Raw genomic sequence first — 56,598 nt, 5'->3', positions numbered from 1 at the left:
AGTTTAAAGGTATATACTCTGCAGAGCATAAGCAGTAGGATCTGAATGTTAAATATGCAGTTAGTGTGGAAGACAAACCTGGAAAGTCAAAGAAATAAGAAAAAGAAATAAATAAAAAGAAATAAACTGAAATAATCTGAAATGAAGTAAACAAGCTTATAAAGTTGTGTGTCTCATCTGCTTTGGCAGACTTTTGATGCTGAAAGCAGTCAAGCCAGTGGTTTGCTAATATAAATGTAAATGAGCACATTACTTTGCAGCCTCATTATAAGATGGCCTTTGAAGACCTGTGCTAAAATTGCTCCTCATTTTTTGAGCAGTACAAAATTACAAATTTTAGTGCCATTAGGCAAATGCATATCATGCACACGCAGCAGCATGTAGTGGGAAATAACTGAGAGAATACATGCAGTAGCATCCCAAGGATGTGAAATTGAGGTGGATTCAGACATAGAAACATTTCCACTCCTCTGATTTTTCAGCCCAAATAAAACCTGCCATAGAAGTATCAAGGGCAAAGGCATTCCTGGGGGCTTTGGACTACAAGCACGTGAAAATGAACAGGAGTCTTTCTTTCCACTGATTGCAGATGATAGGGAAAATTTGTATGTATGATTAGCTCGCTCTGCATGGCTAAGATTACATTCCTCTAACAGGAGGATGCAATAGAGCTCTCAGTTTCTCAAATGTACACATGTTACTGCATTACAGAACAGCATGGAAATATTGAGGGCTTGTTCATCACAGCTTGTCAATACCGGGACTGAAAAATTAATGTAATGGTACAGGACAACACTATAGTGTTGTCTACTATAGTGGTATAGTAGAAATAATGAATTTTGCTGAAGTGAACTTAAGAGGGTGTTTCTGCAGTATTATTATGGCAGTTCTAAATGTTAGATCTCAGACCATAACTAGAAAATACCTATAGTTCAGTCCATGTCAGTAAAGTAACTCTGGTTAAGTGGAATCCAGCAGTACCCTATAAGGCAGTCTTTTTATTCAGGATTTCAGTAACAAAATTAACTGTAAAAGCAAAGTCCAAAGTAAAAAATGCAACTTATTAAAATACTTCCTTTGTTTTATAGTGCTTGTGCATTAACACAAACCATATTGAGCTGAATGCAGAAATTCTTGGCCAGCTAGCAGTTTTCCTGAAGTTAATGTCTCAGCAACTGCCCTTTCACACAACATAGAGAGATTCTATGCTACTTTTCGCTTTCATGAATCTCACCAAGAATTGCCAGATGAAGTCAGCATCTCAAATCAAGAAGAAACATGTTGAAATAAAACATGTAAAACACGTACCTAGTGCATGAGGGTCCCCAGATGGCGATGTGATTGTTTGCTATAGTGGAATAAGCTGCAGGCTTTATGAAAGTGCATCAGATACAGTCCAAATGTTTGTGTGATGTGCATAATGCATGTGGCCTAACAATCCTGATACTGACATGGCTGGGCCTTGGAAACTCAACTCAGTATTAACAGCTTAGTTTGACATTTATTTTACTGACTTCAAGCCTGTCCTTCAGATGAAAGCAAATCATCTTGCCTAAGACTTCCAGACTCTCTTGATTGAGCGGCTGTCTGGAATGGAGGCTTGTTCTTCTCAACAAATCACTTGGCTGAATTCTTTAATTCAGCATCTTCCAAACTTTTAAAAGGAGACCCCTGTTTTAGAAAACTAAATTAATCACTGCCTGCTTTTACTCTGACCATGCAGTTTTCACTTCACACTTTACATATCTCACCTTGGCTAGAACTTTGATTTGTATTATTATGGGTTAATCACAGGAACAGCCTACAAATGCAACCTACCAAGCCTGAACCAAATCAGAAGAAAGGCAATTTCATATTTATTTAAGGCAATTTTTACCCTTGCGAGATCAGTACTTTTGAAAAAATGTCACTCAGGTATACAAAATCACCAGATAATCTACCTTCTGAAAACCATAACAAAAAATAATTTCATCTAATCTCTCTAATACTTCATGAGCACAAGGGCTTACCCCACATACCAAGTGGATTCTCTTGAAACCTGTGAAGAATGAGAATATTTTTTTACACCTATTCTCCATACAGTCAACTTGTTTCCTGCCTGGGATGTGCTGCCAGGAATTCCTTGACATTTGTGTCCTCAAAATTGTTTTATACGTGCCTGAAGGAGAAGACTAGCCATACTGGAAGGCAAAATTCCCAGCTGTTGTCTTTTCACTACTAGCAGTAGACACATAAAGATATAACTACAACCAACATTTGTATGACAGAATACATTTTCACATTCTCCCAAAATTTACTTCCTACCAAAAAGTAAAAAGTAGATAGTGACCTGATGTCAAATCTTAGTTAATTGGTGACAACCCCTCTTTAGCTACAGGAAAGCACAGCCTTTGGTCTGATTCCAACAGTACGATTTATTACATTATCTCTGTTGCCAGTTTCGTGGAAATTGATGAGACTTTTAGAGATTTGCATCTCTTCAATTTTTGTTTGGGTTTTTACACAGAGATATTCAACCAGTAGTCTGGAGTAGTTTGGTTAACTTATCTAAATATTTTCTCTCTTCCCTTCAAAATTACCATATTACTTGTATGATTTTACCTGGTTATACTGAAGCTTTTGTTCTTGGACATTCTTTAAAAAAAACCTAAAATTGGTTTTCCCAGTAGATTTGGACTGTGTGAAGTAGAATTGATGACTATGCCTACATGACCTAAAAGTAGGGTTTGCCTCTGCTGTTCCTGGAATGTCTACTGAGATGATTTTGCAAAATTTCTAATGCCTATCCATTTGTGTTCTCACTTACTAGAATTTTTAAAAGTTCTTAACACAGACTCAAAAGTTCCCCAGGCAGTAGTTGAAATTTCAAAAAGTTTTTGTATTATGCCATTTTTAAACTAACTTACATAGAATTTCCAACATCAATGCTTCATTTTTTTTTCAAGAACTATGTGAACAGTTGAAATGTTAAACTTATTTTTCACTATTTTACTAAGATCTGAATTTTACCTACATTTAGAATCCATCTGTTCTGACTAGTATTTATGGCTTCACGTGGCAAGGTTTCTGCCCAAGAGCTATTATATGAATAGTCCACTGGTACTCATCCTCTTATCTTCCTTGATAAACTAATTATCTTTTAAATATGTTTTGATTTTTCTTTAAAAAGTTAAGAAAAAAAAAATCAGTGGTCTCCATAGAATTTTTATTTCATACACTGAGGCCAAGTCTTTGGATTGTATAAAGGGCTTTAAACTATATGGTGCTGTATTATCTTTTTTAATTCCTTGTATATGATAACATATGATGAAGTGTGTTATTTCCGAACTGGCCTTGGCATGTTGTCTCTGCTCAAAACCTCCTGTTGTAAGGGTCATACCTCACGTAGAGAACCCTCTAAGAATCCATTTTCAGTAGGGTAATAACACAACGCAGTCTTTATTCACACTGACACCTGAGAAGGACTCAAGAACACACCAAGAAACCCCACTACTGAAAGCACTCATTATTATGCTTTCAACTTCACTGGCCTTTGAGAAATGAATGCACGGGAGCAGAAATGTCTGCGACCACTTTGTCGCTCAGATTCTTCCCTTTTTAGGGGACATTTTTCTTCCTAAAAGCTAAGTGGTTGCACTGGTAGAAGAAACAGCTGGAGCATTATGCGGAACTGACACCAGGGCAAGTACACCTTGCCCCGCAGGTACCCACCCAAGCACTCCGAGCCCCCCGTTCGATCCCGGCTCCGCTCCGGGCACGGGCAGCGGCCGCCCCTCAGCCCCGGGCGGCGCCGGCCCGCGGCCCCCGCGCGGCCCTCGGCCCCCGCGGCCCCGCCTCCGCCTCCGATTGGAGGAGAGCGCGGCGGCCGCGCCCGCCATTGGCCGCCCTGGCGGCGGTCGCACTCGCCATTGGCTGCCGGCCGGTGCCACTCGGGGCGGTGGCGGCCGGGGGAGGTGGTGAGGCAGCCAGGCCCATCCTCTGCTGGCGGCGGCGGTGGCACCGGCACCATGGTGAGCTCCGCCGGGCCGCCCGCCCTGCCCGGGCCCGCGGTGGGAGGGAAGGGGCTGAATCCACTTGGGAAGCGGGGAGCCGGGCCCCAGCCCTTTGTTTCGGGGGGCGACGGGTGATGTTTCGGTGGGGTCGCTTCCCGCCGGGGTGGTGGGAAGGGTGGAGTGGGATGCTGCGGGGCGGGGGAAGGGGCTCCCCTTGCCGCCCGGTGCCTGACCGTGCCGCCGCCTCGTCCTGCTCCGCAGTACGGCTTCGTCAATCACGCCCTGGAGCTGCTCGTCATCCGAAACTACGGCCCCGCCGTCTGGGAGGACATCAAGTAAGTGTCTGTGCGTGTGCTCGTGTGCGTCCGTCTGCGTGTCTGTGTGCGGATGTGTGTCTGTGGCGGGGCCCGGCGGGGGCGCGCAGGGCCGGGAGCCGCGGCCGGCCGGGTACCGGCGCCCCGTTTGCCGCCGGCCGGGTGCCGGGCGGGCCGGCGGGGGCTGACAAAGGCACCGGCAGCGGTACCCGCAGCTCTGCGGGCCGGCACAGGCACCCAGGACGCGGCTCCCAGCCGTGACAGGACCAGAGGCTCCTGCCGCACCTCGTCCCGCTCGCGGCCTCCCTTAACGCCTCCAAGAGCCGTCTCGTTCCATCTTTCCCGGTCTCCAGGAGCCGCAGCGGGGATGGCATTGATCCCCGCGGTTGCCTCGGTTATATGGAGTATGTGGCAGAAGTAATGGCCTTGCATCAGGCCACCAGGTGAACCGTGCAACAGCTGCGTCCCTTTGCATCCCTGAAGAAACTAAGATACAGTGTTTATTTAATAACCGCTGTCTAAAATTACTGTCGGGTTTTTGTAATGTCCTCAGCTTGAAATCAAAAAAGTCACTTATTATTATAGATATATATATATAAGAATGTAAGTAGAAGAGTGGGTTTTGGCTTAATTTCTTGAACCTGATTTCTTGTGCCCAACCCTTGCTTTTCTGGCAGTATAACATTTTTCTGAGGAGCTGAGTGCCTTCACTTTAAACCTTTGATCAGTTGTGAGATTGCAGTAAAAGTTTTAAATGAGTGTGTGAACAAAATTCTGTTTACCTTAAAAATAGTAGTATGAATCACTGGGTGAAACTACAGCAAAAATTTTTAAAAGGACATAAAAACTTACAGAGTTGTAGGCTTACTTCATTGGGCTTTAGGCAACATGTGGTCTGAAGAAATGGTTTAATATGATCTCTTGATAAGGCAGAAGTCAATTATCCAACTTGGAGAAGGTGATCTTCTTTAAGCTGGATGCCTTTTGTATCCCTCTGTTGCATTTATTTTGGGCCAATTTTAGTATGTCAGTGTTGATTTTATAATATATTGCTGTTTTCTTAACATAATTTTTGGAGTCAAAGACCAGTTTGGATTGTGAGATATTTGTTACCATGACATATTTTTTTCATAAAATCATTTGTTAAGAATGTGGTAACCTTGCACAATACCATGAAATCAGAGAATCATAGAAATGTTCTCTGGAAGGGGCCTCTGGAGGTCATCTAGTCCAGTTTCTGTTCCAACCTGGATTGTTACTTGCAGTAGATCTGAGCTCAGCTATGACTTTTGTCTAGCCAAGTCTTTAAAATCACCAAAGGTGAGTCCACAGTTGTGGTTCAGCAAGCATTTATTGTTCTATCGATCCCTGACAGGTACTCTGTAAATTACTGTTTGCAAATACAGCTCTGTGCATACCCCAGATGAGCCCTTAGTGTATGCCACAGAGTTTTGTGCTATAAGTGAGGCATTTATTTTCCTTGCATACCAAACATTTCTAAACACAGTGATCTATTTTGAATTCCTATGTTTTGATTTTTTTAATGTCATATGTAAATTAAGATTAGTAATTAAAATAGTATACATGCATCATATTTTAATGAAAATTAAAATAAATAAATAAAATTGAAAAATGTATAAAAGATGATGTTCTCTCTTTCTTGGTATGGCATCTCTTACCAAGATGCCTCTAAATATCATGGACCACTTTTTGTCCAGATTACCCACTGAATATGTATTTGTATTTAAGATCAATACATCAGAGAAGATACGGAGTTTCATCTTCTCGTGTAAGACCGTGCTGCAGACTGTCAGAACACAGCCATAATTCCTGATGCATCCTATCTCTTTAGATTTTGGAAATACCTAATAGACTACTGAAGATAACTAAAGCCCATGAGGAATATTGCTCCTATAACATTCTGGAGAAATTTAATAGAAATTTGCAAAATACTTTTCTAATGTCAGCTGTGAAAATTCAGGAAGCTGGTACGTCCTGTTTCTGCTTTTCAAATGAGAAACGTTTATGTTTTGTAGCAGCCCAGCAGGTAGGTTCTGCTGTTAGCTCACAAGAAGATGGCTCTCTGGAAGGAAAATGGCATGACACCACCCAGCAGAAGATTGGAATGTGATCTCCCAGAAGGAGCCAATGTATTTGCAACAGTTGCTCCTTGTGTGAAATGGGTCACCATGGTGTATTTATTCAGGAGGATTTCTCAGTTGTGTATCCTGGAGTTTAGAAACCAGTAAACCAACCCTTGCTGGAACACATTATAGTGGTGCTAACTTTGGGAATGGCATTGTCAACTGGTAGCCAAGTGATATTGGGGAAAAGCTTGGATGTTTTATAAGCAAATACAAACTTCTTGCAAAGACTTCTTCGTTAGAACTTTTAATCATTTAGACAACAGCAGGAAAGTACAGAACAGTGTTGTGGCATGCTGAGTTGAATCAGTTGAATCACTTATGACAGGAGAAATAATTATTGAAGTCAACAGTTTTGGCTGTTTAAAAAGAAAAACAAGAAAAACTTTGCACTGCTAGTGAGGCTGAATTTGCAATAAAGCTTCAGTGTTTTTTTTAAGTAGAGTGGCCTCTGGGTAGTTCAGTACAAAATTTCTTATGTAATCTTTTTTTGTTTTGGTTTTTTCAATGTTGAGCTGATCACATACTGCTATTTTGTTCTCTCTGAAGTCACCACAGAAGATGTGAATTAAGCATAACCACATTGCAGAGTGGTGGGTTATGATTGCTGAGTGATTCTCAAATGCCAGCAGGTGAATTTGTACTTAATATTGATAGAAGGGAAAAGAAAACATAGAACTAAATAAACTGAAGTAATAAAATCTGGTCATTCTTCAAAAAAAGTGCATTTAAAAAAGTTAAATACTGAATTGGCAGGGTATTCTCTGTCTGAAACATGGAAACTCTTCTCTAGCTTGTTCAGTCAAAAGTGGTGTGTTGAATGAAGTTCAGTGAAGTACATAAAGAATTTGGGTACACAAATAGTTGAATTTGATGCTCTTACAAGAGTGGTGTTTTCAGTGCCATTACTTAGTGTTTAACTGAGTTAGAATGATGATTTGAAGTCTCAAAGTCTGTTATTTTGTTCATTTTCCAGCATTACTGTAAAACCATGATCTATCAGAAGAAGATAGATGCTGTTTTTTAATGGCCCAAAGTGGAATTCTTGGCAAAGTTAGCCTCCATGTTACTTTCATCCACTTAAAAAAAAGCATAACTAAACAACAGACTTCTTTTACACTTTATATAATAAGGTACTAAATTAATGGAGAAATTACAATATATACTTTGATATAGAGCTTGGCTTTCCTAAAGAAGTAGAACTAAAATGTGTGATACACAACATCATTCAAAGCCTTCTGTTTCTGAACCAGCATTCTGGATCCCTTATAGGTTGAATTTAAAATAAGACTAAGAAAGCTGGCATGTAAGTAATGAAAGTTAATCTTGATTTATGGAGCCTTTACTCATTTTCTCAATAGCAAAGTCTCAAAAATTTGCTTCTCCTTAGGGTTTTCTCTGACTATCACTTGCAGAATTGAGAATTTGAACTAAGGAACAGGGTTTTTGTGATGAAGCCCTAGAGTCATTGGAGGGATTTAGCAAAGCTGGATGAGCAAGAGGGAGGGAGAGAAAAGTCCTTCTGTAGTTGCTGAATTCTGCAGTAGCAGATTTTTCTTGGTGGAAAGTGAAGACGATTCACCATAGTCCTTTTGCTTGCTGGCAGTTGTAAGCTGCACGTACACTGCTCATTGTCATTCACTATTTCAGTCCTTGGGAGGGGAGGCTTAGGACCTGCAGTGCAATGGAGAAAGACTCCTTTGATCTGTGCTTCACTAGCTCCGCAAAGAGTTACTTACGAATAAACAGTTAACGTAGACCTGTTAACCACACTTTTGCTGAGAAAACACTTTTCATTTGTTCCTTCCATACTTAAGGGAAAACCTCTTCTGAATCCTTTATTTTTTACTTGTACGTCCAGAGGGCTGGTTTTGATTGTGTAGCCACAGTTGCAAGGGCTGGTTCTCAGGGGTGGTTCTCAAGATTCCTTTGGCATTAGATATCTTCAAGTCCTCTGCAGCCAACATAAACTGAAAGTTGTCAGGCCTGGCCATTCCCACATACATGCAATTCTGTGCTCATGTCTGTTTAAGGCCAAGTTTGTACTGCTGGGTGATATGGTTGCGTGTGCACACAATTGTAATTAGTGCATGTGGAATTACTGTCCGTGTACCTGTCCGAAACCATGCAGAGAGATTACTCATATTATCAAAATAAATAAAAAATTCCAGGGCTTAAGAAATTGCATTCCCTAGTATGTTTCTATGGTGGGCATATTTTTATGATGTGTGATAGTACATTTTTAAAAGAGGCCTCTATCAAAAAATCTGAGCTCTTCTGCAACAGGTATCACAGCTGAGCTGAACAGCCAATATATGTGAAATTCTGATCGCTCCATTCAGCAGTTCTAAGTATTTAATTGTGTAACAAGCATTGACGGGGATGTCTTCTTGAAACAGCTCCAGGTCAATATGTGGGAGCTAGAGCAATGCTGTCAGCAGGGAATACGTACAGAGTCTTTTTTCTTGTGTTTCCCAACACTATTCCTCTGTGTTGGATTAAATGACTACAGGATTTTCCCACGGGCTCCTAACTCCGAATTGAGGCCAGGTTAGATCCTCAAACCATGACGCTTTCAAACACACTGCCAAGAAAATGAACAAGAACTCAAAAATCTAATAAAGAAATGTATTAAAATGCTTCATCACAAGTCCATAGAGTAAATTAGTATTTTCCCCACACAGGTATATGAAATATCTGGATTTGAGAAATGAAATGGCACAGCTAGTCAGCCTAAGCCTTCGTCTTCCTTCTGTTTTTATGGTTGAAGTCCCCACAAAAACATGTAGTGTGGAAAAACTAGAATGGAAGTTGAAACTCAGTGTTTACTAAAAGCAACTACCTAGAGGTGATAACACTTTTTATTTGATTCTGGAGAAGTGTTCAAACTTGCACAGTAGAAAAATAGGCATTTTTTGCCCCTTTGCTGTCTGTGCTTTAGCACGGGGATGTATAAATCAAATAATGGCCTTATATCCCTGGTACTCGGTGCTTAATGTAGAATTAAGGCATCTCTTCCTGCCTTTGCCCTGTTCTGCCCTTTACAGGGATTAGGATGGCATGTGCTGTCCACACTCTGAAATGCCAAAACTCCAGCTCTGGGGAGCTTTCTGGCCAGCAAAGACCTTACAGGGACCCAGTGGTCTGGAAGTGCACACTATGGAAAAGCAAAAGTCAATTGCTTGTCCTAGAAGGAAGGAAGCTTGTTCCCCAAGCTTCACAGATGATCACCTACCAAGCCTCCAGGCTCTTGAAAGCTTTTTAAGCTTTTAAGCTTTAAGCTTTTTTAAAGTCTCCTGTTATGGTTAAAATGGTGAAACACTGAGGATTAAGAAATTGTCCTGGAGCAGTGTGGAAAAGGAAAGTGGAAAGCTGTGCTCTGTTTCAAATTGGCTTCAGCTGAAGTGGTAGAAGACTCTGTACCATTTGGGGAAGTGAAAGAAACTGCAGGGCCTGAAAATGAAAACTAAACTAAACAGACAGAAACTTCTACATCCTTTTGGTGAAGGTCAGCATAGGTCAGACTGTAGTGACTTGGTGTGGCTTTTGCAGTGAAATGTAGGTGATTTAAGAATACATATTATTGGGTAAATTTTGAAAGGCATTCCTAGCAGTTAGGTTTATTAATAGTAATGTAGGTTGCCTACTTAAGTCAGGAAAGGTAGATGCTTTTATTCATTTATGTACCTAAAAATGGTACTCCACTGATTTCACTAGCATTTAGGTAGTTGGCAGGATGTGCTATTCTGATTAATTATTTTTGTAGTTACATTCTAAAATAGTAAATAATATAAAATAAATATTAAATGCCTTTAAGAAAATATTTTATAGTTTTTTTTGCAGGAGATGGACTTGGATTGCATTGTTTCTTGGGAATTTCTCACATAGCAAAAATTGTCCATACAAAGCAAATAATAAAAAATGTTTTTAGCTGCAGAATGAAGGCCCTAGCTTGGCTTGAGTTCAGAATGTCACTTTGTCAGAGATGTTTTTTTCTTTTTACTAATATATCAAAACACAACTTATATTTTTTGACAAATCCTGTGAGAATCAAAATTTTGGCCTACTGCTATTGCTTAGCAGTGTTTAGATATAGTAATAGAGTAGTTTGCCTTTTCAGAAACTGAGGAAAGTATGCACAACAGCTCTAGTAAAACACTGTTTCAAGTTGCAATAGTAGGCTCTTAAGATTTGTGAGAATTTAGATAATTTGTAGGTCTGATGCTGGTAGGTTGTAAAGTCCATGAAAGTTGTGTTTTGAGCATAAAAAGTGCTTAGTATCTTAAAAAACCAGCACTCATCACACACTGGGCACCTTAAATGAATGAAACCTTTTTGATCTGCGGTGTTCTTGCCTATTCTTAATGGAAATGGTATAATTGGCCTCATGAGATTGTTGGAGAGCTAATTAATGCTTCTGCATAGAAATAGTGGAGATCAATTCCACAGGAAGACTTATAAGAAAGGAATAATTCTCTCTTCAGAGTTGGATTTGAAAACTGCTGTAAATCAAGCCTGAGGTTATATATCGAGGAATGGGATAAAATAAAACACAAAATAGTTGTGCATAAGTGGAGTAGGATCTAGCCTCAGTAGTGAAAGAACTGTAAGCCTGGAGGAAAAGGAACAGGTTCTTTGGGCTCATGGGATGTTGTATCATACAGGCTCAGGGTCAGATAAGGAAATGTTGCTTGGAGCAAGCCGCTCTAATGCTGCTGAGTGGACCTGAGTCCATCTTTCCTGCTTTCACTAAACTACAAAAATAAATTCTTATTTAAATTTCTTATTTTAAATTAAAAAATAATGCTTATGGCTCTTTATGAGGAATGTTTTATTTCTTTGTAATTGTTCTGGAAAGTGTTTTTCAAGTTTTCAGCTGATTGTAGTTTCTGTATATAGGGCAGCTGTTTAAAAAGCACGTAAAACAGTACCATAATCTGTAACAATCTGTCTGCAGTGATAACAGCATCACTTCTGGTAGGAGAGAAGTTGGAAAATCATCAGCTTAGAATGTAAAGTTTTTTTGAGAAAATCAATTCGTGTATGTAGGTACATAGCCAAATAAATATTGATGTGCATGCCTATGTGTATGTGCATATTATGTCTACACAATCACCGTGTGGCCTGGGCAATAAAAATGCAAACTGAACAGGAAATAAGAATCAAATATCTGTACAAAATGTGAGGTGGGGCACTTCAGTTAGCAATCATCTGTAGTGGAAGCAAGTGAAAAGCCTTCCAGTTATCTTTGCTATTTCTTGATAAGGGGTAGATTTGCAGGAGAACCTTGGTGCCAACCTCCTTGTAAATTTCTAAGTGTAGGTTTTGCTGTCTCAGACTCCAATTTTATTTTATCCTATTAATGCCTTCAGGATTCTCCCCATCAAAATGCTGGCTTTCATGTTCCTTTCTTCTGTATTTCTTTCCCTAGGAACTGTAGAAGCCTGGGTGGGGAACAGGTGAGTTAGGGAGTTTACCACGTGGACACACATACCTGTGTAATGCAGTGGTGGCAGTCAGTCCCCTGTGAATCTTCTTTCCTTCTTTGTTGAACTGCTGGGAGTTTGCTCAGTATTTCCCTTTCCCAGCCCACAACTAATTATTGTAAAGAATGCTTGCTTTACAGTTTGCTTGATCTTACTGATTCTTTCATGCTCAAAAAGTATGTTGCAGACATACTGTGTTAATTATTTTAAGTGTCTTGTTACAATGAACACTGGTGAAAAAAATTGATTTTTCATTAGAGTTTATATTGTGAATCCATTCGTATTTTGGATCATGCACCATGATCAAAATAAATTGTAAATAATTTGTAGTGTAAATTTTTTCTCAGTTTCTCAATTGTAAATAATTGCAGTGAGCTGTTTAAAAATAAGAAAATAGAGGTTTTGCTGCCTCTTTTAGGACCATGTGGGTTTACCCAGTGCTGAAGGCAGTGTTCTGTTCAACAATTTTGAAAAAGTACAGACTGCCTACAAGTAGATATGAGGAAGACACTTTGGAATGCCATTAGTGGTGAAATAATGACAATAGATGATTTCTTTTTAATCCATACCACTTTTAACATTAAGGAGTTTTTATCCAGAAAGCAACATTTATTTTTGTTTATGTTTTTAAGTTCTTATTTCATACTATTCCAAAGTTCTAATAAGTATTTTGTATTTTTTTTTTTTTAAGTTGTGCTGAATAGATGATTCCTCATGGGTGGGGAGGTTAATATTTACAAGCTTCATGGGGTCAGGACACTATACTTCCTGCTCTTTCAGTTCCTCAGAGCGGAAGGACTTGCCTGAAGGTCAGGAGTTAAACTGAGTGAATGCCAAATTCTTTAATTCCTCTGGGAAAGGGCTAGCTAAAGGAAATACTGGCATGTTATGAAACTTCATGTGAGTGTTCTTCAGTATCTCTCAGGTACTTTGCATTTTTCCCAGAATTAAGTGCTTTTAGACAAGCCAGGATAACAGGTGTTATAAACACATCATTCACTCTTGTTAATGAAAAGCATGAAAGAGTATTTTGTAAATACTGTTCTTTTTATTCCACTTACGTAAAAGGAAGCCAAATAATACCAACTTTATATTTTTAGTAATATTTTTAGTATTTGTGGTAGCAGCAAGGAACTTGTACTTTTGTTAACTGTATCTTCTGGCATTATCTTGTTTTGAAAACCTACATTAAACACTCCTGTATCCAGCCTGTAAAACTGGGAAATAACTCAGAACTGTGAAGTCTATAAATACACCTATTTACTTTACCCAGAACATCATTTTCCTGGACATATTCCCATTTTTATTTAATCTTGTAACTTAATATAATTTATGTTCTTCCCAGCTGGGTATTTTAAAATATCTGTGGACCATCCAAAACATGTACAAGTCTGTTTTCTTTTTTCCTTTTCAGAATAGTGGTTTAATATTTTTAATAACGTTTAGTAAAGCGCCTTTGTGAAATACATGAAAAAAAGATGGGAAGCATTTTGAAAAAAACAGCTGTTGATGAAGTACTATGAGCAGTGAGTTTGCCATTTTAATGAGATGCAAAGACAATGATTCTGGGTTCACAGATACCATCTTTAGTTTTGACCCATGTAATCCTGTTTAAGAGTGCTACTCTTAGAACGGAATTAAACTTGACTTGATCATATCAGTAAGATCAGAACCATGCTGTGTTTCTAAGTGCAGTAGAGTTATTTTGTCATTAAGATTGTTTTGACTGATCTCCAACTTAATGAGCACTTTTTCCATCCTTGGTACACCAAGAATACTGAAGCACAATGGTGGCAAAAATCCCAAAATAAACAATACCGTGGAACCATATCATGGAAGAAGTCCTGGAGGTGGTCTTGGAACTAGCTGCTGTTCTTGGTGTTCAAGATGACACACCCCGTGTGCATACTTTGGACTGAGTTTTGGTAGGAAGAGATCCAGTTGTGCTTTTGGGACACTGGATGATCTCTTCAAGTGACACCAGCAGCTTCTAAGTAATAATGTTGTATCACAGAGAAGCCTATACATCTTTAGGATGCAAAGTTATTGTTCCATGCAGTTTTTTACCATATTTTTTCTCAGTATTTGCTGCATGCAAATGGAAAGTATTCTTTTTCTGTAGGAATTTCTTAAGATTTCAGTTTTTTGACTGGCTATAGATGCAGGATAACAAGTACATATTCATAGGAATAAAAACGTTTTGTCAGCAACAATCTTCTTGATTATGATTTACACTAATTCACTTTAAACACCACAGTCTGACTGCAAAACTACGTTAAAACTCACCTTGTGCAGAATGGGTTATATAAGGCCAGCTTGATGTGACATCTTGTCCAGCTGTGTTGTTTGTAAAATTTCTTCAGATGGTGAAAGAAATCCTTTCTACATTAAACCTCTATGAGAAATAAAAATATGTGCATCCTATGGTTTAAAAACCTGAAGTGCAAGATCTGTTCTGATTTTAAGAGTAATGTTTCTTGGAATGCTTGTCCACACATAGCATTTCAGCCATTTCTGGTAATTATTAACATTACCTTTGAAGATTAGTAGTGTGTTTACAAATACTAAACTAGCTGCGCAATGGGAAAGATTTTCAAAGGGACCATTGTACACAGATGTATCACCTGTAATGGTGTTCTGTGCTGCTAAATCAACAGCAGTGTGGGGGGTGTTAGCATGACTGATAGAGGAAAGGCTGTTTTAAGACTTGATCCTGCTTTGATTTATTCAATAGGAATTTTTCCACTGATTTCAAGGCCAAATCTTTATGTGAAAAATATTCTCTGTATAGCTGTCACTTTCCATGGTGCAATGGTTAAAGTTCTTCTCTTGCCCAAGTAAACTGACTCAAATTAACCTGGATAATAGAAATATTCTGGAGGAAAACAAAAGCATTTTAGAGAAGTCTGTGCTGGAATCTTTGTTTCCCACAATTGAAACAGCACTGTGTAATCATTCAAAATTAGTCTAGAGTCTGACAGACTGTAGAAGTTAGGACAGGCATGTCATAGGATGTAAGTTTTGAACCATGAGATTCCAGATCTTGTGTGACAAGAGTCAGTTTGGGCAAGAGCATTAAAATCCTGGGGTGTTGTAACATTTTGAACAAAAATTTACTGGGGAGCAAAACCCACACTTATTTTGTCTCTGTAAATGTAAATGAGACATTAATTGTAAATTCTGTTCTATTTGACTTGAAAGTAATTTTGCAAGAACAGCCACATAAAAGTTAAAAGTTTGCTACTGCGATACTGCTTCTTCACTAAAGAATTAAGCAGGGCTTGGGAATTTGCCAGAGGTTGTTTCTTTTGGCTCATTTCCAGTCAAGTTCTTAAGAAAGGCACCAACATGTTATTGCCGTTGATGTCTTTGTGATCAAACACCACAGTCTGCAGAAAACATTAGAACTATGCTAATTTCCTCCCCTAATTTTATCTGGTCAAAAACTGTAACTTAAGATTGCAGCAAAACATTTCAAGGAAAATGCCACATTTTTTTTGTAAAGCCACAGATTATAAGTTTTTTCTGAAATTACAATGTATTTTCAAATACAAATTACAATTTGTATTTTCTCTGAAAATACAAATATAAGGAATTATGGTTGATGAACAGCTGACCACAGGAGCTCTGCAAAGCTGACAAAGCAGCCTCACTCTTAGCATTAATTATAATAGTTTTCATGACACTATCATATATTTCTTCCTATCACCCTGTTATAAAACCATTTCCCTAGTGTAAGTGCAGGCAGCTTTGAGAAATCAGGTAAGGTCAGGTAATTAGGTGGGAAAACTGCAGCCCTGAGGAAACAATTTTAGGTATTCACCTGAATGACAGTGCCCTGGTTCCTGGGCTGGTGGAGGTCAGTCACAGTCAGCCTCTCTGGTGCTGGTAGCTCTGATGTTCTCGCAGACAAGTTCATTAGAGGCCCTGCTATTTTGTAGACTTGCTGAAGGACCAGTGCCTCTGAAAAAATAGGATTGCTTTCACTTTGCAGTGGCCATTTGGATAAACTGACGGCAGCATTTTCCCATCACATACAGTCTTAAGACTAGTATTTCAGAGAGGAAGACTTTTTGAAGCTCTCACTGCTGTTAGATTACTGAGGGAAGCAGAGGGGCTTCAGAAGCTTTACCACAATCACTCTGGCTACATGTTGTCTGTATGCAGAGCAACTTCTGTCAACAGGTGGTGGAGCAGACAGGGAAATTCATCTAGCAGAAAAATAATACAGAAAACTCCAGCACAACAGATCTTAGAGGTATGGAGAAGGAATTGACTTAGAAAGAAAGAAAGAAGAAAGTTCTGAAATTTAATAATTTTCAAGCATGCATTTTAAAAAAACAGTTTATCTTTTGACACAGGCTTAGATTAGCCACTGTCATGGTATTTGCCATATTAGAACAAGCAAAGAAAATTTTGCCTGCATGGTTTTAACTGAGAATTGTAATCCCCTGCAGGAGTAAATACTTATTTTGACAAATTTTCTAGAAAATTTTGCTCAGCTTAAAAGTATCTTTAATGGGAAATACATCAGTAAGGCTACTAAGAGAAGATGGCTGCTGAGTGATCCAAAGGATCTTGAGTAAACTAGAAAAAAAAATAGTTAAAATAATTAACTGGAATAGGCTGAAATAACCAGTGGTGATTTTAAAAAGTGGTGGTTCAGAGAAATTGCAGATACTGAAGAAAAACTTTGACAAAATAAACTAAAGACAAAATAAGAAAAAAAGAAGCATGGCTTGGCAAAGAGAAGTAAACAGGAAAAGTTCCCGTCAATGTAGTTGGAAAGAAATGCAAAAAGTTTTGAAAGAGATACCAACATCATCAAACTGGGTCAGTTTTTCATAGGGAATATTCTCACACAGAAAAGCTGTGTCTACTGGACTGTGCAAGTATGCAGTATTTCTGAGGATGTTCCTTGCTTTTCCAGATGTGTGTATTATCCTTTGTGGTTTGGCTCAGATCAGAGAGACTAAAAGAAAGCACAGCATGTATCAGAGATGTGGGAAAGTTTGTTCACCCTTTGCAAACATCCCTTCAAATTGTAGCTGACTTGTAGTTACATGTTATGAGAATCAAAGAATCAAGATGGTTTTCTTTTCCCATATTCATTTCAGTTCTTTTCTTAGGAAATGTGAACCTCCTTTCTGTCCCTGACTGATCTCTTAAAAGTTTAAAGACATTTCCCACTAACAACTCCACCTCTCCTCCTTCTTAAGACCCTGCCAAATTAAGATTATTATAATATTTTTAATGTACTTGGATAGAGAATGATGTTTCTTCTATGTGGAATTATGAGGGGTATTTAGTTGCACGTCCCCTGTAGCCTTGTCATATTCCTTTAGGAAATTGCTTAGTTTGCTTTCAGTTTGTCATTCCTAGAGTGAGTATAAAAATGTTTACTTCAAGTAACAGTTACAATACTTCAGTTATTAATAAATAATACATTTTTAAAATAAAAAACAGTGTGTAATTTTTGGACAGTGGGAAGAATGTGAGGAGCAAGATTAAAGGAAAATGAAGAGGAAAAAGAAATTAATGGGTTCCAGATATGCATTAAGTGAACTGATAATGAAAGACTGATGATTACAAACTGGAGGGTTAAATGACAAGTCATTTCAGTTAGGTCAATAGAATAATGCCATATGAGTTTGGAATCAATCCTTCTCAGCAGTACCATTTGCCATCGAGCAGTTTTAAGATCAACAAGTGTACTTAATTCTCCGACCTCCGTCCTTTGAGTACCTCAGTAAATGTTTCTGTTTCTGTGGATGGGTAATTCCACTACATCTGTAAATGCTTGAATTGTTCTGCAGGCATTATTATTTTGTTTTAATTAATTTTTAAAATCAATGACACCACTTCAGGAAATTAAAACCTGAGTTACAGTCAAAGAATGTGGTTTTAATTTATGGTTGATTATGTTATGATAATGGAGAGTAGGTGTTTGATGTAAAAGGGCATGCAGGATTTTACATAGTAGATTTAGAATTTTATTTTTTGTAGGTCTTTATAATTCATCTGGTGACCAAGAGAAATTCAGAAGTTTGAAATATTGGCTCTGCCACATCTACAGAGCGTTTCTTTGTATTTACTCAATTTACCAGTCATACTCTGGTAAAAGCTCTTCATTACCATGGTACTAGTAAATAAGTGTTTACTCATTGTCCTCTTTCATTTGTACATTAGAAAAATAATTATACTACTACCAAGTTGATGAGTGTCATGATTTGCATCCCTCGTGCTTAGATTTTTTTTAAAAACCTACCTCATAATCTGCCTTTTTTATAGTTTTTTTTTATTCTAAAGGTTTTTTTCTCAAGAGCAGCATCGTGTACTGATTTTTTTTTTTTTTTGGTGTGACGTAAGATGAGATTCAGTAATTCACTTCAAGGCTTTCCTGTCTCTTTGCCTTTCTTTTGACTTCCTGAAATGAACTGCAGCACAGAGATACATTTAGATGAAAGGGTATAATTTCTTTTTAATGAGGTAGCTGTGACCCTCCACCTGCAAATATACTAATGATGCCATGATCATATTAGTTTTGCTGAGCCAAAATATATTCTAAGTACATCAATTAGTGCATGAGTACTTAAAAATGTCTCCTTTTTCGTCACTATTTCTGCAAAGCACACTGTCTCTATAGAGAGTCATTGCAAGCAACACCACAGGAGGTGAACACCTTTTTTTAAAAACATACTGAGAAAGGAGGCTGTGCTTGTTTTCCGGATGATGACTTCAACAAACAGGGCACGACTTCATCAGAGAACACAGCAGGCCCCTGTGCACATCCCCTCATGGGCTGAAGGAAAATTTGCAAGGGAAATAAGAGCAAATACAGAATACTGCTTTACTTGAAACTGGGCAGACACAGGGCCATGTTCATTGACATGCTCTGTGCACAACAGGACCAACCACATGGGCAGCTGGCTCTTCAGTGTCCTGGGGTCTGCCTGCCCATGGAGGTGCTCCCTGTCCCCCTCCCAAGAGCTGAGACTTGGCCACTCCTGCAGATCCAGTGGCCTGGCTCCTGTGCTGTGCAGACAGGGTAAAACAAGGGAGGAGAGCACTTATTGGTCCTCCCTAGTAACTCACTTGCGCCAAATGCAAAGCTTGGAAGGCATGACAGTTCATTCCTAGTCTGGAGGATAAACTTGTCTTCCCCAGTAAAAAAATACAGCCTACAGGTTGGTGCTGCCTTTTAGACAAGCTGCTGACTTGGTGTTTGAGTTGTAGAGAATAGTAAATGACCCAAAAAACAAAGCAGTAATTTTGTTTTGGTTTTTTACTTAGTAGCAGTATTAAGTATGCACAGGACATATATATGAGTCTTGTCTAAAACCTGGGGTAAAGAGTTGTTCCCTTTAATGAAGAAATGTATATTTTTATTGTGCTTTAGCTAAGTAGTGACACTTTACGCATGAGAATTGATGCGCAATGTGAAAACATGGCCTTGCAAAATCCTAGCATCCTTTTTCTTCCTATCTACTGGGTATGTGCAGAATTCTGCAAAAAAATATTTGATTCGGTACCTGCATCTGTATTTCAAATTCCTCTTTGGACGTATATGCAAATGGTTGTTAGAAACACCCCACGCCTTTTGTAAATAAAGTGAAATTAAAATGTGGTGGAATGAAAAAGCTTAAAAAGTGTTTAAAGAGCCCATCATGGGCTGCATTATTGGATAGTCTCTTATTTTAAAATGAAAATTGTGTCTTTATTAGTAGAACAACTTCTTTTTGAGGCTCTATACTGAAAATTGATGTTTATTTTCTTGTAGCTAATTATTATTTCCAGAACACTTGTGGTCTGAAATATTTGTATTTTACACTGAGATATGGAACAAATTATTTCTAATTTTCTGTCTTAAATAACTCTACAAACTTATTTTATTTAAAAGACTTTGGTCCATATAGTGCTTTTCCCTCAAGCGAAAAGATTTTATTCTCTTTTCTTTTTAGGAAGGAGGCGCAGCTGGATGAAGAGGGACAGTTTCTGGTCAGAATAATTTACGATGATTCCAAAACCTATGACCTTGTTGCAGCTGCAAGCAAGGTCCTCAGTAAGTAATACAGATATCTTCTTTGCCCATTAATTGCAAGAAAGGTAATACACTCCTGCCCCCCAAATCTTTGTACCAGAAAGGGAACAAGGTTTAGCACAGGGGAAGTGAAAACAGAGTATTGGTCAGATAAATTATTTTTAAATATTAGGGGAAATAATTATATTTCCTTTATTTCTCTAAGAAAATTTTACTCCTTTTGTTGCTTGAAATTATTTTTATTAATTTCAAAGTATTCCATCTTAAACTGGAGATATATACCTGATCCACACAACAGGGGCAGTGTAACAAGCAGTCACAAACTATCAGCATCCTGCTGAAACTGCCTTCCAATACACCCAAGTTTCAACCACTTCTGCAAGAGCCGTGAATGAATGAATGAATCCTTGATCTGTGCTGAAGAACAGTGCTGAGTCACAGAAATGCTTGTGGCATGGACACATTTCATTTAATTGCATATCAGCCATTGATTTGGGTTGCATTCATTTTCAATCATTGCAGCTCTGGTCTGGAATTTAAAAGGTAGAATTATGCCCATCAGCATTATTTTCTCTGCAGAACCAAGTGCGGTATGAAATTGTTCTGCATCAGTAATTAGCCAAGAATCTATAAGACTGATGACTGTAGTAATGTTGAATTGGAGCAGCTGATGTGGTTTCATGCTATTGTAAATTGGAATTAACTCTGCTGAGGCGAGCACTACTAGCAGCCGAGTTCCTTTATTTTCAAGAAGTGATTCATTTTCCTGTATCAAAATCTAAATGCTATATGTGTGTGAAATATACAATGCGGTGAAGTAGTAATGGTGATTGGTAAATCCTAATAAAATTCCTGTATTTATCAGTATAGGGTATATATATTTATCAGGATTTATAGGGTACTCAGTATTTGCCATATGAACCCTGAATCTTGCTTTGTTCTTGACCTACTGCATCTGGGTAGTGTTTATGAATACAAGAGTAAAGAAATAAGCAAGTGCATGAAATACAGTGTTTTAACTGAATTGTATTTTCCTGTTTTAACTAGATCTAAATGCTGGGGAAATTCTTCAAATGTTTGGGAAGATGTTTTTTGTGTTTTGTCAAGAATCTGGTTATGATACAATTCTACGTGTTTTGGGCTCAAATGTCAGAGAGTTTTTGCAGGTAAGAATTTTGCACTAAATTGTTTCAGATACCAGACAGAATTATGGCCTAGTCAACAGAAATTTGATTTGAAATTCCAAAGAGAAATTTGGAACAGGATCATATGCAGCAAATTAAGGGGGGGTGGGGTGTGGTGGGGTGGTGGTGTGTTTAAGTGGAAAGACTTACCTTATTTATAGTAACAGGAAATCTTCAGGTTTTATGATATTTCTTCTATTATCTCTGACTAATTATAGATACTGGGTATTTCTAATTGTATGTTATGTACAGAGCTAGGGCTCATAACAGATTATCTCTTAAAATGTTATCCTTCATCCATGAACTGAGGGTGGGATACTGCAGAACAGCATGATACTGCAACATAAACAAAATAAAAATGATTCTTTAATAGCATGGAAGAAATGTAGGGTCTTCTCTAAAGTGTTACTCCTAAGTGTAGAAAAATGGCCTTCCCTATTCTGTCACCTGTAGTTTATTCACTTCAGTAAGCATTTTGTATTTAGGATTTGTGATCTATATGACTCCTGGAGAGAACTGTGTACTGTAATGAGGTTAAAAGCATTGAACTGAAGGTTGACCAAAAGCTGACTGTCAAAACAATTTATTTTCTCTGAAAATGTAGTAGCCTCTTGTCATCTGTACCCTTAAAATCTCTCCAGCATTAGGGGAAAAAGGATCATAGTTTGCCGGATTACTTGAATATTTAATGGTGTGTCTCACCACCCCAACACATGCATCATTCTAGAGCATCCTAGATCCAGTCAACCCAGACTTCTTGTACAAATCCCACAAACTGTAGTTGCTGGGCAGACAAGGTATATATGTGTTCCAAAATGTGCATGAGTGATCTGTAAACCACTGTCTGTCTGTGAGATGGAGCATCCTTTATATTTCATAGCCTCATTCATAGGCTGCTCTCAAAGCAAGCCTTCAGATAAAAGTAATTTCCGAAGATAACTCATGTACTGAAGTTGTGGCTAAGGTTGAGCAAGAATAGGGGAGGGAAAAAAAGGTGTAGTTGGCCCATTGCATCATCACTTTAGTTATTCATGTATGAGCCACAAATACAGATACACTTCTCTTTTTATTCCTTACCACATGTGCTGGTGAAAGGACTGGGTATGTTTGTTATGCACACCAAACATCTATAAAAGTGGAAACAGCTTACATTTATATTCTTCTAATGATAGCATTTTAAGATCCTTTGTTTGAATTTCAGTGTTAACAGATGACATAGACTATTGTATACTTCTCTAAATGTTAACACAACTAATGTATTAGCAGCTGTGCCAGAAATGTACTTTCTGGCTTTTTATTACAATGGAAAAATCAACATTACCCCTGATTTATTACTTTTGCATCTTCCAGCAGTCATTTTAGGTCAGGAAACTACTTTATATACCCGTTACAAAAATAGGTGCAGGTTAGGTTTAATGTCCCATACTTTTTTCAGATTCTTAAAGTACATACTAGAGTTCTAAAAGGTGCTTCTTGAAATGTATAGAGTCCAGGATATATACAAAATAATTGAGAGGTGTAGCGTTTTAAAATATCTAAAAACAAATCTCATATTTATGTTCTGTTTCCTTTGACATCTCAAGAAAATTTAATTTATTTTTGCTTGAAACACAGGTACTTCAAGCTTCATGAAGGAGAAAAATAAAAACAGTAACTAAATCAATATTAATACTTTATGTGAAAAACACAAGCATGGAAAATTTGCAAATCATGTTGAAAGACACTGCCAAAGAGAAGCAGTGTGAAAAGAGGTACCTCCTAAGAAACTGAAAGTGTGCTTTTATGTTCAGTTTAGTAGCTTTCTATTGAATGAAAATCAAAGTTGTTAGTTCTCTCATTTAAGGAATTGTTTACATGGCTGTTTAGGTTTTCATGATTGCAGTGCATTAAAATTCAGGGGATTAACTCATCTTTTAGATAAGGTTCCAGCTGCTGTGTACCACACAGCACTGAACAGCATATCTTTGTATTTCAGGTGCCAACCACAACTCTCACTTTTAGACAGACTAGGATCAGCCCCATTTCGTGCTTGTTCTTTCTTGGAGATTGCCTTGTTTCCCTATGGAGCTCATCACTGTTTCTCATAGCTCTAGAATTGGTTCTTTGGTCCCAGCACAAGCTCTGGCATACATCTGAGCAGTCTAGGAGCCAAGAATTCAGGGAAATTCCTTAGCCTATTGTCCTGGTTTAAGGGCAAATTTGGGAGAAAACCTCCAGTGGGGCTCCCCCCAGGAAGCAAACCCACGTGGCCCTTTTCTCCCACCCCCCAACTGGTTCGGGAAGAGATTTCTCTGAGAGAAGTGGAAAAAACCTGTTTATTTCACAGGCACAGCACTACCCAGCACAAAAATGAACAATATCAAATTACAAAACCTCTCGCCCTTCAGAAGAGATGACAAACTTCAGAGGGTCTCTTTCCTGTGGGTGTTCGCTCTGTTATCAGTCCCTCTGGCGCTGGAAAATGCCACTGCCAGGCTGGGCTCCCGGTAGTCCACAGGTGCAAGCTCCCGGTGCTCCCCCGAGTCCCCAGTCCAGAGCAGGTTCGATTTGTTTCAGAAAAAGGGAAAGAAAACAGTACAGGAAGACCTCTCTGCTCCGGCTAGTTGGAAAGCCAAGGCGATCTGTGTCTTGTTGTCTGCCTGTGCTGTAGTCAAAACTCCCGATGCGGGGGGAGCCAGTACAGTCTCTGATAACAGACTCGGTGCTTCTTTTACTCTGAGATGGAATTTTAAGAATACAAACCCTGTGTCTGGGTTAGGTGGATGAATGGGGATACAATTTAACATCATAATCAACCCAGGACAATATTATAATCTGTACCTGACCTCACCTCTGGCTCACAGCAGGTGAACATATAATAAAAAAGACATTTGTTCTTTCAGAAGCTGCAATATCAATTTAGAATGGGTCAAACACAGCAAAAAAATAGGAGTAGGAGTAACAATGACATGTCTAGATCTAGGATTGACTTCAGCTCCATGACCTGGAAAAGCATGTCTAGTTGACTATGTGTTGGAGCAAGGTTTTGAATACAGTGAACTGTAAGTCCCCCACTCTGGAAGATGAGACAGTGAAAACTGAAGGACATACCACATGGACTTCACCTGTTACACTGCTTTGCCAAAGTCAGCAGTAAAGGAGTAGAAGGGTGGCAAAGTGGCTTTGCAGAATGGGGCTACTGCCAGTTTGTTAGTCACACTTGTGCCAGACTTAAATTGTTAATACTTAGACAGTCATATTACAAAGATTCCGTCCTTGACATTGGCTATTCCCTGTTTGAAATTCTTCAGCTGATGACTGTGTAACTGAAAGATTATCATCTTTTCCCATATATCTCCCTAAGAGTTTTTTTCCAAAAGGTCAATATATCCTGGCTGTTCCTAAGGCATATGTACTGAAACTGCAGTTCTGCATCCAGTTAAGGACATGGAGGGGCAATCTTTCAGAGTCAGTCATCTCTCTTGCTCTTTTCTCATTCCACACTTTAAAAGCAGTCTCTTCCAATTTCATTGTCTTGAACCCTGTAAAATTCTTACAGAATTTGCCTTCAAGCATTGTGTTTGTTTTGTCAATGCCCCTAACAGCTGGAATGAATTGACACCCAGATTGTTGCCTCTTCATGTTCTAATTTGGAATGTTGATATAGCAACAAAAACATGAATTTGAAACAAGCTAAAAAACTGAAGGAGGAAATTCCAGGCTAAGTGCATCCCACGGAATTCATTGCTGAGAGTCATTTTGTCTGGAGGTCTCCAGGAGAAGAGGCAGCTGTTAAAGCACTTCATAGCTCACATGAAATCAAGTTCAGTATGCTTCCACAAATTTGATGATCGACAGATGCTCATGGAAGGTGGAGAATTTCCCAGATAGCACATTGAAAATATTTTCCCTTCACTTCCTGTTACTTCCTGTTGGCAGAAAACAATACTTGAAGCCTGGTGTTAGCAGTCACTTGCAGGGCAGTGAGAGATCAACATTTAAAATATGCAGTAATGTTCTGGACTAAAGATGTAAAGAGTTCTATGAATTATACAACATAAATAAAGAATTGTGGGTTGCAACTCTATCCTGCAAACTAGGTTTCTCTTTCTATGTTAAATGTACAGTAAATAGCAACTTGGAGCCTTGATAATTGCTTCGCAATCAAAGTTGAATCTAGTGTTGTGTTTTAAGTGTGATTTTGATCTCACTGTTCTCTTTAATGTCCTTATTAAGTATGCATATCAGTCTATAATTTAGCTTTCCTCTCCAGATCACAATTTGTCTGGCTAAAATTTAAATATATTAGATATCTGGGACAGTAGCAGGAAAAAGAAACCAAAAGATCTCTTCCCTTTCCTGAACAGCTTTTTCTGATACATTATTACAGCAGCTGTGATATTTCTGTTTATTCTGTTGAGTTTTTCAATTATTGTCGAAGGAAAGATATATTTGAGTTTGGTCTTTTAAACATTTAAATCTTTACTTTAAAATTTGAACTTTGTCAGGCCCTGTAAATTTAATTATTATAGTGTCAGAACTAGGCTTTTTCATTGATAATAAGGAGAAATATTTATGTTTATTCAGACATGCTTATTTGTATTTGGCTCCTGAATTAATATTTGAACAGAAGATTATAGAGACTAGAATTGGAAGGATTGAAACTGGATGAGGTACCAGACTGAGAAACACACAGAAAGTCTTTAATCATCTGAATGTTTCAAAATACAGCATAATCAAGCATGACTTCTTACTATCTGGAGTAATTTATAATGGTCCTAATTTTTATACCATTCATTTTTCAAATGTTGCCACAGAATATAGAACATTTTGGGCTACCTGATAAGCCTGCTGTGATGACAGTTCTACAGAGAATAAGGTAAATGTGTAGAAGTATGAGCAGTAGGAGAAAGGGGATGTTCAGACTGGACAAAGTATGTACTTACTTTCTTCATAAATAGTAAGTGAATGCCTTATAATAGTTTTTTTCATTTCTTCTTTCAGAACCTGGATGCTTTGCATGACCACCTTGCTACTATTTACCCGGGTATGCGAGCCCCTTCCTTTAGATGCACTGACGCGGAGAAGGGGAAGGGACTCATTCTGCATTACTATTCAGAAAGAGAAGGTCTGCAGGATATTGTCATTGGAATCATCAAAACAGTAGCTCAACAGATCCATGGTACAGAAATAGATATGAAGGTAATGTCTGAAGTGATATACTCAGGGAAAATTTATGTCAATAGTAAAAAAAACCCAAGAAAATCAAAAGTGAAGTGATGGCAAACAGTAATTTGCAGTGTTTCTATCTTCTGTGAAGGAGTGGCATCAGTACTGACTCTCAGGAAGAGCCATCATCATTTGTGCTGCTTGAAGGACTCATCAGCCATGTGCTGAGAAGGCCAGCTCTAATTGGCCTGACCCAACTGGGAACAGTACCCCAGAACAATATCCCCTTATTCAGAAAAGGATTGTAAAGAGGACATGTAAAGAAATTAGATACTGGCTTATTTGGGGTGCTTTTTTCCCCCCTTTAGTTTATATTTGGCATATATTTCTTGCTGTCTGCTGTGTTCTCTGAGGACACGGACATTTCCTCTTTGTCCTAGATTCTTCGTCTGTGTGCAGATTGTGAGGCTAATGTGCATTGATGAGGCCTGGGTGGCAAGCAGTGTTTTCCTCCCAGCCAGCATGCCAGGTTCTTCCCAGAAAAAAATCATGTTTGTGTGTTTCTTGCTGTCATTGCATGGAAGTGTGACTGGATATGCACCAAGAGCCCCAGAAGTGAAGAAATGTTCCTCATTGACAGAGTTTATGCAATAGCATGTTTGCTCAGTCACTTGTGAAATGTGAAAGAGGCTTCTGCTTTGCCCATACAGAGCAACAGAAAGATTTAATTGATCAGGCCTTGCATAAGTAATAGTAGAAAATCAGAGTTTGGTCCAAGGTGTAGATACATGTGCAGGGAGAAACAAAAAATGAAAGCTTTTTTCTATTAGAAATAATGCAACTGATATAAATATTTTTTCATTGGGTAGAAAATAATCTAAGCACCAATCATTCTTTGGGTTTTTTAAATATTCCTTTCCATTGTACATTTCTAGCACAACTCTACACTATTCTTCATTGTATGCTTGCTGAGAAAATCCTTTCATTATTTTATCACAGAACCATTACCTTCCTCAAAATCCCTAAGAGATTTGCAAGCAATCCAATGACAAAGGTATTTGTACTGCTGTATCTCAGTATTTGCCTTTCAGGTTTCCTGTTCTAAGCTAGCTCAGGTTTATAGTAGATGTCTAGCTGTGTATAGTGTGGTGATATACTTGTGTCCTTGTTTAGATTCTATTTTATAGAAAATTACAGTTCAAACTTTTGCAGCAGGTGTTAGTAATCAGATACAGAAGGATACAACAGAATCAAAACACTCATCTTTTTAGATCCCTGTTTATTTGAAGTGTTGAGACAGACAAGAAGGACCGTGTTGGAAAGTTGGCTGCAAAAGTGCTGAAGCTGATGCTTGACATGCATTTCTTTTGGTAGCACAGGCAGCTTAAGCAGTCCCTGTTCTCTCAGTGCTCAGGTTTGTCCTAAAGCAGCTTCTTTGGCTGTGCCTTCCAGCTGGTGTCAAGTTATAAAATAAACTATACTGAGGAAATGAACTGGATTCAAAACAACAGGTTTTTTTTTTATTTTTTTTTCCCCTTCTTGTGTTCCTTTACATGGTTTGGTGTTCTGTCTCTCAGAGAGCCACACAGAGGCAAAAGTGATCCATGGGGCAGAGGAGAAATCTGGGTTGTCTAAAGCAGCTAGCAGCACAAACTTTTCATAAACTGTGCTCCCAATCTGAAGGTTACTTTGCTGAGAAAATTGTAGTAATGTCCGTCTAGAACTTCTCACAAATAACATATGTTCTAAAGAGGTTTAAATATTTATTATGTATTTATTTCTTATTTTAATTTGACTTTTTTTAGGCTTTTCTGGGAATTCTACTGTTATAGTGTAAGTAAATAGATATTTAATAGTATTAATCAAACCTAATGTAAATGAATGCAAAGTATAATTTAATTCTACACTATTCTTCTAGACTGTCTGAGGTAAAAGCACATAGGTGCCTAAAAAATAGTATTAACCTGTAAACTGAAGAAAGTGTATATTTTTTTTGTCTGTTACCCTAGCTTTAACCTTTTCCCTGTTAGAAAGTCATTTACTTTTAACCGTGAACCTTTTCATGTTTCTCCTGATTAATAAAGCCTATATATTGACATATCTAAGGCATTACACACTGCTGCACTCCACAGATACTCAGAAACTCCAGCGGTAGATAAGCAGAGAATTGATTCTCTAAGGTGAGAGTGCTGAAATTTGCAGATTATCCACAGACAGTGAAAGTCTTTCTCCATTACTTCACAGGTCAGATATTAATCATGAGTGGTATGGAGTGAAGGTTTTAAAGCAAAGTCTGGCATTGTAATAGCTAGGTGGTTTTATTGTTCAAAATATTGAGACTAGGAATAAAAATAGACCAGCTTCTTTCATCTCCATTCTTTGCCTCATAATTTAGTAAATTAATGCTTTGTGTTTTAGTCTGTGAGCAATGCATTGTTTGAAACAGCACAGCATAGAAAAACAATGGAATTGCTTTTAATTCCTTCTCGTTTTTGTGGACCAATCAGTGCCTCTATTGTAAAATTTTTGATTTGGACCTCAGTTAGAATTTTGCTTAAGGAAGAATGGGGCTTTTTGAATCTGATATAAACCTCAGTGCCTAGCCCAAAGTTTCCAGTGTTATTATGGGAGTCGTCTTCCGACTTACCAAAGGGGATTCCTGGGTAGTCCTTTCAAATTTCTTTATCCAAACCATTTACATAAAAGTTCAACGCAGAACTGACTCAGGTCTGCAGTTCTCTTTATATTGGTATAATGTTGATATCTGCAATTTGATATTTAATTCTTTGTTACCCACTTTGTTACCCACTTTTCTTCTCCATCTGTTTTGAACAAATGCTTAGATAAATCTGCCTGAGAGAATACATGCTTCTAAGTCTGTATTTTCATGAAACTTTGTTTGAATTTATCTGATATGTTACAAGTCTCTGTAAAGGCGGTAGCAGACATTAACTGTTTTTGGTAATGCTGATTTTGTTTCATTAAGTCGTTTCATGGGTTTGTTAAGTTTGTTTCATGGGTTACAGAATGGCTGAGATTGGAAGGGAACTCTGGAGGTCATTTTGTTCAACCTCAGCTGCTCATGCCCAGCCACCTAGTTGTTCTGGGCCATGCTCAGACATCTTTCAGCTATCTCTAGGGATGGAGATGCTGCAAATTCTTTGGACAGCAGGTGCCACTGCTCCATCTCTCTCACAGTAAAAAGGTGTTGCCTGATGTTCAGACAACACCTCCTGTGTTTCAGTTCGTACCCATTGCCTCTTGTCCTGGCAATGGACACCACTGGAGAGTCTGGCTCCATCCTCTCTTCACCCTCCCTTCAGGTATTTGTGTGCATGGATGAGATCCTGCTGATCCATCTCTTCTCCAGGCTGAACAGTGCCAGTTTTCTCAGCCTCTCCTCTTCTGAGAGATGCTTCAGTGCCTTGTTCATCTTAGCGGCCCTCCCTAGAGGGAGTGGACTCTGTCATGTAGCTCTGTATCTCTCTTGTACTGAGGAGCCCACAGCTGGACACAGCAGTCCTTGTGTGGCCTTTCCAGTGCTGAGGAGAGGGGAAGGATCACCTTCTTCAGCCTGCATAGAAAACCAGCTAATGAGCACAAGAGGAAACTAATGTTAACAAAAATATTGTTCTTGTTTTGTCCCACATTCTTTCTGTGGGTGGAGAAATAGCTAAATAGAAAAAAAAAAAGTTTTAAATTTATTACCTTTCTTCAGTCTCACACAGAACAATTTTGTGTATATAAATATATAACTATAAATATATAGATATAAAACCTTATATCTTCTTCTGAAATAAAGTAGGGCTTCCTTTTTCTAGAATGGTGTCCTTCAGGAAATGTGCATTCTCTTTTTAACACCTAGAGTATGTGTGTGCAGAAGGAAAGGGGGGACAGGGTAGGAAATGTAATTTTGTTTCTGTTAGATATTGTTAGCACTGAAAGGAAAGCAATTTGTTTCAAAATTCCAGCTGAATAGTTCAGGAAAGGCCAAGTTGGCATTAATTGATTAATTAGTTCAAATCCAAATTTATTCTTCTCTGATATGGTAATCCATTTCTAGCAAATTTATGCAGCAGGTATTGTCTCAAAAATTGTTGCTGACTTTCTGTATGCACTAGGAATATTCATGTTCTGCCAGTCTCAGTATGAGAATCATCACAATGCTGCTGACAAACTTCGTCATGAGATCTCTGTTAGCAGCCCACCGGCTATGCCTGCTCTTGCTTCACTTGTCAGAGGTTGTTTGTATATAAATGAGGGTGACCTGTGAAGGTGAAGTCAGGACAGGGATTCCCTCAAGGCTACTAATGGTATGGATCAACAAAGAATGTTGTACATAATCCAGCAAAGTCCAAAAATCTGTTTGGAGAGCAGACTTATCAAAATCTTTTACATAGGGAAGATGTTTTACAATGTAAAATGAGAAAAGATCAGGGGAAGTCCTTGACAAGATGGTAATTTCAGGCTTATCAAAGGCAGTGTGAAAAAACAAAGTGAATATGTGACCAGCTGGAGAGCTGATCTAAAAACTACTTGGGTACTTGCCATGGAGGACAAGCAGTACTGGTCCACACATTAAAATGCTAACTGTGTGTGAAGATAAGTCAGTCATGGAGCATGGTCAGCTTCTAATTTTGGCACTGGGGCAGCTGTAAACTTCACTATCTCCAGGCACAGTGGTTTGGTGAAGTGAGACAGTCTGCACTGAAACCAGCTGCCAGGAGAAGATATCCCCATGGTTCTATTTTTGGGTATGTAAACTGAAAGTGGTGCCATTTCCACAGTGAACTCCTTTGTCTTGGGATCATTCTGAAACAGCTACAGTGAACTTTGTTAAGTAGCATTGCACAGTCAGTTTTGATCAGAAGAGATAAAAAATTTCATCTTGTATTGACCTTTAAAGGGCAAAACCCCTTTGTTTTGTATTAATTTTCACAATCTCATCAAAAAAGATCCCTGTTCAAGGACATTCCATCCTGCCTTGCTGAGTTATGAGTGTGTCCTGGGGATAGGCTCAGATCTACAGAATTGAATCTTGTAGACACATCAGTGACAGCTTAACAGATAGCATGTGCTCATTATATATTCTGTATCACAGCAATGCTTCTTGATTTAATAGCTTGTGTGAAGCTCACCAAATACATTTTAAACCACACTAATTTTAAAATAACTTTTCTCTGAATTGTCAGTCCCTGAAATATTGGTGTGACTTTTCACTTGATTAGGCAAGGAAAAACTGAAGGTATATCTCCTGGAAGGAGCAGGCAGGTTAGCAGTTAGATGTTATATATTCTCTTTGAAACCAAGAGAATGATTTCTCCCTTCATTTTTAACTGCAGTTACTATGGTGATTGAGCTCTTAGACGTTGTGAACTGATGTCACTTCAGCAGCGAAGACTGCAGGGGGAGGAAGAATTAGACTTGATTGCTGGCTTTGTTGCTTTGTGACTGAACTTCGATTTGTTAAGCATTTATCAGAGGCTTCTTCAACAATATTTAAATGATACTGAAATTGTGTGGCTTGCAAACTTTGCTTGCAGAATGAAACAGTAGATAAGTTCTATTCTACTTAAGCTTAGCAGAGTATCTAGGGCAGGTCCTTATACCAGACAAATATATGTTAAGTTGGATCTATAGGTGCAAAGGTGAAGGAACAAAATTTAACATCTTATGTTAACAGTCAAAAGTGCTTATTTTAAGTTTGCTGACAAGGTGGATGAAGTAATGAGATAGGAAGATTAGATAGTTCATAAGTTGTGTGAGCAGAAAAGACATCATGAAATTGCATATCCATTGGGAAGTTAATTAGGGATGCATCAGTAGATTTCCTAGCCTGGAGAGGAGTATGATTAAAGCATCTGTTAATAAGTGTCTGTGCATGAATGATCAGAATAAAATTGCATAAACCAGCCATGTCCACAGCATATCATGTTTATCAGGAATGTGCAGCTGGCACTGTGTCTGTCTTGTAGGTCTGACACACATCCATGTGTTTGGCCTGGTGTTCATTTGCTGCACTAAGATGTTGCACTAATACAGCAAGCATTCCTAGATGCCCTGGAGTCTGGTCAGAAATAGTGTTTCAAGTGAACTTGAAGATGCTTGGGAAATTTGCAGCTTTGCACTCTTACTGGCACAGTTCTAATCTCTAAAGGCTAGGAAAATAGCACAGCAGGTGTGAGGACTGACTTTGTAGAATCTGTAGAGGGTCCTGCTTCAAACTAGACATCTTGGAGCATGTAGCAGTTCTATTTTTATAGGTAATTTTTTCAGTCTAAACTTGGGTTTTGTTTACTGATGCATCATTCATTTGTAATAAATGAAATAAAATGGGAAGTTTTTAAAAGGAACCTGTTAGGTGCTGCATGGTAGCAGAAGAAAGTCTGTAATTACAGGTTGGTAAGAGAATAGTAGTGTGCAGGAAGATGGCTATAAGGAGATAATATCTCTGTAAGGTGATGTGCTGTTAATATGAACATTTCCTTAAGAATTTGTAGCTTCTTTAAAATCAGCTTTGCTGAATTAGGGTTTTCATCTAAAATATGTAGGGTTTTTTCCCATTTGTGGCAAGAGCAACACTTTGAAGATCCAAGACTGGAAATTATCTGGAAGCATAGATCAGTTCTAGAGATAAATCTTCACAATTTGAAAAAGGTTTCTGTGTGTAATCTCTGCTGTCTCTGGCCACAATAACAGTATTATTAAAATAAAACCTGTGGGAGTATGCATGAATGATAGAAAGTAAGAACTAAGACTCTTAACTGCATTCTGATAATCTTCAATATGACCACAGTCTCTCACACAGTCTCTCACAGTTTCAGGGATAATGATTTAAAGGAAGACCTGGAAAACCTTTAAACCCTGAATTCAGAAAACTAGGTGTCCATCTATTATGGATCACTCAACTCGACAAACCCACTTATTGTGTTTTCCTCAGATGACAAATGTTTATTTTTTCTGAGGCTTACCCCCTATTAGGTAATAATTTCCCACTTCTCTTTGTCACACTGGCATATGGACTACCAATACTTGAGGCAGTTAGGTTTTATCATCATCAACATTTGAATTTATTTGTACATGCCACTTTGGTTACCTACATTAGCTGGTAAATTTAGTAGGCTGATCTTTATCTAAGTTACTTATATAAGTAATAGAAAGAGAAGAAAAATGCAGCACACAGCTATAGAGCACCTAAATTGGGCTCTTGCTCTGAACAGTCCTCCAGAAAAGCCTCTCCTTCAAATGAGTTGTCAATTTGTAGATCAAAGAACAGTGCCACTTTAAATTAAACATCATTTAACAATAAAATACTGGGGTTTTGTTCTACACTTTTTCATTTGTATAGGAACAAATTAATGTCTGAGTACTCCCCATCCCTTCAACTTGTATTTTTGGCAATTTTGAAGAACCGATATTTTATAAACTTAACATCATAGGGATCAATTGCAGTTTTTGTGCATACCTGCTCCAAATTGCAACTGTTAATCTCTGTGGTTAAGACTATGTGTAAAGGGCAAAATCAGGATGCTTTAGACATTTTAAGAAATCTTTTCTTTTTGCTTCAGTGACTTAAGGATCAGACTCAACATGAAAGTAGAATCAGGTGGAATATGTTCCAGAAAATCACCACTAAACAATACCATGTAAATAGAATTGTTCTTTTCCAATCATTAAGTCTAATTAAATCTGAAAAGAGGTGAATTTGGCTTCTCAGGGTAAATTATTTTATTCTACTAGTTATTAGCTTCAATTATATTGCCATACAGGGACATGTAATGACTGTGGCTAGAAACAAAATAATCCCTATTAATCTAATATATTTTACTAACTTTGAGTAAAATTACTGAAGAGTGTAAAGCTGTGTTAAGGACACCTTTTTGATACTCCACTGAAGTAGATTATTCTAGTTTTGCTCTTGTTTCCTTTAATATGGAATACAGCCCAGAGAAGATGGTAATTGCTTTTAGTTTTGTCTGTTGGCTCTGATCTTGCAGTCTGCTGGAATGTATAAGGACTTTATATCCTAACATCTGCTCCATCCACTTTCCTTCTTGCTGTCAGTGACATGCCCACCCTTTTAGCACCATTTAGTCATCTCTAAATAGTCAGCACTATTTGCTGTTGTGTTATAGACCTTGCAAACAGCTTTGATCAAAATAAGGATTCAAGGGTTCTGTGGGATTCAACACACACACAGGTTTGTTTCAGGGGAAGGGGCCACCCTGTTTTCTGGCAAGTACCAGTAAAAGCAAGCACAACCTAAACCTTGAGTTCTCATCTCAGGATTTGCATTTCACTCAGGCTTAAAAAATTGTATTTGGTTGATTTTCAATATGTTGCTCTTACAGAGAGCAACTGTGGCTAAGCAAAGGCATAATTATTCACCTGGAATTACAAAAACTATGAAATCTGAAATTCTTATTAGAATACAGTATTTTTCAAGATATGAATATAATTCCTGAGTTTATCTTTTTCCTCCAAATACATTCCTGTCTCTATAGCAGCATTCCAGTTACTAATGAGTAGCAGAGTTTTCAGTTTTTCATTTTTTCTTCATTTCTCTAGGTTATTCAACAGAGAAATGAGGAGTGTGACCACATTCAATTTTTAATTGAAGAGAAAGAGTCTAAAGAAGAGGACTACTATGAGGACCTTGACAGATTTGAAGAAAATGGTACCCAAGAGTCTCGCATCAGTCCCTATACTTTCTGCAAGGCATTTCCTTTCCACATCATATTTGACAGAGATCTGGTGGTCACACAATGTGGCAATGCTATATACAGAGTCCTTCCACAGGTTAGTTGATTCTTATGCATGAATAGCCATAGAAAATTCATAGTGATAGATGCTTCACAGGTTAATTTTAAAGATGAATAAAATAGATTGAGAATTCTCTGTCTAAACTGCATTCCAGTTTAAGTGTATAATATTTACTAAATTGTGCTTTTCTTGTTAGAAGAAGGACTTGGAAATAGCCTAATTCTACAATAGCTTTGTTCCTTATGGTCATGTCCATATGTAGTAAGAAAATAATTTAAAAACCTTATGATTCAATGGAGAGACACATAAAGCATATATTCTCTTCCATTCAGTATTGTAATGTAAATTGTAATTTCATGTAAGAAAGTGGAATATAATGGAATATAATTTCTCTATGTATATTTTTATTATAAAGCATAACAGTCAGATTTTTTTTTCTTTTTTTCTGTTTTTTAATATTCTAGCTACAGCCAGGAAATTGCAGTCTGTTGTCAGTTTTCTCTTTGGTCCGGCCTCATATTGATATTAGCTTCCATGGGATCCTCTCCCATATCAATACAGTCTTCGTACTGAGGACTAAGGTAACTAGAGAATATTTTCCCAGCTTTTCTTTAAGGAAGTGTGCTTTGGAGAGATAAGAAAGCTCAGAAGTCTTCAGAGAAAATTCTCTGTAGTATGCTCAGACCTTTTTGAGTCTTAAGCCAAGAGAGAGTCACAGGTATGAATTCGTGAATAGCTGTTAAGTCGAATGTTTTATTGGAATGGTGAAGTAAATGCACTTCATGTCTGATGCTTTCTCTTCAAGGGGCTAGTCTAGTTTCTGGTATTGTATCAAAGCAAATGTAGAAATGTAATTACATTTACTTTTACTCATAAGAATGTGAGAGACAAATATGAAATGTGTTTTTGCTTGGGCCCATATGTTCATACAAAGCTCTGTGTCCTGTTCTCTAAAGAGGGCGGGTGATACAAACAGATGCAGTGTGCAGAGTAACACCTACTATGGCAAGGAGCCTGTTTATTTAACTAAAACTGTACCTGAGAGAAACCAGGATGATTTCTTACAGATGGTCCCAGGCACAGATACAACTTCACAGAACAGGCAATACTATTGTCAGAACTATTGTTCAGAAATCACGTGGAAGACAAGGAGTTACGAACATGAATGTAAAGAAAGATACAGTGCTTTGTGTCTTAAACGTAGCAAATTGTAGTATTAGAATAAAGGTAGTGTATGATGTTCAAACAAGATTAATCAGGGTTTAATGTAAGCTGTAAGTCTATTCCAAATATTCTGACTGCCTTTGTAGTAAATGCACTTACATACTAGGCCTGGTGCAGAACACACCATTGCCCTTACAAAATTGTGGCTTTTCATCACCAGGAGGGGCTGTTGGATGTGGAAAAGTTGGAGTGTGAAGATGAACTGACTGGCACAGAAATCAGCTGCTTACGCCTGAAAGGGCAAATGATCTACTTGCCTGAAGCAGACAGTATTCTCTTTCTTTGTTCACCAAGGTACTTTAAACCTTGAGAGTGCTATAATACTCATTTTCGTTTTACAATTACTAATTTTAAGAACACTTGTGAGAGTAATACTACAGAGACTAATTAGCTTGAATATTGATTTAATTTGTTTTGATGTGTTTATTGTAAAAGAGATAGGAGCATTTAAACATTGGAACTTGGCTGATTATTAAACACTCTATATAAATATTGGCTTGCTCTGGCCCAGTGTGTCAAATGATTATTCCTCATATTCCATTTTTTCTTTTGCAAGTTTTATCCTTTTTTTTTTTCTATCAATGAGAGAATGCTAAGAAATGTGACAATAATTTTGTTTTCTATGTGGATTCATGGATTTCTGCAGTAGTTTTAATGTGATGGATTGGTGATAAAGAAGTGGCTGGAGTGGAGGATTGAATGGAAAGATTGTTTACATAATCTCACTTGGTGTGCTGAAGTACGTACATTTGTTATGTTCATGGAACTCTTCATGAGAATTCTGTATTTAAAGGCAAAAAATCAAGAGCTGTGCGTTAAAATGAATGATCACAAATCAGGTGTTTTGTAGAAGGGATATGTTGTACAGCTCATCAAAAGTTCAGAAGCTTCATCTTTCTGCTGTTATTCAGCAGACTCTGCTGTTTATTTGAGTTTTAAATGCTCCTTTGGTAAGTTTAATTTTACCTATACTATTGTATATTTCAATGCTTTGCAGTGTGATGAACTTGGATGATTTAACCAGAAGAGGTTTATATCTGAGTGATATTCCATTGCATGATGCTACCCGTGATCTAGTTCTTTTGGGAGAGCAGTTCCGAGAGGAATATAAACTGACCCAGGAGCTTGAAATCCTCACTGACAGACTGCAGCACACACTGCGTGCACTGGAAGATGAAAAGAAAAAGACAGACACGTAAGAACCAAATCCCAATTTTGAGCTGAAACACTCAAAGCAATATATTATTTATAGCTGCCTTCTTTAAAGAATAACAGAATCTTGTAAGGAATATCAGAGATAATCAGGACTGGTAATTTTGGAGTCAAGAAAGAACATTTAATAGGGTATTTCTTTCTTTACTTTGTCAAATGTCACCCACAGTCTAGGCCATTATATGCATAGATGTTTTGATGGCTCTCTCCCTGACAAGAGAAGTTATAAAAAATGAGCTGACAATTGGTTTTTATTTGTGAATTACCTAAAATTTTGGAAACTTACATGCAGTCACTGTAGCGAAGATGAGTTTGATGAATGCCTAAGTGGTGTTATTTGGCAGAGCTCAGTAAACCAACTTTTGTCTTTCTGGCACAGGATAATAGAACAGAAAAAATTATCATACAAACCTTGGAAACAGTTTCTGTAAAGCTGAAATTTTGCAATAGCCTAATGCTATGAATTGGATTTAATAGTTAGTTACTTGTAGAAATGAATTTCTGTTTATCTAGATATTAATACATAAAAATAACACATAACAGTAAGAGTGCATTGGGCCCCAAATCCAGTTCTACAGATAACTATAAAGTCAAATTCAAATGTCATTGGTCTATGGCATTTCAGCTCAACAATTACTGGCAAAAGCTTGTGTGAAAAGTAGCATGGAGTTCATGTTTGATTTTTATTTATAAAACATCTCTGTGTTAACTCTATTGACAGATATGTTTTTTTTCTGTAATGGAGTAATGGAAATTATTTTAAAAATACTTGGAAGGGATGGACAGGAGAACAAGAGAAAACAAAGCCTAAGAAGTATTTTTTCTCTGCATTCCTGTTGGCTTGCTTTTTAAAGTCATTTTATCTTCAGGAATTCTAGCCTTCGTGGCAGCTGCTGGAACAGATAGTGTCAGTTACTGTATGATGTGCCAAAAGTATTCACTAATTATAACTCAAGTTGTGAACTTGCCAAAAATGCAACTAATGAGGGTTTGTGCAAGAGGCTGTGTACCAAATGATCTTCAAGATTTGTGAGACAGTCAGAGATCTTCAGCTTGTCCACTTAGCTGTGTCAGGAGGGAAATGGACCTTAAGATAGCAGTTAGAAAGTTGAAGGAATACACATGAGACTAGGGTGAATTTCTGTGTGTGTGATTGAATTTTATTTGCATAATTTATAATATGAACAAGTGTTAATATATCATATAGACTATTAATTTAAAAAAGACACTCTAGACCCTAAAAGCAGCATGCTCAAAAGAGAGGAAGCATTTAGAAATGCATGAATTGATCAGAGGTGGAAAACTGTTCGATCTCTTTTTTTGCAGTTTTTTTGGTTCTGTGAGCAAAACCTTATTATATGAGCTGAGGATGTGGCAGAAAGAAGTAAAAATGATGCAAGACACTATGAACAAATCATGTCAGAAGAATTAGTAATAGATGTCTCATTTTGTTGATGAATTAGATGTTTTAATGTGTTTGAAATGGTAGGCTGATGTGGATCAGTTCCTGTTTTCCAAATAACTTATTCTTCAGTAAACACCTTTTCTGTTGCTTGTTGATGCTGGGAGTATGTTAAAAACCCTGTGGTGGGTAGGAAGTTAAATATGAAGAGTGCTGCTGTAAACACCTTTCTCCTCATTCTCTCTGTTTCACTTTCTCCTTTCCTTCCTTACCTGTGTAGGTTACTGTACTCTGTTCTGCCGCCATCAGTGGCAAATGAGCTGAGACACAAACGCCCTGTTCCAGCCAAGCGCTATGACAATGTCACCATTCTTTTCAGTGGCATTGTGGGATTCAATGCCTTTTGTAGTAAACATGCCTCTGGAGAAGGAGCCATGAAAATTGTCAATCTTCTAAATGATCTTTATACAAGATTTGATATTCTGACTGATTCACGAAGGAATCCATTTGTTTATAAGGTAAGCAGAGGATTTTTAAAGTATCTGATCTGTTACTTTTCCATAATTTACTATGATGTCGGTCTTTTCCAGTCTTTTCTTGGATTTTAGACTTTTTAAAAAAAACTTATGTTCCCATCTGAACTGTGTTATGTTAGATAGCTACAGAAGAGTATGTTGGTTATCTCTAAATGTCTGAAGGAACATAAAATACTAAATTCTCATTATGATTTCTTCAGTGACCCATTAGGTGGACATATAAATGTACTTCCACATTTAGCAGCTGGCTTGGTCTTCTGACCTTGTGCTTTAAGTTTTTCACTTCTGTTCCTGGGTCTTCTAGTTGTAAATGATAATTTATTATTCAGTTACTCAATGTGAATTTCATTCTATCATAAGGAGTGAGGTGTAGTTGCAAATGTGGCTGGTAGCAGGAAGGTACAGAGACAGATACATATGCATCCCATATATATGCACATGTGTTTACTTCTGTGTTTGTGAAGTTCATCCCTAAGTTTTGCTAGAACTGAATTTTATGCCCTGTACTATGTGAATCAAGGGTGTGAGTCAGAACAAAAACAGAGCTCAATTTCATTCAGAAGACACCAGAAGAGAGACTCAGGTTTACACAATCACAGTATCATTCGAAGTTGTTACATTGCGGGTTTACAGTAAATTCTCTTCAATAACAAGCAGAGATGACAGTAATTAGGGTGATTTGAATGAAAGGGAAAGGGAACTATTTTAAAGGAGAAGCAGTCTTGAAGGAAGAATCAATTCTAGTACTCTAAAAGCCATAATAATGAAGTAATTGAAGAATATCTGTCTTGATAGGTGGAAACAGTTGGGGACAAGTACATGACAGTGAGTGGTCTACCAGAGCCTTGCATGCATCATGCACGATCTATCTGCCACCTGGCTTTGGATATGATGGAAATAGCAGGCCAAGTTCAAGTAGATGGTGAACCTGTACAGGTTAGTAAATGTGGGCTTGAATGAAAAACCCATTCTTTAAGAGGATAATAATGTTTTGAAATAAGATAATGCTCTAGTCCCAGTTCATGCAAGCTTTGTTATTGTTAAATTTTGAGACTGATATATATACAAATAATATGAGAAGTCACACGTAGCTGTGACATGTGCAGTTCCCACACCTTAATATGCTTACTCTGCTTTAAAAGGTAAGGGACTAATTTAGGTCCACATAATTTATATCTGTTTTCTGATCATTTCAATATAATCAATGAATTCCTATTGTGCATCAAGTACAATCTGTTGAGTCTTCTTCTACTCAAGGAGCAGAACAGTAATATTTGCTCCCTGATACTTTTGATCATGCCTCAGATCCTCACATCAGAATGAGAAATTATTGCATTAAAAAGAGAATTACAGTTCCATAGACAGTTACAGCAATGATTACTCACACCAGTGTATATTAATGGAATTTTAGTCATTGTGGGACTTTCTGGAGATTTTGTAGCACTGATATACAACTGGACAAGCAGCATTGACTGTCCTCATAAGGCTGTGAGAGGAAAACGATTAACGAGTGTGGTACATATTTCTATTTACATGAATGTTGCTGTTCTGTCACCTAGCTTAGAGCTATGTACTTCACTTTATCATAGAGCAAAGCAGTGAGAAGGTTTGATTTGGGGCTTCACAGTAACTGTAACATGCTACAGGAATGAGCTTCTCCAAACCTCTGTCCTATCTCTTGACCTGAATACAGAATACCATGATTTTTCCTTAGAGAAACATCTTTTTTCTTGACCTGTGCCATCCTTTTCTGCACCTTCTGAGCACTCATTAAACAGACCTGCAGAATATGCCTCTCTACCCACCTCTTCTTTTATTTTCACAGTTACATAACAACAGCAGGGTGCATGCTGGAAAATTACAGAGTTTGATTGTTCATGTGGAAGGCAGAGGCATGACAATATACTAAAGTTAAAAAACCAAGAAGTGACAAAACACATAAAATGCAAGCCTTTGAAGAAGCAGGAGTAGCACTTCGGGGAAATAAACTGTAGTAGATAAAAGTAGCATATTGCCTGTATTTAGTCAGAAGCGTCTAATTAGTTACATTAATTTTGAATATTCAAACTTAATTTTTTCTCTCTAAAGATAACCATAGGCATCCATACTGGTGAGGTAGTCACAGGTGTCATAGGTCAAAGGATGCCACGGTACTGTCTCTTTGGAAATACCGTCAATCTAACAAGCAGAACAGAAACTACTGGAGAAAAGGGAAAGATCAATGTCTCCGAATATACTTACAGGTGAGTGATGTATTATTTCTATTGGTGTTGACATCTTAAAATAAGTCACTTTGTCAGCATACTATAAAAATTTTTTTGGACTTGAAAGTGACAGTCCTCCTTCCACCATTATTTAAGTATGTGAGCTCTCATGAAAGTGTATGGCAGACTATATTATGTTATACAGTTATTGCTATGCAAATATAGTAATGGTGTAGAGATAGATTTGAATCTTTTGATAGTTAGCTCACGTACTTGTAACGTGTTCAATATTTTACATAGTGTGTAGAGTGCATGCAAAGTGCATTCATTTACATGTTTTCTCTTTCAATTTCAGGTGTCTTATGACACCAGAAAATTCAGATCCTCAGTTCCACCTGGAGTACAGAGGTCCAGTTTCTATGAAGGGCAAAAAAGAGCCAATGCAGGTTTGGTATTTGTCCAGAAAGAGTACAGAGACAGAGGTATGAGTAACTAGAGTGTAATTTTGGGTTTTTTTTCAAACATAAACATTAAAAATTTAATGTAAACCACGGAGATTCATTTACATTTGCAAAACTAAATGTTCCATAGAAAAAAATGAAGAGTTTTGTGCAACACTCTTTCATTAACACATTTATTATCTTGACAGTACTTGAAAATCCTTGATTATTTGTCTTTGCAGTTTGTGCAGTTCCTGAAAGAATACTTCTGATTTCAGAAAGTCCTTGAGGGAATGCCAAGTGTTTAAATATTTATATCTCCCTCTTACAGATTTCTGCAGTCTACTAGGTTTTGCAATATAATGTCGGTTTCTGTTTAGCTGACATGTCTGGTTATCAGCACTTCAAAATTTGCCATTTGCTTTCTTTCAGTGAGTGAAAAAATGTGCCTTCAAATATTTAGGCAACAGTCAAGCAACTATTTGCAAGCAGGTTCACACCTGATTAGTATGGGGGTCTCTTAACCCCAGATGACACCTGCTTTTTCAGACTGTTGCATGGCAGAGGTCCCACTTTGGAAATACACAAAACTACGTTTTGTAAATGGCATATCAGCTTAAGCCCTCTTCTCAAAATGAGGTAGGGTAAAGCTCTTCAAGCACTGAGGGACCTTTAAGCTAATGCCTCAGTTTCAGAATTCTGGGCATGTATTATCCAGAAATTCAGTAAAAGCCAATGAGATCTAGACTCAAACTGTGCTGCAAACTTAGACAATGAGGTTACAGTATGCCAGCTGCTTTGCCATAGATGAACAGGTGCATACATTCCATCGTCAACAGGAATAAAAAAGAAAAAGTAATTTACATAGCTTGAATTTTGCCCTGAAGTAATACAAAAAGAATGAGTTTTCAGATAATGTATTTAATCTTAAAAACACACTTGACTAAAATTATGAAAGTCATCAGTTACCATGGCTGAAATAATTCTTATAGGTCAGAGGAAATTAATTATGTGTCTGAATGCTCATGTACTTCTGAAATTGTAACTTAGACTGTTAAACTGTTTAGGCTTTTTTAGGAGATTCAATCCAGATTTATTACCATTGGTACCCAAGTATATGAATATTGACTTTTTAATAGTAACTCCCAGTATTAACCCTCCTGCACTTTAACTCTGCATTTTAATTCTGTATTTTAATATATATTACTTACAATTATATTCTGGGTGCCACTTTTGAAAATACTTTTCTATTCTTATTCTACAGTAAGATAACTATAATTTCACATGGCTACCATTATTTCAAATCTATTGTTCTATTTAAAATATATTTTAATTAAACACCTTTTACTTTTTTTTCACATTATAAATGTTCTATCATTTGTAGCAAGGCACATTATAATTTTAAATGTAAATTTCAGAGAGGTACTGAGTCAGGTAGGTATTTTCCTAATTTCAGCCTAACACATGTTTAATATGAATATAAGATTCAGGTAGTTTAAGACTTTAAATATTGCAATTGCTTTTCAGAGGTCTTGTACAACAGCTGGTTTTGTTAATCCTCACAGCAGTCCTGAGAGACACTTGCTGATATTATTATGCAGTAATTGAGCTTTGTAGGGGGAGACATGGGGGCAGGAATAAACCTGACAGAAATACTGTGAGCTTGATTTTCAGGAGCACTTATGACTCACAGTTTAAGCACAATCAAAAAGTCTTTCTAATTTTGTTAGTTTTTGTTAATTCTGAAGTTCAGATATAGATGTAATTCTTAAGAGACATAAGGACTTCTCCTGAGACAGGTATCTTCTAAATTGTACTAAGTTTGGTAGCATAGGAGAATAGAAAAATACAGTGATGTGACGATGTGAGCTAATAATAATTTTGTCAGAGGTGATTTTGAAAAGTGAAAGAATCTATTCCTCTAGAATCCTTTTGATTCTTTTTCATTCCCTGCACAATTTCATCTGTCCATACACAAAAAATGCACAAAGTTTTATTCTTTTAACATTTTCTGAACTGTTCACAGTTTCCCCTGTGAAGGTACTATTCGTGTTTTTTTCTGTAACTTTATAGGCTCTGCATAATAGTTTTAATCCAAACTATTTAATCCAAATAGTTTTAATCAGTAAATTAGATAACAATTTTTTAATGTTTGATCACTTTAAAGTTATCGCTTTGCTTTATGCACACATGTAGTCTTGGTTTTCTTTCCAGAAGTTTTTCAGAATGCTAATGTATTATTGTGTGCAGTGCCATTTATTTCAGGGGACTGTACGTAACAATAAATAAGGGCATGTTAACATATATTCAGAAACTATACGGTTAACTTCCTGAAGGGTCACTCCATAATATAAGAATATTGCAAGAAGTGGCATATAGAAGTACGCACAAAAGTATTTTTTAAATCATCCTGAATATACTTCTGCTAATTTTGCTTTTACTGTGAAGTGTTCTACCTCCAATATCTTCAATCTAGAATTGATGCACATTAGTGATGTATTTTTCTTTTCATTATATCCATTAGAGAGTTATTAGCTCAGCATTTGCAGATCTATCAGCATGATATTTTGAGGACATGGTGAAGAAAAAGGACACAATATTTACAGATGTCATAAGAGATGTGAAACCAAGGCTTAAAATACGCTTTTGCTCTGCTAGACCAGTAGAAAATGATAGGGCTGAAGCAGCTCAGCATGCCTCAGTCTTGATTCGTGGGTTGACATCTCTAATACCAGTCCCCATGAGCAGCAGTTACTTCTGAGAAAGACCTAATTTACAAGAATAAGTATTGGTTTGGAGTGCTGCTCTTTCACCTTTTTTCTCTGATATCCCTTCCATGCTACCAGTTCAGCAATAAGTAGAACTGCATCAGAAATACACACAGAACAAAGCAACTGTAACCAATTATTCATTTTGCATCTGCTTGTTTGCATGTTATAAGATTAATTATTACTGTCTTCATTATTTTAACAGAGGTTCAGCTGAAGTTTCTCTCTTGAGAAACAGATTTGTTGTAAAAAATAAATCTTGCTAAGAGCCTCAGCTGTATGACTGTAATTGTACTCCCTCTCCAGTTTTTAATATCTTTCTGTTCTGCCCTGTTCCCACATTACTGGTGGGAACAAATTGAAATATCTCTGGCAGAGCTGGTAATTCACCAGGAATTGTTTCATTCCTACATACAATGTATTCAAAAGAAATACATGCACCACCTATGCTTTTTGGTTTCTTTAATTTTTATTATTTACTGATACTGATTGCAAGTTGTAAAATGTATTTTATCACTGCATTAACCCACCATGTTATTCTGTCAGAGAAAATTCCTTAATTCTCAAATTCTGCTTGCATGCTCTCAAGGAAACAAAGCAAGATGCTTTCTGAGCTGAGGGAAGAGGAAGAGGACGCTGAATAGGGTGCAATACTGTCTCCAAATAGGGTGCCAGGCAGTAAGGTTATGTTATGAATGTTCTTTCACATTATATCTCCCATTGCCATGTGTAATACCATTGTCTTTTGCCCTACTTCTGAAGTCATACTTAACATTTTTTTCCAGGCTTGCTTGCTAATTTTTTGTCCTTATTGTTTGGTACTGTTATATCTCTGCTATGAGCATGTATTTCAAGCTTTCCTTTTTTTGATATGCATTTTTGCATGTCAGTCATGTGACCATTCCTACCACCAGATAATATTGAATGAAACCATGTAGTATGCACGCCACAGCTAACCACTTCAATCTGATGCTTCACATCTTCATCTTCATCTCTGAAGTACTGTGGTTATGTGAATTGATGACATTTCTGGAAAGATAGGTATTTCAGTTGATAGGCAGAACAATGAACCTAAGGAACTATATTTAAAAAAAAAATACCTAAAGCAGCATTACAAAAATTATTGCATCAGTAGTGTCAGATTTAGTTCTACTATTACCATGCTTCTCATTCATTTTGTGAATAATACTTGGTGCTCTGTAAATTCCTGGTTAGAAAAAGGTTTCTCATTTGATATCATCCTGCATTTTCCCTTTGTGGACCCTGTAAACATCTTCTGTATTGGAAGGGGGAAGCTGTTTTTCTGATAACTGCCATTTGAAGCATGTGCCAATGTACTTCTACTGAAATGCTGTTCACTTGCAATGTATTTCTCATTGATTTATATAAACTAAATTAAATTGTCATATTAATAATAGATTGCTGGACAATTTTAGACCACTTGTAGTGCATTGATTTTCATCTGATGTAGCCCCTGGAGTTGGAAGGCATGCTGCTGGGACATGGTTGATACGGTTGCCTTTTGGTTTGGTCTCTCTAATTTCAGAAATGATCTTAATTTATTCCTTGAGAGGACCTGGTAATATTCTAGGTGTCATGACATAATTAAAGGATGTAAATCTTGGAAAGGGACATAGTGTGTTTCATCAGCTGATACAGTTCCTAAAAGTGGACAAGTTTTCAGATGCATGGACCTTCCATAACATTAATATATAGTGCATTTCTATGTGAATAGTATCTGTTCTTATCTGACTGATCATTTCTGAATATTTGCATTATAAAATAGAATAGTGCAATTACTTTGTGTATAAAAATTGTCTATATCTAGTATATCTTATTAGCACAGAATATATATGTATAAATGTTTCATGTTAATGTGCAAAAGAAATTGCAATAAATTATTTTTTCCACTGACTTCTAGAAATCTTGTGACTTCATTTTGGTAGATAACTTTATTTCATTGTTTTATACAAAACAAGTATTTTCTCCATTAAATAATTTGCAGTTCAAATTAAAATAAATTGTTGAGGCATTGTTCCAATGTTTGCAAATGTCCAAGTGCCTCACACATTCAGGTTAATGGATCACATTCTCAAATTAAACTAGTGTTCAAAATGTTGAGGTTAATGCTTCAAAAATAGTAGTGAGGTGAAAAAAATGCATAAAACCTTCATTTGAAACTCTTGGGCAGTATTTAACAATCAAAAATGATTAGCTGTACACTTTGAGCAGGATGTATGCTAGCAACCAAAGCTTTAGGAATGGGAAATGAAGAGGGGAAACCACATACTTTATTCCCCGTCATCTCTCTGCCGGACAGCAACACAACCCAACACATCATCAGAGGCTGCCCTCTCTCAGATAGGTACACTACAGCAATTTGAATTGATCAAGTTGTTCAAGCTTACAAAAACTTTATGGTGACTCTGAAAGACATGGAATTTTTGATAGCTGTGGTTTGATTTGTGTATTGATATAATTCATATGCAAATGGTTCTGAAGAAATTGAAGATCTGTATCACACTTCAAGCTGATGGAAGATGGCGTGCCAGAAAACTTAAATAATGCTCTGGGTTTATATTCTACCTTCTTAATAATTTCAAAATATTAAAGCTGCCATTAAGCTACTTTGTAACATAACCAGTTTCTTAAAGCATAGAATAATAGCTCATATTGTATTCATGTAAGAGCTTTTTATCTCAGTACAGTTTAGGCATTTAACCACTTCTGTTATTAAAACTGGTCTTCACTTAAATGCTACATTCAACTACTAAATTTATAGTTTGGTTAAATATTACTCTCAGCTAACAGTTAAACACTTCTGTAGGTATTTAGTTCTTTTATGTGTGTTCTATTGCCTCTTTTATTTAACTGTAGTGATTTGCTTTTTTTCAATAGAAGCTGTCTAGCTGAAACATGAGGCAGAGTAATTACCAAAGTCTGTTTCAAAGGTCTTTATAAATGGATGTATTTTATTCTGGTATTTTTTGTTGAAAAAATCACAAAAACCAAACCCAAAACAAAAAGAAAAAGGGGAGATCAGCCATGAAATTTCAAATTATGGAATGCTTAGTTGTTTGCAGTCTCCTGGATCTTATGCATTCCTGTGAAATCAGACAGGCAAGGGGAATTGATTATTGGTGGTGTTTGTGCTTTGGCTGTGCAGGGGACTTGGTGACTCTATTGCTGCCTTAAAGTGGGCACTGCAGTTGGCTTCCAAACTGCTGATTCAGTCCTTGATAGGAACAACCTTTGGGAACGTAACTTCATGTCGGATTTTTAACAGAATGATAAACAATGGATGAGATGCTCATTTGGATATCTGCTTACAGGATTATCACAAAAATGTCTTCACTGAAAAGGTAGTCAGGCACTGGAACAGCCTGCCCAGGGACATGGTGGCATCATCATCCCTGAAAGTGTTCAAAAGGCACATAGATGCAGCACTTGGGAATGTGGTTTAGCAGTGAACACAGCAGTGCTAAGTTAACAGTTGGACATGATAGTCTTAAGAGTTATTTTCCAAACTGTGATTCTCTGTGAAGGACATCCTCCATGAAGGACACATAAAGACAAAACCAATAAGGTTATGTGATATTTTTTTTTTATGACTTGGTTCCAGTGTTTAAGGTGGCAGTGCAAATCATATCTGATTGGTTCCAGGCTCACTTTAGAAAGACAATCATATGCACAAGAAAGAAATAGGAAGGGATGTGCTAGCATCTGATATGAAAAAAACCTGGGTGGTGCTGGAGGCCTCAGGATCTTAGCTTTGAACAAACCTAGTAAAATCTAAAGCTAATAAATGAGTGTGCTGCAGGCAGTTGTGCACTACAATGTACACCCTGAAGTGTCGATGGCCTTTCCAGTAACACCTGTCTCCATGGAGCCAGAGCAAGGCCTGAGGCATCTTTGTCCTAAAATGTGTTTTTCATTAGCCATGTAAACAGCTCAACACTTTACTGTATTGTCACAAACTGTAAAGTGGTTATTCCATGCGTTTCTAGAGCCATCAAATTTTAAAGAGAGAGGGAGAGGAAAAAAAAAAAAAAAAGTTGGGTCACTGGGTTCTAGCACTATAAGAACTTGAAGAGAATTTAGTATTCATGTTCTTCAGGCTGTCAGCATACTGGTACAAATGAGAGCTTTTGGATGATTGTAAATTAATTCTGCCAGTCACTGTGTTGGCTTATATCTCCAAGTAAAGGAAATCACTGGACTTACAGTCCTGTTCTATTTTAACAAGATGTTATTTTTTATTATAACAAGATCCTTTCTTTCCTGGAGGGAGAGTCTGAAACTCTTGTCATTTCATGCACCAACCTGACCATGGAGGGGGGAGCAAGTTATAAGCCAGTAAAGAGAGCTGTGCTAATGTAACTGTAAAAAAAAAAACAAAAAAGAGGTTACATTCCCCAATCTATAGCTGCACATACAAGGCACTGGAGTTTTTAAAACTGTTATTTAGATGTCTGACTGACTTTGGGTGTCAGTTTGGAAAAACTGCAACAACACGTGCTGTCTCCACCAATTAATTCTTTGTTATTAACAGGAAAAGGCTAATGTTCACTTTCATCATAATCATCGGGTCTTTTTGCCGATATAACTGTTTTGGAGATAATGACAGCAGTGGAATGTGAAAACAGTATTGTGATTATTGTTCTGGGATGAAGATGTGTGGCTGTTACAAAGGCTTTGTTCCAGACTATTCCCCATATCCAGCAGTCAGATTGGCATTGTTACTGTTTTTTTCCAGATATGATTATGCACCTAGTACAGATTCAACACCACAGGACAACTATGCTTTCAAGGGCAACAATTCTGTGTGCTGAGGATCTATCTGTTCATATGCTAGACACCTCTGGCAGGAAGCCTGAATGCCTTTTTATATTGCAGGTTTTCAGGGTCGTTAAATGGTTTTTGCACTTTGATAAATGTGCTATCCTGTCTAGTGCTCAAACAATTGACTTGTGATTAAAATGACAGAACTTAGCTGAGTTCCAACAAAAGTCTGAAAATGTTCACAGTTCCTAGCTGGTGTTAATCATAATCCTGAACTGGGAACAAATTAAGCCAATAATCCTTGAGCCTTTGTTTAAAAATAAAACAAACAAAAAACCCCCACAAAAACTATATGGCCATAGTTTTCAGATGAGAAATAAAACTCTGAGTTCAGTATTGCTGCCTTCAGCCCCTATGTCAGTATGAGCATAGTGCTCTAATGAAGTGCATGAAAAATAAACCACCTTCACAAATCACACTGAAATATGCAGTGTATTAAGTGTAAGAAATGCACATCTATTTCTTGCAAGTCCTAAACACTGTGTGTAAGGTTCCTGGAAAGAAAAGGCAGACTTTTGTGCCATGTTATTTTCAGATATTTTGTGCAAGTCATCTTAATAAATGTAAGCTTTCCTATGCAAAGTGTTCAGAAACAACCTAACTTAAAAAACCTATATAAGCAGGTTGAAGAGTAAGTATCCTTTTTCCACAGAGGGCATAGTGAAGCATTCAGGGCTTCAACTACCAGTACAAGAAATCAAAACCTTGCTTTCTGTCACATTATAGATGTGTTTTTGGGCAATTTTGTAATGATCTAGAGGGTAAGAAACTTGCCCACAAAATAAGGATACATGCCATTTCATGCAGCCTTTCCCACATTATCCTACCCTTCCGGCTTTGTAGATGCATGCATATACATATATATGTGTGTGTGTGTGTATATATATATATATATATATATATATATAAATATGTACATAAACACACATTTGAGTGCTGCACACTCTTGCATAGAGTAGCATGAGTGATGTACAGACTGCAAAATCTAAAGTCACCTGTTGGAAAAACTTGCTTTCCTGAGGTACTCAATTCTCCAAAGGAAGACCATGGAAATAGTCACTTTTTTGCTTTCATCACTGGAAGAAAAGAAAGATCAATTTTGTTTATACAGCTAAATATTTAGTTTTTAAAGCAATTGCTTCCTTCCATTGCTCATTTTATAAGTCTGAAAGGAGAGTCTATCTGGACAAAAGTGCTGGGTTAATGATAACATTTCTATCTCTATGAGAGACTCCATCTCAGTTTTCACTTGAACCTTATTTTCCAAACCATGCTGCATAGCTGTTGAGGAACACTGTCCATCCTTTTGTTTCATGGGTTTTGTTTTTACTACAAGCTGAATTTTCACCTTACCCTTAACAGCCCCCAGCACCCTGAAGAAAATCAAAAGCCTTTTCCTTTTTGACTGCTAACTCTGCTTTGGACTTCAGATGTCAGTGCAATATTTGTGATTGTTTCATCTATTATTGGTGCTGTTGATGAATCAAAAACCCATATATCATGTAGCTCATGACATTTTAGTTCAGGAATACAGAAATCAGGTGTTTTGTCTCTGATGGATGTGTAAGTACTTTGTGTTGTTCTGTCTTAACAGTACTTTTACTCATGTGTAAAAATCTGTAACATAAGACACCATTTTAGATGAAGATACAATGTTTCAATGTCTAACATAAGACATGGTTACAATGGCATGGATCTTTGGTAACATTTTGGTAAGGATCATGTGACAACAGTGCTGTTCAGTTCAAGAAAAGGAGTTCAGCTTTGCCCAAGCAGCACCCAGCATTCCTGTAGATACATTTACAGGAGGCTCTTGGAAGGAAAGCATCCTAGAAATAGCTAAAGGTTTTTCCAACGTAGGTCATACTTGAAAAGATAGATTGTTTTAACCATTAAGAATTACAGGTCAAAGATACTACAATTGACAGGTCTTTTTAGACATTCAGATTTATCATTCATGTACAGTTTTTCATACAAAGATTTTTGTGTCATCTCTGATTGCATAGCGACTGATTTTATTGCCCTCATGAGTGTGGAGATCCGTGGCAAGTGTAACACTGATGCAAAAAAAAAATATTGTTTGTTAATTAATAGTTTGAAAGAGATCGTCAGCACTTCAGGAGTGACTTCTGTTGTAGAGTGCTCATTTTTCTGCTAGGAGTTTCTGCTGACCAGCAGTATCACTCCTGATGCAGAGTAGTCCATTTTACACATCTCTTTCTGTCCTTCATGTTCATTTGCTCTACAGCTCTCTGGTAAATACACTGGAAAAGTTATATTGAGACAAGTGGTCAGTCAGAGAAAGTGTCTCTGAATTGAAGACAGGAATTAAAAATACTTGCAAATCAGGAAAAACTAATATATTATTTCCAGGCTGTTGTTAATACCTGGACTATGCCAAAAGTTCCTGCATCTGCCTCTGTTTCTGTTCTGCAGTTCTGCAACTTTCAGACTACTTCCATGGTTAATTGTGAGCCTGTGGACCAACCGGAGGGACTGATGTTGAAGAGTCCTTGCTTCTTTCCCTCATCTGTTTCTGTAACAATTTCTTTTCCCTTGTATTCATCTCAGTAATGCAGATTTGAACTTTGGGTTGCATTTATCAGAGCTGTGTTACTTGCTCAGTCTGCTTGAAAACATCTACAGGTCATTAGAGTTACTAACTGCAGTCACTGGCTCAGGTTGGAACATCTCCTGCTCCTAAACAAAAAACATGCTGGAAAGCTCCCTGCTTGTGGAAAAACAAAAAGCAGCTTTATTCTGGCTGATATGCAAGTGGGTGAATTCTATCAGTGCACAGCTTGGTGCAAAAAAAAATTAGTCGTAATCAGTGGAACAGGATTCTGAGTGGGAAATTAGGCTATGAAAGGAATAGTCCCCACCCACCAGCACACAACATAGTCAGGCAATAACTTTAAGCACTGCCATGACTTTTTCAACTATGCTTCTTTCCTTCCTGCAGGGTCAGGTGAAACAGATAAGCAGGAGGGTGAAAAAAAAGAGACTTGTTGCTTCCTGAGAACCAGGCCTCATTTGGGCTTCTCTCATTGTCTGCACACTTGCACAAGCATCAGTATTTGGGAAGCACCTGCCTTGCCCTGTAGCAGAGGCAGTGTGGTTCTGTGGATGCAGGGGACTTGGGCAAGGTGCTGGAGGCCCAGGTCCTTACTGATGATTTTATCTTCCGTCAGCATCCAAAGCAGCAACAGTACCAAGCAATGTTGCTGCTTTTCCACTTCTAACAAGAAAAAGAGGGACAGAATTTGGGCACTAACAGGTTCTGTAAGCATGGCCAAAAGAATTGTTTTGGTTTATGGATCTGAGAGCTGCCTGCCATCTGTTTTCTGTTCTGCTCTCCTTCACCTCATTGGGGCAAATACTCATCTATTGATGCATGTGAACTATGTATTCATTTTAATTATCAAGTCCTGTATATGCTTTATTTAATTAATCTACTCTTAATAATACAGAACCAAATGCATGCATTCAGAATACGTGATAGAAATCCATTCCACTTGTAGCTTTCTCAGCAGGAGAGCCATTCTGTTCAGCTGATTGCTAAACAATCTCAAAAATTAACCCTCAAGCTCTTTCTGCTGATTATTTGAAGATAGAAAGCTTTTGAGTAACTTAGTATTTATAAACCAAGACAGGGAGACTGGAAAAAAAAAAGAGGTCAAACTTTCTCCTTGATGTAACCCTCCAGAATTTTGCTAACTTTAACCACTATTGCATAGAGTTTGTTAATGACATTCATATTGATAAGCAGGTCTTGCATGTTCTCCTTACAGGGCATGCTAGGTCTGGTCTTGATGTCTTGTAAATTACTGATCAGTTTGTGGTCTTGTTTATATTCTTTATTAAGGCAAAAATATCAGTATGATGCAGTTGAATTCAGAACTATATTTGTTGACTTTACACTGTGAGAATGTGATGAGTATTCTATGTAAGAGTTAATTAATGGAGCTGAAGAGCTGTATTCCAATACTGGGTGCAAACTCAGTAGAAGATCATGCCTTTAGAGAAGGCTTATTTCCTGTTTGGCATTATGAAAGACAACGAGGTTAAGAAAGCAAAGGTCTAGTATTTTCCTTAGCACAGCAACTGTTTGGATCCTCGACCTTCCTGATTTTCCTGAGAGATATGAACTATACCATCATGAGAAATATTCTCTTCTTCAATTGGAAACTGCCCCTTCCTCTTCCCCAAAGACATGGTTTTCACTCTTGGATGTATCTTTGCAATTGAATAGTGTTACTAATTTGCTAATAATGTTCTTGATTTTCAGACAGAGTTTTCTGGCAGAAGTTTCTTATTGGCTTCTTATGCTGAAAACCTCCCATGGAGTCTGCAGAAACTGGCAATGCCATCCAGTGAGAATTCAGTCATGTGTCAGCAATAAAGAATAAATAGGTTGTCTCCAATTATAGATGTAAACCTCATAATGCAGTATTTTCTAGTGTCAGTTTTCTAAAGCTGAAGGATGTTTGGAACAGGGTCTGCATTTTGTGAGGTACTTCACACTGCACAGTCCTTGTCTGAACTGGAATACTGCAAAATAAAGAACAAGGAGCAACTTATGCTTCAGGGCAAATGAGTTCTCTAAAACCTGGTACTTTGCAGCACTCTGTGACTTCACGTCTTTCAAGTATTTTTTAGCATTATGTAGGTCTCTTAGTAACAGTATTGCCTTTTAAAATTTTTTTTCTCTTGTTACTGTTTGCTTGACTTCCATGTTTAAAGAGTGAACAGCTTCTTAAAATTAGTTTTAAAGCAGACTTTTGTGATGTTTCTCCAGTCAGGACTTTTTTTTCTTATTCCTGGTTTGTTTCATGTGGGGCATTGCTTGCCATTTTTATTCATACATTGCTTAGATGTTTGGACTAAAACAACCCCAGAAAATTCCATTTATTCACACTGCAGGAGATTAAGATGTGATGCAGCACTTCTAGACTAGAGCCTGTACAATCTGTAAGTGAGCTGTATATTTACATTGGCATGGTCTGAAGTTGTTTGGCATTTTAAGGCTGTAAAATTTCTGCTGAACTCTAGATCAAAGTGTATGAAAAGTAGTATGAGTCCTATGCAGTGGGGCTAGAAACATCTAGGTGTAATTTGGGATTACAAATGTAGCAGGCCAGGTGACCAACAGGAAAATATTCCTGGGCTAGTCCTATTAGCCAGGATTCACAGTAGGCCTTCTAAGTATGTTTTCTTTGCAGCTACTGTACACAAAGACCTATTGGTTACCCCAGGAAAAAGGGTTATATTAAAATTCTTAGCTAAAGTTATTGGGAGTATCAGTTATGGAAACTGCATAAGAATTGAGTCATTGTTGTGGGAGGCATATGGGTTGAGTTGAAAAACACCAGAAGAAAATTTTCATTTTTAATGAACTGGTTTCGCATGTTCTGTGGTATGTGTGCAGCCCTGACAAACCCACGTTTTTTACAGCTTATGCACAAAAGCATTCCTTGTTGTAACTGTTCCTATTTCTAATCTTCAGCTGATTCACAATATGTGAGGGATACATCAGGAATGGTCAAATGTGTAATCATTAATCTTGCCTTGCACACCTATTTACCAAATCTCTAAATAGGTAGAAGTAGATAGGGAAGTCAGTGCTGCGCTCAGATTGAGACCCACGGGGGACACAACCTATGTTTATTTGGTGTTCATCTCTTTAACTCAAAATGTCTGGCTAAACTTAGAGTGGCTTTGAAAGTGTCACAAAGTAGGCAGAACTACTAGCAATTACAACGAGGAGTACCATCCTTTCCATTAAGAATCTTGAAGTGTACTGGAAGTGTTACTAAAATTTCTAAGGCTCAGGGTTGTTTCTTTGAAAGTAACCCCCAAGAATTAGCAAGGCAAAACTAGATATGCACTTAACCGGGCTTCCTGTTGCAAAATGACATGCTTCTCTGGAGATAGAAGTGGTTTAGTATTTCACTTGGGAAAGAATAGCTACGTATGTGAACCTCTCTCTCCTAGTTCTGTGGAAGTCCTGACCCCAGAAGATGCTAAAAAATAATCAAACCAAAAACCCCACCACCTTGGGCATTTCTGTCCTGAGACAAGAGACAGGTGGGGATTCCCTGTTTAAGCATTAATTGTGTGTGTAGTGGAAAGAGCCATTTGGAAGTTTTTGTGTTCTAAAGAAATTTTCCTTCTTGTGGTGCCTGCTTTTAGTGAGGAGTCAGCAGAGGTGAGCATCTCCTAGTGGATAAAGGGACAGAGTGCAAGAGGGTTAATGGTGCAGGATGGCCATAAACAGCATGAACAAGATGTGATGCTAACCCTAGATCTCAGCACTATCCTCACCATACAGAATTTATCATTTATAACCCTGTCATGTTTCAACGTTGCACTCAGTAATTAATATGGTATGAAGTTGGAGATATTTCCTGTATCCTGAGTTTATTAAACACACCAACTGCCAACACAAAAATGTGTTTAACTCTGGATACAGTTAATATGACAAGATGTACTTATGTTTATAGCCTAATAAGGGAAATTCACTTCTGTGTACAGAATTATGAAGTTCTGGAAACACTTCATACTTCAAGAGACAGTGTGAGTGAAACACTATGGTTTATGTTGGTCTGGGAGTTTTTAGAATTGCATGATGATGTTTGGATTTCCAAAATACTGAGCAAGTAGGAGACAATGTTTATTTGTAAGAAACTTGGCTGTTTCATGCTGCCATGAGCTCAGGTAAGGAAGAGTTCTTTTCTGAAGTTTTTTCAGCGCCAGATTCACACACCATGCAAACACTTGTATTTGGGCTAGGGCGTAGGCACAGCTAGCTACCTTCAAACTTGAGTGACTATATAGGGAAATACTGGTTTTCCCCCCCGTGTAGTTTCAGTTTAAGGAGTTAGTGAGGATAATTATT

General features: G+C 37.5%; 1 protein-coding gene across 1 annotated transcript; it reads left to right on the top strand.

Annotated features, from left to right (window-relative positions):
* Positions 1-3,944: 3,944 nt before the first annotated feature.
* On the top strand, positions 3,945-46,772 carry GUCY1B1 (guanylate cyclase 1 soluble subunit beta 1). The gene is made up of 14 exons (XM_005517576.3): positions 3,945-4,010; positions 4,254-4,327; positions 19,898-19,998; positions 21,025-21,143; positions 26,145-26,342; positions 34,878-35,108; positions 35,537-35,653; positions 36,457-36,590; positions 37,294-37,491; positions 39,191-39,428; positions 40,242-40,382; positions 41,535-41,689; positions 42,006-42,132; positions 45,448-46,772. The coding sequence occupies exons 1-14, from the start codon at positions 4,008-4,010 to the stop codon at positions 45,469-45,471; spliced, it is 1,860 nt and encodes a 619-aa protein (XP_005517633.1). The 5' UTR covers positions 3,945-4,007; the 3' UTR covers positions 45,472-46,772.
* The last annotated feature ends 9,826 nt before the right edge of the window (positions 46,773-56,598 follow it).

This window comes from Pseudopodoces humilis, chromosome 6 (genome assembly GCF_049639895.1).
Source record: "Pseudopodoces humilis isolate 2021_Gansu_Grassland_sample_001 chromosome 6, ASM4963989v1, whole genome shotgun sequence".
Classification (NCBI taxonomy): Eukaryota; Metazoa; Chordata; class Aves; order Passeriformes; family Paridae; genus Pseudopodoces; species Pseudopodoces humilis.
The sequence above is the reverse complement of the archived record's forward strand: the minus strand, read 5'-3'. Positions and strand labels throughout refer to the sequence as shown.

Bases quoted from the DNA above. Each gene is read 5' to 3' on its own strand.
- GUCY1B1 (XM_005517576.3), top strand. The intron at 36,591-37,293 runs GTACTTTAAACC...AATGCTTTGCAG, and splicing joins CTCTTTCTTTGTTCACCAAG to TGTGATGAACTTGGATGATT. The intron at 37,492-39,190 runs GTAAGAACCAAA...TTACCTGTGTAG, and splicing joins GAAAAGAAAAAGACAGACAC to GTTACTGTACTCTGTTCTGC.